General features: G+C 49.3%; 9 protein-coding genes, 1 long non-coding RNA gene and 2 other non-coding genes across 15 annotated transcripts in view; 7 read left to right on the forward strand and 5 right to left on the reverse strand.

The window, feature by feature from the left end:
* Nucleotides 1-6,389: 6,389 nt before the first annotated feature.
* On the reverse strand, nucleotides 6,390-8,718 carry MSRB1 (methionine sulfoxide reductase B1). The gene is made up of 4 exons (XM_042864659.1): nucleotides 8,627-8,718; nucleotides 8,268-8,410; nucleotides 8,050-8,164; nucleotides 6,390-7,491 (listed from the first exon to the last, which is right to left on the reverse strand). The coding sequence occupies exons 1-4, from the start codon at nucleotides 8,679-8,681 to the stop codon at nucleotides 7,460-7,462; spliced, it is 345 nt and encodes a 114-aa protein (XP_042720593.1). The 5' UTR covers nucleotides 8,682-8,718; the 3' UTR covers nucleotides 6,390-7,459.
* A 2,814-nt stretch (nucleotides 8,719-11,532) lies between these two features.
* LOC122176105 (testis-expressed protein 2-like) lies at nucleotides 11,533-16,950 on the forward strand. 2 transcript variants are annotated; one of them, XM_042864389.1, is made up of 12 exons: nucleotides 11,533-11,643; nucleotides 12,331-13,190; nucleotides 13,264-13,464; nucleotides 13,536-13,839; nucleotides 14,108-14,325; nucleotides 14,511-14,657; nucleotides 14,770-14,869; nucleotides 15,023-15,155; nucleotides 15,262-15,399; nucleotides 15,526-15,738; nucleotides 16,086-16,206; nucleotides 16,308-16,950. In XM_042864389.1, the coding sequence occupies exons 2-12, from the start codon at nucleotides 12,345-12,347 to the stop codon at nucleotides 16,431-16,433; spliced, it is 2,547 nt and encodes an 848-aa protein (XP_042720323.1). In that variant the 5' UTR covers nucleotides 11,533-11,643; nucleotides 12,331-12,344; the 3' UTR covers nucleotides 16,434-16,950. The 2 variants fall into 2 exon arrangements, with proteins under 2 accessions (XP_042720323.1, XP_042720324.1); XM_042864390.1 differs by having other exon boundaries at nucleotides 12,334-13,190.
* A 478-nt stretch (nucleotides 16,951-17,428) lies between these two features.
* RPL3L (ribosomal protein L3 like) lies at nucleotides 17,429-24,722 on the reverse strand. Of its 2 annotated transcripts, XM_042864451.1 has the most exons (10): nucleotides 24,637-24,722; nucleotides 23,582-23,774; nucleotides 22,818-22,986; nucleotides 21,847-21,982; nucleotides 21,040-21,226; nucleotides 20,304-20,464; nucleotides 19,945-20,046; nucleotides 19,560-19,655; nucleotides 18,948-19,067; nucleotides 17,429-17,535 (listed from the first exon to the last, which is right to left on the reverse strand). In XM_042864451.1, exons 1-10 carry the CDS (start codon nucleotides 24,637-24,639, stop codon nucleotides 17,488-17,490), a joined length of 1,215 nt encoding a protein of 404 aa, XP_042720385.1. In that variant the 5' UTR covers nucleotides 24,640-24,722; the 3' UTR covers nucleotides 17,429-17,487. The 2 variants fall into 2 exon arrangements, with proteins under 2 accessions (XP_042720385.1, XP_042720386.1); XM_042864452.1 differs by lacking the exons at nucleotides 23,582-23,774; nucleotides 24,637-24,722 and adding an exon at nucleotides 23,419-23,487.
* A 746-nt stretch (nucleotides 24,723-25,468) lies between these two features.
* NDUFB10 (NADH:ubiquinone oxidoreductase subunit B10) lies at nucleotides 25,469-26,973 on the forward strand. The gene is made up of 4 exons (XM_042864766.1): nucleotides 25,469-25,680; nucleotides 25,864-26,002; nucleotides 26,295-26,434; nucleotides 26,771-26,973. Exons 1-4 carry the CDS (start codon nucleotides 25,533-25,535, stop codon nucleotides 26,869-26,871), a joined length of 528 nt encoding a protein of 175 aa, XP_042720700.1. The 5' UTR covers nucleotides 25,469-25,532; the 3' UTR covers nucleotides 26,872-26,973.
* A 455-nt stretch (nucleotides 26,974-27,428) lies between these two features.
* Nucleotides 27,429-29,856, reverse strand: RPS2 (ribosomal protein S2). The gene is made up of 7 exons (XM_042864765.1): nucleotides 29,686-29,856; nucleotides 29,477-29,566; nucleotides 29,125-29,232; nucleotides 28,434-28,607; nucleotides 28,194-28,353; nucleotides 27,789-27,880; nucleotides 27,429-27,552 (listed from the first exon to the last, which is right to left on the reverse strand). Exons 1-7 carry the CDS (start codon nucleotides 29,839-29,841, stop codon nucleotides 27,472-27,474), a joined length of 861 nt encoding a protein of 286 aa, XP_042720699.1. The 5' UTR covers nucleotides 29,842-29,856; the 3' UTR covers nucleotides 27,429-27,471.
* LOC122176398 lies at nucleotides 27,954-28,091 on the reverse strand. Its single transcript, XR_006177732.1, has one exon. It is a non-coding gene; the product is annotated as a small nucleolar RNA SNORA64/SNORA10 family (small nucleolar RNA).
* Nucleotides 29,857-30,233: 377 nt separating the features above from the next.
* On the forward strand, nucleotides 30,234-30,861 carry LOC122176292. Its single transcript, XR_006177680.1, has 2 exons — nucleotides 30,234-30,303; nucleotides 30,691-30,861. It is a non-coding gene; the product is annotated as an uncharacterized LOC122176292 (long non-coding RNA).
* Nucleotides 30,495-30,623, forward strand: LOC122176401. The gene has a single exon (XR_006177734.1). It is a non-coding gene; the product is annotated as a small nucleolar RNA ACA64 (small nucleolar RNA).
* Nucleotides 30,862-31,127: 266 nt separating the features above from the next.
* On the forward strand, nucleotides 31,128-41,039 carry TBL3 (transducin beta like 3). Of its 2 annotated transcripts, XM_042864709.1 has the most exons (22): nucleotides 31,128-31,212; nucleotides 31,329-31,380; nucleotides 31,489-31,584; nucleotides 31,826-31,873; nucleotides 32,447-32,588; nucleotides 33,026-33,110; nucleotides 33,282-33,452; nucleotides 33,681-33,756; nucleotides 34,212-34,308; nucleotides 34,610-34,815; nucleotides 35,164-35,305; nucleotides 35,820-35,878; nucleotides 36,160-36,263; nucleotides 36,918-37,068; nucleotides 37,204-37,434; nucleotides 37,679-37,749; nucleotides 38,396-38,552; nucleotides 38,977-39,035; nucleotides 39,501-39,604; nucleotides 39,916-39,987; nucleotides 40,125-40,283; nucleotides 40,813-41,039. In XM_042864709.1, the coding sequence occupies exons 1-22, from the start codon at nucleotides 31,172-31,174 to the stop codon at nucleotides 40,923-40,925; spliced, it is 2,436 nt and encodes an 811-aa protein (XP_042720643.1). In that variant the 5' UTR covers nucleotides 31,128-31,171; the 3' UTR covers nucleotides 40,926-41,039. The 2 variants fall into 2 exon arrangements, with proteins under 2 accessions (XP_042720643.1, XP_042720644.1); XM_042864710.1 differs by lacking the exon at nucleotides 40,813-41,039 and having other exon boundaries at nucleotides 40,127-40,277.
* A 609-nt stretch (nucleotides 41,040-41,648) lies between these two features.
* On the reverse strand, nucleotides 41,649-45,611 carry NOXO1 (NADPH oxidase organizer 1). Its single transcript, XM_042864622.1, has 8 exons — nucleotides 45,553-45,611; nucleotides 45,061-45,141; nucleotides 44,894-44,969; nucleotides 44,331-44,511; nucleotides 43,899-44,098; nucleotides 43,360-43,473; nucleotides 43,095-43,212; nucleotides 41,649-42,945 (listed from the first exon to the last, which is right to left on the reverse strand). The coding sequence occupies exons 1-8, from the start codon at nucleotides 45,571-45,573 to the stop codon at nucleotides 42,321-42,323; spliced, it is 1,416 nt and encodes a 471-aa protein (XP_042720556.1). The 5' UTR covers nucleotides 45,574-45,611; the 3' UTR covers nucleotides 41,649-42,320.
* Nucleotides 45,612-53,810: 8,199 nt separating this feature from the next.
* GFER (growth factor, augmenter of liver regeneration) lies at nucleotides 53,811-58,383 on the forward strand. Its single transcript, XM_042864350.1, has 3 exons — nucleotides 53,811-54,017; nucleotides 54,234-54,439; nucleotides 55,321-58,383. Exons 1-3 carry the CDS (start codon nucleotides 53,811-53,813, stop codon nucleotides 55,481-55,483), a joined length of 576 nt encoding a protein of 191 aa, XP_042720284.1. The 3' UTR covers nucleotides 55,484-58,383.
* A 6,765-nt stretch (nucleotides 58,384-65,148) lies between these two features.
* The window catches only part of SYNGR3 (synaptogyrin 3), a 21,486-nt gene continuing 21,098 nt past the window's right edge, over nucleotides 65,149-65,536 (forward strand). The window contains exon 1 of the mRNA XM_042864348.1: nucleotides 65,149-65,249. Within this exon, the coding sequence (XP_042720282.1) occupies nucleotides 65,151-65,249 (99 nt within the window). The 5' untranslated portion in view covers nucleotides 65,149-65,150. The remainder of the gene's footprint in view (nucleotides 65,250-65,536) is intronic.

Genomic DNA, 65,536 nt, shown 5'->3' on the forward strand with positions numbered 1-65,536 from the left:
AGTTGGGGATCAGATCGTGCCCACCCGCAGCTCGAGCTGCTGCCGTTCTGCTGATGGATTTTGCACAGAGGAACAATTATACCTCGTTTCTACCCATTAATGCAATCAGCAGCATTGAGTGTGTTGCATTTGAACTTTCTGAAGTGCTGGAGGTAGCACATAGATGCAGCCCAAGCAGAAAGCCCCAAATCCCAGCAATTATGAGTCAGAAATGTTGGTGTGGGGCTGGAGCTGCTGGCACTCCTTGTATCATCCTTCAGCTGTGCCTGAGGGCCTCTTTTTCCAGTGCTGTTAATTGAACAAGAAAGGTTCCTTGTTGTCACGTGTGTCCTCTGCACTTTGCTGCTTCCAAGGGCTGGTGCTTTGGGGGTGAGACCATGTGTGGGTGTGGGATGGGAGCCTGCAAGATTGGAACCCACAGATGAGAAATTGTAGGATGAGATCCTGTGGGATGGAATCCTGTAGGATGGGATGCCACAGGAGCCAATGTTCTCGGCATAGAGCCTGCCCAGCTGTGAAGCCAGCTCTGTCCTGCATAGGGGACAAGCAGTGGTGAAGGAATTCAGGCTCTTTTTTTCCCCCTGCAACCCATCTGTGCTTAATTTCTTTGGGGGTTTCACTCCAAATTCTTCAGATTCTATGGCAAATGCTTTGCAGTGCTCGGTTCAGCTTGCCTCAATGGCTGCCCAGCTTGGGGCTGCCTACACCGACCTTCCAAATCCACCAACAACCAATGTCCAACAAATATGCAATAAATATGCAACCAATATCCAACTGTTGTCACCAGCACAGAGGCTGCAAGAGCATCTATGGGCTGTGGCAGCAGGGGACAATAGGTTTGGTGTCAGAGGACCACACTGTGCATCGCTGCTCCCATCTGTTCTCCATTCCTGCATGCTGGGAGCAGAGCACCCAAACCCTTCTGCAAACCAGTGGAAGAGGCAGAGCATGCTCTGTCCAGGGATAAGGCACAGCCTTGTCCCTTCCCGCAGACCAGAGCTATGAACTGAGAGGCAGACAGAGGCAGAATTCAGCCTTGCAAGAGCTCTGGTGGAGGTCCATCCCTGTTCTGTTTGTTCCCCTCATTTGTAGCAACAAATCACTTGTTTTGCCCTAATTTTGCAATTACCACATAGCTCTGGGCTACAAGCAAACGCCTCAGCCTGGGGAGCCACGCTACAGCGGTATCCTGCAGTGGGTCACCACTAATTAGCCACTAATTTTACAGACTGCTTTATGGCTTTGCAGTCTCTGAGCCTTCCCCACGGGCTGCGTATCCTTGGGGATGTGTGGCTGCAGCACAGCAGAGGCTGAGCTCAGGGCTGCAGCTCCCATGGCACTGCCCTGGTCAGAGGAGAGGGGTAAGGAATCCCCCGAGGCCCACCGACACATGGAGGAGAAACTCAGATCCTGCTTAATACCCCGTAACAGCAATCTGCTCCAACCGGGAGCAGCGCACATCAGTGTTCAGTAGGGGCCCCGTTTTGAAGATTTAAGTGGTGTCTCAGCTTGACGTGGGCTGTCTGCGGGAGTAAGTTTCCTCCCCAGAGCATACATCCAAAGCTCTGTTTTGATAAGCATCAAGATACTGTGCTGGCCTCAGATGGAGAAATTAAATGAATACCTTGCATATTTTGGTGGCTCACACACGTGAGCAGCTGTAATTGAAGACACGACCCGTCTCACCCTGCAGCATGTATTGGCAAATTGCAGCTTCTTATTATTTCCCCCCATTTCACCTACTTACAGGCAGAAGTGTTCACCTAAACCCACCTGATGGCACCCACTGCAGATGGGTTGGAGGCACAGAGTTGGAGTTTGGCTTGATCCTATGGTTCTGTGATTTTCTGGGGCAAGCAGATGAGAAGTACCACAGCTGGGGTTATCTCATTCAGGCAGATGAGTCTGTGGCAAAAAGTCAGTTTTGCCCAAATTTTGCATGGAGTGCCTATAGACAGATGGACAGGGATGTTGCTGAGCACACCCTGAGCATTCTGTCCCCCACCCAAGCCCAAGTGCTTGGCCCACCAGAATCAACAGCTTAAATTAATCGGAGATTAATGGGTTTGATCCCTCACTTTGATTTCATGACTGCAAGATGCTTGAAGCACAGAGAAGTTAATTTCCAACAGCGCTGTCATGCTGCTGGCAGGCACGAGCAGGGACATAAAATACCATCCCAGCCTCAAGACATCAGAGGGGAACAAAGATAGACCACGATGCAGACAAGATGCACGCATTTAAAATCATCTCCTAAGGATGCCACGCGGTCCCAAAGTTGCGTGTCTGCAGCTCTCTCCTGAGCTGATCACTTCCTCTTCCAGCAGACTGCACCACTCTTTCCTCCCTATGGCTTTCCAGCCATGGTTTTGCACCTAACACTGCGGCAGCTTTGCAGTCTTGGTGCTTGGTGGGGTTCCTCCCCCCATGAGGGTGCCCACTCAGAGGTGGCCTCTGCACCCGCAGCCCTGGAGCCGCTGTGGGTTTGGCAAAAATTCTTGGCAGTCCTCCCACTGCTTCCCTTCTCCTGAAATTAAAGGATAGAGCCGAAGCAAGCCCTCCATCTAAATTAAAACGAGCTATATTTACTGTTCATCCTAATTGAATTATATGAACTCCAAGCTGGATGATAAGCAGAGCCGTCCCTTGCAGTTCCTGGGCTTAATATGTTTTGCATTCAGACGAATGCACGGCAGTGTGTCATCGGGTTCAAAGCAGAGGAATTTGGTCTTGGGCTATTTTCCTCCTGCTCTGACAAGGTTTTAACCATGAAACCTGTGGGGTGACACAGGTACAGGCAGCCATGCCCCAGTGCCATCCCTGTGCCCTGGTACCGTCTCCAACGTCCCTACCAGGAAGAGGTGGCACACAGCCCCTAAAGGAGGGTCGCTGCTGTCCCCATCCCACAGTGAGACCCTAAAAGATGGGGTAGCAAAAAGGACAGGGGTAGAGCAAAACAAAGCAATAGGACAGAGGTATCTGGGGGAAGGCAGACATGGTATTCCCTTATGCCATCAAGATGAACACAATTTGGAAAACTTGTGCAGGAGGCTTCAATAAGACCACAGGGCTTTGCCAAGAGTCACACTTCCTACATCGCACTGCATAAAAGCTAGACTCATAAGACATGAAGAAAGCACTGTCAGGGTTGGTCAGTGCCAGCCAGCAAATATATAACAGTGGGAACATGAAATATTAATCACTGGTGCATAAAACAATAGGAAAAACCTGCCTCTTCGGGCAGCCATCAATCCTCACTCAGCAGGGAACATCAAGAGACGCTAATACCATACAGGTTCTGCTTAAATATTTGCCTTCCTTAATGCTCACGCAAGAAGCATTTGCTTTGAAGTTGAAAATAGACTGTAAATGTCTTTCGTGAGAGATGAAACATGATAAGACATGAAACTAGGAGGCTAAACTGTTAATCACGGTGGTTTTACAAGCAACAAATCATTACTGCAGACAGTGCAGTGCAGCACCTAAAAGCCCCGTGCGGCCCATGGGACACCAGCACTGCTGCCCTGCTGTGTCTGCAGTGTCCCTGTGGTCCCCAGGGCCATCGATGGCCAATGTACCCTGCAGAACTGTGTGAGCATGAATGGCTCTCTTCGCATTTTTAAGCAAAAGTTACATTTCTCAGTGGACCAATGTCATTTTGGGGGTGTGGGATCCGCTGCTGAAAGCGGCAGTGGGGCTATATTAGACCCTGCACCAAAGGGGGTTGCAGTGAGATCCCCCTGCAGCACTGCAACAGCACCTCTCATAGAATCATAGAATGGCTTTGGTTGGGAGAAACCTTAAAGATCACAGAACTGTAGAATGATTTGGGTTGGTAAGAACCTTAAAGGTCATTGAACCATAGAATGGTTGGGCTTGGAGGAATCTTAAGGATCATAGAATTGTGGAATGGCTGGGTTGGAAGGGATTTAGAGATCATCTCGTTCCAAAAGTCCTGCTTTCGGGCAGCTCCATGCTAGGCCATGGGGTGCCCACCATGCTCTTGCTTCTCCACACCAGGGGTGCTTCGTCCCAGGCTCTGGGAGACCCAAGCAGGGAAAGCCATCTGAAGAAACCAGGATGTGCTTGAGAGGCAGATGGAGCCCTCAGCTCTTTGGGTGCTCCGCAGGGAAATAGCACAGGAAGAGGCACAGGATGAGGCAGCATGAATGCAGCTCCAACACCCTCAGGCCCAGCAGCATCCCAGGGACAGGCATTTCACACATCAGAAAAGGAGATTATGATTAGAAGCGATGTGCACTTGGGAGCAAGAGATAAGACCCCAGAGCAAGCATGTAAGTATGACTGATTAACAAATAAACCCTCACTAATTGCCTTAAAAAATCAGATCTCAGCATCCAGGGAAGAAAAAAAATTCAATTTTCCTTGGGCTAAACATTTTTCTAGCAAGCTCAGACCTGCTCTGACTTGTTCCAGTCATTAACTCCCTAATTAACACGCACCGCAAACTGCGAATGAATTTCTCCACATTTGGCTTGGGAAGGTTCCCTGGGATGGAGGAAACTCTGTGGAACAGAGCAGTGATAGCGAGAGGTGGCTGCAGGGTGGAGGCATTGAGATAGACCTATGATCAGTGAATGGAGGGAAATAAGCCCTTAATTTTCTCCGGCTGTTGGTGGATGTGCTCTACAGGTGCGCTCCCCTCTGAGCCCTCCACTCAAACCAAACCAAAACTCAGGGTGCACAGTAAAAGAAACCCTTGGCAGGCAGAGGGCTCCCCGCCCAGCCGACTGGCTCGAAGGAATAACGGTAATTAGAGCTTCCTAATGCCTGCAGGTCATTTTCTTTTTCCTCGCCTAACGTAATTTCTATAGGGCTTGTCGGCTTTATTAGGAGAATTAATCTGAGGCTCGCCGGGCTCCGGCCGTTCGCCTTTCCACCGCTGGAGCCGTGCCAAGGGGGGTCAAAGAGGCCATGCAAATAAAAAAAAAAATTAAAAAATTAAAAATAGAGGTCAGCCGGAGGCTACGGGGGAGGAAATGAATGATCTTTTAAACAAGCGGGGAAGTTTACGTAGGCCTGCTAACGTAATTCAATTTCTGTCTTCGGAGCCCTTGATGGCATTAAACCCACGTCGCCAATCTGGGGCCTCTTTTGCCCAACTAAGCAAAACCTTCTCATTAAGGCAAGAATTGTCATTAGTGTAACAGTAAAACGAGGATTAATGGCGGGGAAAGGACCGCTGAGTGCAGCCCATCACCGTGGGACAGAGGAGGATGGAGGGGAGGGGGTCAGAGGTGCTGGGGGGGCACAGGGGCCGCATCCTTCACCGCAGCACCACCTGCTGCAGCCCTGCCCCAACCTCCGCGGGCATCAGAGGCTCTGAAGGAATTTCGGCAGAGCCGCTCAGCCCCGCTGGAGCATCCCGGATTTTGTCGCCTCGGGGTGGTTTTTCCATTGGGAAAATCAAAGGGAAAATCCACTCCCCGAGGCCGCTGTCCCTTTGCTGAGGACAGCCGAAGAGGAACGGCGGGAGGCTGCAGCTTTGCTCGGGGCTGGGAACGGCGCTGGCACCCTCCTGTGTCTGCGGCCGCGCACTGCAAGCGGCGCCGGGGGCGATGCGGGATGTCCTTGCTGTCCGCTCCGATACCCCAAATCCAACTGGTGGGGCGGGGGAAGCAGGCTGGGGACAGCGATGGAGACGGGGCTGGGGCTGGGGATGAGGATGGGGACAATCCCCCCTCCAGCCTCTGGATCTCGATTGAGGTCACCAGGCCAGAGTTGAAGCAGCAGATCAGGGAATCAATCAGCAGGAAGCTGATTAGCAGTCAGTAACAGCCATCAGAGGCTGAATCCAGCCCAGGACAGTTGGGGACAAAGGCAGCACTGTGGGGATGCAAAGCCCAGAGAACCAGCCCCAGCCAGAAGCTGGGGAGCTCACTGAGAACACGCCGTGAAACAGCCTAAACCCAGCTGCAGTTGAGCTAAAATACAATTTAAAGAGCAAGAAAATCTTTCCAATTAAACTGCGACCCCAGCAAAGCCCAAAGACCTCTAAAGCATCAGCATCTCCGTTTTCAGACAGCAAAAGCCAGGGTAAAGATAATAAAGCTCCCACCAACTCCAGACCGTTCAGGTTGCAGAGCCCCAACGCTGGGTGCTGTGCTGCTCCATGGCTGCCCCTCACAGCTCAGGTCTGGAGATCCAGAGACATAGAGGAAATCTGTTGCCAGGTCACTGGCCAGGACTTTGGGAACACAGAATGGACGCATGTAGCAATGCCTTGCAAAGGTCCTGCCTCCTGCAGACCTTCAGTGTACTTCAACCACCAAGAAAACCTGCAGAGAAGTGCCCCAGGGTGGACCCCCCAGCACCACAGTGCCAGCAGAAATGATTTTTAGAAGAAAGGAAGAAAACTATTTCTCTGATACAGTGAATCAGTGGTTTATTATCAGTATTCGGAGGTACCAGGCCAGCAGTGACAAGCTGGCACACTGCACTTCTCAGTGCCAGAGGGGTTTGAAGAGATGAAATGAATGCAGAGAAAAGCCTCTGAAGTGCCCTGAGTGCAGCCGAACCATTACATGCATTGACCACAGATGCAATGCCAGACCCAAAGGTCAGACAAAGGGTTGCTGTGTTCAAAAATCCTTCTGTGCTGATGTCAAAGAGGAGGATTTGGTTTCTGGGCAGTGAACAAAGCAGGATGGTGAGGGAAGGCCACGAATCAGGCCCTGAATTAAGGAGAAATCAGTGCCAGAGCCCTTTTGAGCGCAGAGAGAATGCAAACGTGATTCGTAAAGCCTGAGTAGTGTGAGGTGCAGTCAGCGGGCTGCTTCTGGCCTCCCTGCAGCAGGGGGAACCGTTAACATCACTGGGGTTACAGCACAGTGACACACACAGTGGGAGGCCGGAACCAAGCCCCAAGGTCACAGTGAATCCACAACCGCCTCTGCTACGTGCAAGATGTCAAAGGGCTAAATGCCTGGCTGCCATCCAGCAGGATCATAAAACATCACCGCCCTCGCATCCCAGGAGGATTTACAGAGGACAATTCATACCATGATCCCAGCCCAGAATAGCACCAGAGATTAACCCAGATTCTGATCCCAGCTAATCCAGCAGGAGATGGCAGCAAAGCAGCTCCGGGTGGCAGCGGTGATGGGTCACAGCCAGCCCTTCTTGGCCGTGATGGTGACAGTCCCAGCACACACTGCTTGCATGGGCAGAGGAAGGGTTGTCTGGGAGGAGGGATGGCTGGGGAGGGGGAAAGGGCAGGAGCTGCAGCCTTCAGCACAATTTGTGCCAAACAAGCCCTGCCAGCATGTGCAGCTCAGCAGCCCCTCTCCCCACCCCCAGCTCCCTCCCAGCATCCAGGACCAAGGTGACTTGGAGCAGGAAAGCAGACTGGGAAACCAGGGGCTCCGTCACAGTCCCTGCTCCCATACATCCCAGCTGTGAGAACGGCTCCTCACAACGGTCATGTAGAGCAGCTCACTTACTTCTCCTGTAGGTCTTTGTCTGATTTGCCTAAAAGAAGAGAAAGAAAGAAATCAGTGCCTGTGTTCCTGGCTCCAGAGCCCCCACCCATTTTATGCAGTTACTTTGCCATGCACAGCATTGCAGTCCTACATACAGAACAGCATGGCACAGCTGGGTTCTGCCCTGAACACAGAGGCAGCCTCCAAAATTGTTTTACTTTTTCTGATACCAGGGAACCAAGAAGCACAATAACCATACAGGAAGGAAGCACTGTCCTCCCTGCACTTCCTCCCTATGCACAAAGCAGAGGCAATAACCACACCTACATGTGACTGCTGCTTGGAAGGACACAGCAAAGCCCCATCCTCCAGCAGCCTCTTGTCCTGCTTTGCAGCACCAAGGTTCCTCTGAAACACAGGGACCTACAGCCACTTCTATCATCCTGCATTTAACTGAGCAAGGTCCCCATGGGGCCTGACCAAGTTGAGATGTTTGGGATTTGTTTAGGACTGGGAGCAGCGCATTCCCTCACAGCATGGCCAGGCTTCAGCAGCTCCCCCCAGAATAACAGCATGGATGGAGGCACCACCAAACCCCATCCCTCACCTTTTGGGATGAATTTGAGCGAGCTGCTGAATATTCAGAACCGGGACTGCCCCCGCTTGGGGCCGTCATTGAGGAACTCGTGGCCCAGCCCATTGCCACACTTGCCACAAGACACCTGGCAATATAAAGAGAAGGTTTAGAAAACAAGTGAAAAAAGACAGATGATACTAAGAAAAGAGGATTTGGGGTTTTTGGGGGAGCTGTTTCACAGTCATCACCTTCAAGGCCCCCGGACGCTCCTTGCGCTTAGACACGCTGTCCTCGTGGATGGTCTCGGTGAAGGCCGGCCAGGGGGATGAATGCTCGTATTTGGAACGGCTGGAGAACAGCTCGTAGCCGCACCGGGCGCATACATACACACCTGGGGAGGATGGCACGAGGAGGTCAGCCGCGGGGATCCCCGCTCGTTCCCAGCCGCCCGGCGGCCACGTCAGCCACCACGGGACTCCCACGTGCGTTGGACTTTAGCCATCACGAACAACTGCCGATCCCGGAGAGCCGGCAGCGAGCGGGGCTCTGCGGTCCGGAATCCGCCATCCCTACACGGGGTTCCGCGCCACCACCCGGCCCCGCTCACCCGGCTCGAAGTGGTCCTTGAACACTTCGCCTCCGAAAAACGAGCAGAACGACATGGCTGCGTCCGCCGCCGCCCGGCTCCGCCCCGGTACCGCCCCCGGTACCCGCACCGCCCCCGGTACCGGCACGGCCCCGCGGCCGCGAGATGGCGCCGTGACGCAGCCGCCGCGGAGCCCCGGGCTGTCCCGCAACGCCGAGGTTCCCCCCGCCGCTTCCCCTACAGCCCACGGTGGCAGCGTTCCTTCCGCCGGTGTTGGCGTTTCTGGGAGCTGTGAGCCCCGTGTCCCTGTGTCCGTGTGCCACGTGGGGTCGACGCGCAGCTCCTGAGCCCCTAACGGCGGGGCTACTGCCGAGCAGCCGCAGCCGGGAACGGGCGGCTCCTGCAGGATTAGGCAGGGATGGAGAGGAGGATTAGCTCCTGCAGGATCAGGAAGGGATACGGAGAGGGATCGGCTGCTGCCGTTAATTAGCCCGCGGCAGCATCGGGACCGGCTCCCGGGCGGACTCGGAGCTGGTGGCCCCCGTTCTCCCCTCCCGCTTCTTTCCCCACAGCCCCGGGGGCAGCTGAGCCGAAGGAGTCGTGCGGGACCGGCCCCGGGGCGGAGCTCGGCGGGGCGGAGCGGGGTCCTGCAGATGCTCCCGGCACCGCGGCTGAAGGGGGCGAGCCGCAGCCCTGCACTGTCTATCCAGGCGCCACACCGAGACCAGGAGCAGGTCCGACCGCTCACCTCCAGCACCGGCTCCGGCCTCGATCTTCTCTGCCCAGCATCGGCATTAGCCCTTCGATACCGGCACCGGTTCTTCTTCACCGGCACAGGATCCTCCAGCACCGGGACTGCCCCACACCGGCCCTTTCCCCCGGCACAGTTCTCCAGGGCAGCACCAGCACCGCTCGTCCTTCCTCAGCACCGGGACCGACCCATCCCGGAGCTGCCGTCCGAGCCAGGTACGGGAGTGCGGAGCGGTGCTGGAGGCTGCGTAGCCCCTGGAGCTCATCGCTCGGGGCTCAGCGAGAAGCTCTGGGGAGGGCGTGTTGGGTGAGGAGGAAAGAGGTTAGGCACCAGGGGACAGAAGCTGTGGGTCCCTGTGGGTCGCTATGGGACACGGGCTCAACAGGGGGCCCTTCCTGCCACTTCAGCAAGGCATAGCAGAGCTCCAGACTCTGTGGGGACCGTCCTTGCAGTGCACGGCTCGCTGGGGGACGTTATGGGACGTTCTGAGCTCAGGGCTCCAAGGGGAGGAGGTGGTGGCAGCAGCCCGGTGAGCTGCAAGGGAACAGCTCTGCTGTGAAGGTGAACTGCAGGCGCTGGGAGGCGATGAGCTGTGCGTCGCTTCCTTTTCCTTCTGAAATACCTGGCACTGCGAGCTGCTGGCTGTGTCTGAATATTATTGGATGATTCAGTCCATGGGCTCTCGCTGAGATTGCACTTGCTTGCTGCAAGAGCAAAAACACCAGGGCCTTTGGGACAAGTGCAGGTGACTGTCCTGAGGAGCCGCTGCTGCAGGAGCCCGGAGGCCTGGAGCAAAGCACTCCGATGGGCTCTGGTTCTTAATGACAACGGACATGGCCACGTCTCTCAGTCAGGAGCAGAGCCGGGGGGCCATCATGTGCAGACCCCCACACTCCTGCCCTCTGGATGCTGCCGTTTCAAATTAGGTCAGACGTGTGTCTCAGGCAAAGGCACGCTCCGCTCGAGCCCCAGGGATTGATGGTTTGTGGCAGGCACGGGGCAGGGCTGGGGGATCCGAGGACGCTGTGTTGCTGTGTGGTTTGGAAGGTGCCTCCTTTGTAATTCATTGTCAGCAAACGAGAGGGAGGGGCAGAGAGGGTTCCAAACACACTGAAGCACTGCACGAACCTCTGGGCACAGATTTCCAGCCAGCATAAGCCTGAAAGTCTCTGGTTAAGCAGCACCTGTCCAGCCCATCTTGTGCTGACTGGAGGCTTGTCAGGAGGGGAATCCATGCCTGTGCTCAAAGCTCTCCGTTTTTGCCGAGAAGCAGTCTGCACTTGTCAGATTGATGTCCTTAGGCTGCAGTGTGACTTCCATCGAAGTACTTAATCATGGGATAATGTGGAGAGCTCTCCAGTTACAGTGCTAATAGCCAGGGCGGTTTGGTTCCTGCAGCAGTGTATTGTGAAGATAATTAGAGGAGGGATTTCCAACTTGTTTGGCTGGCTGAAAGAAGCCTCAGAGATGAGGCAGAGCTCTGCCACCAGCCTGTGAGCAGAGCCAGCCTTCCTCCAGTGAGTGGCCATCGACAGCTCTCATTAATGGGAGAGGACTGCTGGAAATTAATTTGTCAATTAACTCTCCTTGATTTTTCAACAGAAGCAAACATTACTTTGGCAGTGGCCCGCCTGGGAGGATGTGGGTGTCATTTGTTAGTGTGAGCCAATGCTGAGCAGTGAAGCACAGCAGAAGTGCTCAGTACTGTGTGTGTCAGGGGAGCATTTTGGGGGAAGATGCTCAAAGGCACCAGGCAGGCACAGGTTGCAGCTCGTGTTTCTTTGCACCAGATTGGCTCACAGCCTTACATCTGAAGCAGAAAGGATGGGTCTGGCTGAGAGGCTTCCTGACCTTTGTAGCCATGGTCCAGTGGCGCATGTTCCAAGCAAAGCTCCTTCGATAGGGCATCCCATGCATCACCATTGCAGGCTGCTGGTGGCCCAGCCTGGCAGCTGCAGGTTCCATTCCCACTGCTCCACACAGTCCTGGCCTCCCCCGCACCCCAGAGGTGGCTGCACTGCATTTGCACAAGTGTGTATAGCCCCCGCTGTACTTGGCGTCCCTGCCAGATGAAAACTCCCATATAAACACAGGCTATTATTATCTCAGTCTTCCACTGTGCTAATGGTCTCTCAGGAAACAGTCATTTTCTTTTCCATTTTCTTTTTTAAGCTTTCTAAAACCCCAGGAATTCTGGAGAGGTGGTAACCACAGCAGAGCTGGCGTGCCCCTGACCCGGCACAGGGAGCAGCAGCCAGGCAGCTCCCCCGAGCATTGGGGATTTCTGGTAGGTATGGCTGAGGGCTGAGGAGGGCTGTGGGTGGCACTGGGGGCAGTTGTGGCGCTGGGGGCAGTGCGGCACCGAACCACCAGGCTGGTGCTGCAGGCTGGATGGCACCAGCCCCAGAACACAGGGCTCCACCCGGTGCTGGGTTTGCTGAGTTAACACAAGGAGAGCAGTCTTGGGACTGGGCAGATCCTGCAGGAGTGTGGAGCAGAGCAGGGATGAATCTTGCACTGGGTCCCGTGGGCTGTTAGCTCCAGAAGCTGCATTGTGCTCTCCTTGAGCATCCTACATGATTATTTGGGGTTAACAGTTGGCTCATGTAAATGAGGAGCAAAGTGAAAGCCACGAAGCATGAGATTATATAAATGGAGTTGGAGGCAGCTGCGATGCAGCCTGTAATTAATTCATGGTAGGAAAGTGCTTTGAAGATCTCAACGAAGCAGATCATAGGCACGAGGCAGCCCCAGGCTCATCCCTGCTCCTGTTGTGGGGATGCTGCAAGGGGAGGGACAGCGGTGGAGGTCAGGCACCCCGATGAGCCCGCTGGCAGTGGCAGCCCAGTCCCCAAAGGCATATCCCAAATTAGGCCCAGAGGCACCCAGATCATGGCAGCCTTGGGTTTTTTGGCAGCGATGTGCTGTGTCTCTATGTGGCACCGAGCTGAGCTGCTCTCTGCTCTTCTCTCAGCAGCACCGCCGGCGATGCGAGCAATGGCAGACCAGGCTGCAGTGGCGGCGGAGGCCTCTCCAGCCCTGGCACCATCCCCGGGCTCTCCTCGACACAGGGACATCGAAGGGACAAAGTCCCATCCCACCAGCACCAGGGAGAATGGCCGTGGCAGGGAGGGCAGCGTGACCCTGTTCCCCATGGAGGGGGACACGAAGCCCCTCTCCATGCTCCTGGCTGACGTCCCACGGGGTCCCCAATCGCGGCTGGGCCCGTCCAGATCCCGCACAGCTCCATCTTCCCCCAGTGTGTCCCCGTCGGAGAGCCGCACCGCGCTGCTCCGGCTGCGGGAGGCCAGGCTGGAGGACACCAGGAGGCGGCTGTCAGAGGCCGTGCAGGAGCCCCTCAGCCGCCTGAGTCGCCTGATGGCCGAGGAAAGCGGCCCTGCAGGCCAGGCAAAGGCAGGGGGCAGTCCAGGGCGAGGGGAATCGGGGGGCAGAGGGGACGGGGGGCAGCGAGCGCGGGACTGGAGCCCCTGGGAACCCACCCTGAACTGCCGCTACGAGATCTGCTCCTACGGGGACGTCATCCAGGTGGTGGAGGTGGCGCGGCGCAAGGCCGAGCCCCCGGAGCAGCCACCGCCATCAGCCCTGCCTGGGGGCGCGGTGCCGGGCCGGGCCTTGGCTTGCATTGCGCTGCTCACCTACGGTTACCTGGTGCTGCCGCTGCCACCCTACGCTGCAGGCCTCTGCCTGGGCCTCACCTGTGGCCTGCTGCTGGGCCTGCTTGCCGTCCTGCTCCTCCTGCTGAAGCCACCACCGCTGCCGCGCCTGCGCCCCGAGCTGCTCCCAGACAGCCTGCAGGGAGCCCACGGCCTGCAGGTAGGAAAAGGGCAGCAGTAGGCATTGTGGGGTGGACTGGGGAGCCCACGGCCGGCCGGCTCTGTCCCCGCAGGGCTGGCTGAACCAGCTGCACACCTACGACCCCGAGCTGTACCACCCGTCACTCACACACTCGGTGCTGGCCACGCTGGATGGGGCCGCCCTCAAGCTGTCCTACCCCAAAAGCAACATCCCACGCCAGGCCACCTTCGCAGAGGAGATCCTCGATGTCACCTTCGTCAGCCATCGCTGCTACGATATGAGTGGTGCCAAGGTGCTCTGGGAGCTGGGATTGTCCCCTCTCAGGGAGCACGCAGTGCCTCATGGCTCCTCTTGATGTTGCAGGTCTCCCTCTGCCCCCCCGGCTTGGCCCGAAAGCGACTATGGAACAAGAAGTACCCCATCTGCATCCTCTTCCCGGAGCAGACAGACACAGAGCACAGGAGCAGCGATGAGCATGGCACAGAGCAGCCAGGGGAAGAAGGGACGAGGAAGCCGCAGGCACCTGGCCAGGACGTCCCAGGGAACTGCAGGGAAAGGTGCCTGTACCTCTTTGGGAGGACAGGAAGGGAGAAGGAGGAGTGGTACCATCATCTTCTGCGAGCCTGCCGTGGGACCCCCAGCAGCAGCCATGGTGAAGCCAGGCCAGGTGAGATGTGACCTCTGGGAGGGATCCAGAGCCATGTGCGGGGAGGATGGGCTCTGAATAGGCACCGGTGAATGGGGAGGGAGAAGCAGAAGCAGAAACAGGGCTCACCTATGCAGAGTCCTCCAACCTGCAAGATTCCCTTTCTGCAGCATAAGGTGTGTGTGCACGGCAGCCATGCAGCACATCGCTGCATATGCATCATGGCACATCATCCTGCACGCATCACCTCTTGCTGCAGCCAGCCTTGCACATGTTCCTGTGTCCCCAGGCAAAGAACCGGCTGCACAGAGTGGTGCCAGCAGCATTAGTGGGAGCACTGAGGACATCCCCTCTGCCATCAGATCCAAGGAGCTGGCCGGAATCTTTCAGCAGAAGATTTTTTTGGATTACAGCACATACATGGCCCAATTTGTGCCGGCAGAAACGGGGAGCAGCCCAGAGCAGAGCCCCCCTCACAGCACACTGGGCAGCCCCGCAGCCACCAAGGTGAGAACCCAGAGTTGGATGCAAGCACTGAGCAGAGCTGATGAACCACATGCACTACTGTCTCCCAGCCTTGGTGTTCATCTCCTTCTCAAAACCATGGTTGGAGCAGCTAAGCTGCAGTGCAGGGCCCCAGCCCATGGGGTCCCAACTGACTCCAGGCACTCATGGCTTCTTCCCGCTCACAGCTCAGTGAAGACACAGCTGGGTGCAGTGAGGGCTGTGTGGCCTGGGTGAATGCACTGGTAGGGCGCATCTTCTGGGACTTCCTCCGGGAGCGTTACTGGGCCGAGCAGGTGTCCAGCAAGATCCAGAAAAAGCTGAGCAAGATCAAGGTGAGAAGCAGGAATCGGCACAGGAGATGGCAGCACCCACAGGAACCCTGTCCTATCTTCTTAGTGGGTGCCAGGCTGTGGTGACCATCCCCATGTGGTTCCCCTCCTTTAGCTCCCATATTTTATGAATGAGCTGAAACTGACAGAGCTGGACATGGGCACATCCATTCCTTCCATCCTCAGTGCCTCCAAGCCCACCATCAATGAGCGAGGTAAGAACCCTGCAGAGCAGCAGGAACAGCAGGGCTGGCTCCATGGTGGCTATTATCAAGGTGCCAGCCTGGATTCCAAGCAGGGAGGCTTTAGGAAGCACATGAGCAGTCACTGTGGCATGGATGGGGGCTCAATCCCTCTCTTGTTGGCAGGTCTCTGGGTGGACATGGAGGTCACCTACAGCGGCTCATTGCAGATGACCCTTGAGACAAAGATGAACCTCTGCAAGCTGGGGAAGGAGGGTGCTGCAGAGGACAGTAGCCAGGTGGAGCCAAGCGGAGAAGGGTAAGGTGACCTTACAGGGCTGGGTTTCACCTACATCCTTCCACCCGAGCAAGGTGAGAGGGTGCTGTTCCCATGGCATTGCACTGATGCAGCCATGGACTCACAGGACCAAGCCTCGGCTCATCCTGCTGGCAGACAGTGATGCAGAGTCATCCAGTGCTGGCTCCTCTGATGAGGAGGACATTGTCACCGCAGAGCCTGCTGGAACCCCAGGGGAGCGAGTCCAGCCACCAGGCACTGAAGGGTGAGGGGGAAATTCTGGGATTGAGATGCTGCGGGGTACAGGAGGGCACCCCACCACCTCATGGTGACCCCTGGAAAGGGACTTGTGTCTCTGAGGGGTCTCATCCTGCGGGTCCCCTCGTCTCAGCCATGTCAGCAGCAACAGCACGGGCCGGAAGATCCTGCGCTTTGTGGATAAGATTGCCAAGTCCAAGTACTTCCAGAAGGCGACGGAAAATGAGTTCATCAAAAAGAAGATCGAGGAAGTTTCCAACACACCACTGCTGCTGATGGTGGAGGTGCAGGAGCTGGCAGGCACCTTGGCTGTGAATGTGCCACCGCCACCAACTGACCGTGTCTGGTACCAGCTCTCCTTCCTTCTGGGTGGGCTCCATGTGCATCCTCCTGCCATCTTCCCATCTCCCTGTGGCTTGGTCAAGAAACCAGGGCTGGGATGTGGGTTCATCTAGGGTCCCAGCAAGCCAGGGCTGCTCTCCCAAAAGGACCCTCAGACCTTCCTGGTCTCCACCTGGGAGGAGATGCAAAAATGCAATTTTGGGATGTACCCCTCCTACCACAATCTGGCCACCTCCTCCTGGGACACAGGTCCCCAGAATCCAGCAGTGAGGCCTCTGGCAAGCTGGTCATGTGGGCTGTGCCATGTGTACGGGACATGATGCTTTCTGCCTCCATCCTCTCCCCCCACAGGTACAGCTTCCGAGTTCCACCCCAGCTGGAGCTGAAGGTGTGCCCAAAGCTGGGTGAGAGGGAGGTAACATTCGTACATGTCACTGAGTGGATTGAGAAGAAGCTGCAGCATGAATTTCAGGTGCCTGACCTTAAGGGCTGGGTTCACTAAAGGGCTGAGCAAACCCTGCCAGTTGTGGTACTCAAAATCAATTTCTTGTTATTCTGGATTCCTCTTTACAGAAAATTTTGGTGATGCCAAACATGGATGATCTCATCATTCCTATAATGCATTCTGGCCTGAATCCTCAGCCACTCGCTGGGGAGCTGCCCAGGGACATTCCAGCCAGGGGAGAAAAGAGACTCTGAAGTGCAGCCCTATGGGAAGGGTAGAGACACTGCAAAAGGCTCAGGGACCTCACTGGGACACATCACCAAGCTGAGGCCTGGCCACTGATGGCATCCAGTACTATGCCATGGGACTTGAGCATCTCAGTTCATCTCATACTCAGCATCCTGCACTTCGTAGATGAGCCTGCTCCTTAAATACTGCAAGAAAAAATTCAGAGACAAAGCAGACCCAGGGGAAGGGGTTTGCTGGATACCCAAGAACTTCACACACCTCCCACCAGCATCTCAGGATTCCTCCTAACCAAGTGGACATCTCCAGAGCAGCAGAGGGCTGTAGTTTCCACTGTCTGATTCCCAAAGAGGGTGCAGGACACCCAGATAGGTTCTGCACTCAATGAGTCACGATCACCTTGGATCCAAGGCACCACAACTCCAAGACTCATCACACCCTCCCATTGGCAGCTGGGCTGCAAGGAAAACGGGTGAGAAACTAATCCAAAATCTGAATAAATCCATCACTGGCCAGTCTTACCTATCAGCCATGTCATTGTACGTGAAATCCTGGGGCTGCTGAGGGAGCCAGATGGGCCCAGGGGTCTTGTGCAGAGAGAAGTATGTGGCTTGTGCTCCACAAGAAGAGCATGTGTGTATGTGTGTGTGCATGCAGGAGATGGCAAGGGGACAGACAGTCAGTGAGGCTGGGCATAGGCAGTCAGAAGGGAAGCCTTCTGCTTCCTACTGGCCCCTGCTCTGCTCTGGAAAACAAGGGGAGTCCTTCACCGTGGTTTAAGTGAATACATGCCAGTGAAGAAACTCATTGGGCCATGGAAAGGGAGAATCCAGAGGGACAGAGTAGACACTTGGCTTCCCAGATAGTCCATCTCCATGAGAACCTGTCCCGAGTGCTACTTGTACCATCTCCAGTGGCTGAGGTGCTTGAGGACACACTGCTGCCCATAGGAAGCAGTGTACACAGCAAGACACTCCTTTAGAAGGAAGACAGGCAGCAGGCACAGCTTGTAGACCCTTTATTGAAGTTTGTCCAATTAGGAAGCCTTGTATATCTCATCCCTTACACCTCTTCTGGCTTCACTTTCACCAGGTGTTTTTTCTGAGGGCCCTACAAGAGAGCAGTGAGGAGAGGTCTAAGTGTTAGCAGCACACAAACATGGTTTTCAAGGCTGTGTATGAGCTGTGTGGAGCACTACTGCAGCTTTGGCCCCTTTCTGCTGTGCTAGGCTGCTGCTGGCCTCTGTTTCCCATCTGGTGGCCCTGTGCTGCCAGTCACCAGTGAATCTTGGGGCCTTGCTAGCCCTGCAGGAATCACAAGCAAAACATCATGGTCTTGCACAAAGTGTTTATCTGAACTACACATTGCCAGCAAGTGGCAATGACCTGCTTGGAGCCACCCAGTTGTATGAGCCTGAAGGTAAGGCTTCCCACAGCTGAGGGCACAGAATCTCATCAGCCAACTCAGTGAGACTGAGGGGTTTCCATCAGCACATAAATGGGGTTTTCTTGGATCAGAGAAGTCCCATAGGAGCAGTTTGAAAGAATTGCTTTTGTGCCATATTACTTCTAGTAAAATGTAAAGTTTTACCATATTATTCATGGGGAAACCTCTCACCCCACAGTAGAAAATGGCAAATAAACCACCCACAAACAGGTAAAACCATTCCCTGTCTCTGAGCTCCATGCCACAGCTATGCAGGACTTGCAGTGACAACAAGAGCAGAACATTCTCACTGCAGAACAAGCTTCTGATGCTGAGCTAAAGGAAAATGGCTTAACATCTAAAAGAGCTCTGCTAAGACACCGCATAACCAATCCCCCTGCCCAGGGCTAAGGAGGCTTAGCTAGCTTCATGTAGGATTTCTGGCTGGCAGACCACGTCCAGACACAGTTTATTTCTGCCTGTTATGCAGCAGTTTTTTCTCTTTTCTGCTAACTGCAGGCCTCACTCACTAAACACTTTCTCTATTTTGTATTCAGACATAGGCACCAGCCTGGTGTAGGCTGCAAAACTATTCAAGAAGCTACGTTTGTTTTGAATTTATTTTGCCCTGGATTTAAGAAAAACATACTGCTAGGCCTTTCTGAAAGCTTCCTGATAGAAAAATCACAAATTTGTGGCTGAATTTGACCCAACCTTTTCCTCTTAAGAACATTGAAGTTTTAAATCGTTCCAAACAAATCAAAGAAGTTCACAATTATGAGTGAAAGGGACCATATGTCCAATACAGCGCTTGCCAAGTTAACTGCTTGTTTAAAACATCCCATGGTGAATGGAAACTGGTTGGCCATATGGTATATTATTTGCTAGTTGCATTGTCTTGGATCACTCATATGATCATCATGTTCTTCCTTAGCACAATATCTGCTGTGTGAATTGAATTCATGTTTGTCTTTTATGTAAGACGGTCCCGATCACTCAGTTGGCTGTTATTGTGTCTAGAAGCAGATGCTTGGCTGGAGTCAGTCCCAGCTGTGAGCACAGCCCAGCAGCTGGAGCTGGTGCAGAATGTAACTCACCATGAATGCACGCTTCTCCTGAGCTGTCTGAAAGCAGCCGTGGCCAAACTTGGAAGTGGTATCAATGAATTTGAGTTCAATGGCTTCGTGAGCTCGGCGGCGCGTATGCACCAGAAGGGACTGAAAGAGAAAAGTCACAGTGCAGCAGGCTTATCTTTACAGAAAATCTGGATGTCTGCTCTGATGAAGGCAGTGCTCAGGTGTTCTCAGTGCATCCATCAGGCAATTGGCTCCATGAAATCTACTTTTCCAGAGGAACATCCTGGTGCTCAGATGGCAGGTGATACCTTTGCTTGCAGAGCGGCTCTGAAACAAGCCTGCTCTTTGCTTTGCATTTCATTTCCTCACCATCTGTTTATGGCCAAGGTTTCCACTTGCAACTCCCCCAGCCACACCCCCAAAGGTACATCTGCATTCGGGTGCACACTGCCATAGTTAGCACTCTGCAAATGGTCTCACTGAGCACCGTGCTCATGTGCCACGTGCTCTCTGCACACAGCATCAAGAGCTCAACCAGTCTCACTGCCCAGCATTCAGGGGCTTCATGCACGTGGTACATCTGTTAGTAGACAGCTACAGTCAGTCCCTCCCCAGCACCGGCTGCGCTCTCACCTTCCTCAGAGTGAGCACACGCTTCTTTGGGCCCACGACACAGCCCTTCAGCATCAGGAAGTCATTGTTGACCTCCCCATAGTGAGGAAAGCCGCCCTGGAGGAAGAGACAAAGAGGGTTGGCAGGCAGGCAGGAGGACTGGATTGGAACATGACAAGCTGGTGACATTTTCTAATAGAGGAAAAACTGACAGACCTTCAAGCTGTCTGAACTGTACACACTTCAGAACAGCCACCCAGTGTCACCAGAGCATTTCAGCCACACTGACTGTATTTCCTTCAGTGGAATTCAAATCATTTCCTATGCAGCTGTGTCCTGCCAAAGAATTACTTTTCTAACTCAGACTCCTACAACAAGGGCCAGTTTCAGCCCTGTTACCCCTTACCAGAGGTGTAATGCTCTTCTCTGTGACATCATAGTTTGTTGAGGCATTGTTCTTCACCACTTTGCCATCTTCCACGTGGATCCCACGGCCAATGCGGAAAATCTGAGAAAAGGAAGGAAATGACAACAGTGACTTTAGTGTCCTCACACTGATGGATGCCACAGAAACAACAAACATGATTATCACTGAGATGTGCTCTGTGGTGCACCTTGTGAGCATGAAACGAGCAAGAAGAGAGATGCAGAATGAGAGCCCTGCACATCTCTAGAGTAACATAAAAGAAGCTGTGGGGGAACTGAGGCCATTGTGCAAAGAAGGATGATGACAGCATGGAAGGGAGGTGCAGTGCTGGGCCATACCTTCTTGTTGAGCTCTGTGCGGTGGTGGTAGCCCTTCTGGCCAGCACGAGCAACAGAGTAGCCGACCCGGGCTGGGTGCCAGGCTCCAATGCAGGCAACTTTGCGCAAGCCCTTGTGTGTCTTCCTGGGGAGCTTCTTGGAGTGCCAACGGCTTGTCACCCCTGCAAGTGTGACCGGACAGGGGTAATGAGAACACTGGGGGGGTAGGGGAGATTCAGGGCTGGTGTCTGAGTGCTGGGAGGGAATGTGAAGCGAGGAGAAAGTTTTGTTGTTCTTCTGAAGTTTGCAGAAGGCACCGTGCTGGAAGGAGACCAAGAGCTGTCACCACAGTGAGGGGCCAGAGCACAGAACTGTTCTCACTTTCAATGGATCGAATCAGACTGCAATGTTCCTGCTGAGCATATCCACACACACAGAAAAAAAACACATCTTCACAAATGTGGGGCTTTCACGAGAAGTGCAGTGCCTTCACATCCTCACAACACCTCCAGGCCTTCAGGGAGGACTCTGGGCATGGCAGACAACATAGCCAACACTGACATAAGGGAAACCAAACTCTGCTACAGTGGAAATGCACACTGTGGTTGAAATACACAGGCTCTTTGCTACTCCCTGTACAGTAAGTTGGTGGGTTCTCAACGCGGCTCACACTCTTCTCCCCCCAGCATTACCTTATGGGCAGCATAAGGTGAGAAGGACAAAGCCAAGCCCTGACAAGGGTCCTCCCACTTTGTACCTTTCATTCCGTGCCCCTTGGTCACACCAATGACATCAATCATCTCGTTCTGGCTGAAGACGCTGTGCACAGAGATCTGCTTCTCCAACCTCTCACGGACCCAATCAATCTTCTCAGCCACTGTCCCACCATTCAGCTGAATCTCCATCACGTGGGCTTTCTTTTGCCTTAGTGGAAGCAGCTTCATCTGTGTTAAGACAGTGCATTAGGGCAAAATGCTGCCCCACACCCTGTGAACACGCAGGCAGGGCCACAACACCCACTACTAGTGAAAGGAAAGGAGTGAGCAGAGACAGCTCCCTATCACCCCTCCCCACCACAATGTCAACTTCTTTTATGACAGCCAGTGTCCCTCCCTGTCTGCATCAGCCACAAGTGAAGTTAAGCCAGCTTAGCTCTGCCACAGGCTCCAATGCAGTTGCTAACTCCAGGGATCAGCAAAAAAATGGGCCTTGTATAGCCAGCAATCTGCATCTGGCAAAATTGTGTTTGCCTGTGGGTTATTTTTTCCCAACACTCGACACCAGTTGCTAATTTGAGGTGATCATGGGGCCCGAGGTCTCTTGCTGACACAGGGCTCAGCCTGTGTCGATATACAGGCAGGGAGCCCTGCTGAGCCCGCTCAGATGGACAGGACTGGTGTCAGGAGGTGGCTGTAAAGGGCAGCCAGCATCTCCCGCTGTCCGCACACTCTTCCTCACAGCCTTTCATCTGCTTTCACAGGCTGTCTCCCCTGACCCCATCATGACAACCCCTGTGCCAACCTCCCAGCCCTAACCACTCTCTCAAGCTGAGGAAGACCCTGACCTGTGTGTGCATGATGACACGAATGACCTTGCAGTACTTTTTCATAGCCGCAAAGTCTTTCTCCAGCTGCTTCTTGCCGTCCTCATCCTGCCATTTTTTGCAGTACTTGGTGAAAGCCTTCTTCTTGCTCTTGTGCCTACGACAGAAACATTTAACGTCTACCAAGAGCTCAACATGAATTGGTTCTACACTGTGCCTTGCAGACTAAACAGCACGGGGGACAGAAGGTCCATGCACCTTCCTGAAGGCATAGAGTACCCACGGGTACCTGAATCATCCCTGGCTGCCAGGCTCATGAGAGAGGGCTCTGAGGTGGGAAGATGAATAACGAGTTGCAAAAAGGATTGCTAATTCAGACCTTTCTGCATGAAGAATCCAGTTGTCTCCTACTGACTGGCTCAGTGCCATTAAAATACAAGCACAGAATCAGAGTTAAGTGGAGAAAGAACACAGCCTTCAACAAGCATTGGAAGCATGTGGTGGGTGGATCTGACGGCCAACACGCGCTTCTGCAGGAGACACGATTCCCATGGTTATGAAATTCGTGTTTCCATTTTCCTCTCTGTTGGTGTGGGATTTCGGCTGTTACTGTTTACAAGGGCCAAGGGGCACATTCTGCATCAATATTCCTCCTGAAAAATCTGTTTTTCCTCCCATCTTCACTTGCTGCCCAGCTCGAACGTCTCAGTTTAATGAGGAATAGATGGGCCCAAGCTACACTAATTAAAATGGACCTGCAGCATGCACTGTGTATGATACTGCAGAAAGCACTAACTCGGTTCAACTATTAGAATAAATTTACATATGCATATGCTGATTCCCAGCATCAAGCTGTTTGCAGTATCTCTGTGCATGACTAAATTCATTCCACCTCAGAGCCAGCTGCTAGTAGCTGAGCTGTCTGCAACATGTAGGCAACACAGAGAGCCTGCAAGAGACCCCAGTGACACTCCAACCAGGGAAGCACGTACCAGTTCTTATAGAAACGTCGTCTGCACTCATCACTGATGTGCTCAGCAAAAACAGTCTTGAAATTCCTCAAGCCCTTTGGTGTATCTATGTATCCCACAACTCCCACCACCACCATTGGTGGGGTCTCAATGATGGTCACAGCCTCCACCTCTTCCCTCCTAGAGATCCCTGCAAGATAGCAAAAGGAAGAGATCAGATTCTTGCCTGGGAGCCTTAGTGGTCTATGTGTCTTAGTGGTCTGGCCCACTAAGCAAACAGTATGCTGGAGGCAAGGTCACACTCTCACTGCTAGATCTTTCATCTCTTCCCACATCCACAAGTCCTGCTGGAGAGCCACGCAGTTTCACCTTCAGGCACCCAAGTGGATAGATTTTATGGCTCAGCACACTTTAACCCATCTTCTGCATGTTGGACTTTGGCTCCAATCTCACAGTCATCCCATGGGTAACATTTTAAAATTCCCCACGAATGTTTCACAGTGCCCAGCATTTGTCAGGGTGCTTCTGCCACCAGGATCCAACAAACCACCAACCAACAAACCAGGGTGAGGACTTCCCGGAAATCCCCAGACTCAGCTTACATAGCTTGCACATGACTTACAGGTCATGCGATGGCCTTTGGCTATCAAATATCTGGACAGCATTACAGGACACAGCCAAGAAGATACATGCTCCACCACCCATTTCCATGAGCAGCCTTTCCCAACAACAAGCCTGTTCCCCCTCTTTCCTCCTGGATAAGATCTCCTTTAGCCAATCCTTACTGAGTCCAGGCCTGTGCACCTCCCGCAGGGTGTGTGTCATGCCAGCTTTGTAGCCCATGAAAGCCGTCAGATGGATTGGTTTGCTGGGGTCATCCTTAGGCCATGTCTTCACCTTCCCGCGGTGGCGACGGCTTCTCTTGTGAGGAAGGAAGCCCAAGTGGCCATGCCTAGGAGCAGAGAATTTGCGGTGGGACTGTAGAAAGGAGAAACAAAAAACATCAGACTCATCCTTGGGTCCCAGAAGATACTCAAAGGACTGAGCCCAAAGTACAAGAGGAAATATCCCTTTTAACACCGGTGAATACTGGAAGGATTCTGGGCTTCTTCTTATTTCCAACACAAGAGAATTTGAAATGGCATGGGCTTTTGTTTAAGGTTCTACCACTCACATCAAAGAATTTAGTACGTTTCTGGAAAAATGGCGCAGACTAACTGAAAACAATCTTTTTCCTTTCTGCTTCAACAATTTCAAGGAGAAATATGTTATTTAATAGGTCTGCTATACTGTGATGTTAACTGCAATTTTTATTTTTAGAATCATCAAAAAGGGCCTGCTCAGACTTCACAGGGCCACATTCAATGCTCTGTCATCAAGGCAAATGGCACCAAGCAAGCACAGCTAACAGTCGGAAGAAACCAGAAAGGATGCCCAAAGGAATCAGTAACAAGAACATGTGCAGGTTAAATATGTAATCCGAATCCAAATTAGCAGAGCTAAATATACAAACCCCAATCCCTAGTCAGGTTGTGTCAGGCAGAGAAAAGCAACAGCGTTTTAGAGAGACATTGACAAATTCTTATGGTATTGGCTTCAAGGCGGGGGATCTAGGGGCCAGCCCAAGAACCGAGGAGTTAGATCTATGCCCACTACAACTCCTTCCTTGTAGACCAGTTACAGAACCTGGCTGCACCTTCCATCAAGCCTTTTTTCCAACCCAAGTGGAGTTATGTCAGGTCCACCCCACTTCAGCTGCACTAATTTAACCAATAACCTAGCCCTGCTCACTGCCCCTTTCCATGCAATCCAAAAGGCAGCAGTGCCGAGCTTTACAAACCATGGGACGTCTTCAGCTCAAGTCAGCAGCAGGAAGAGGCTATCGCTATGTGCCCCTCCTGTTTAATACTTAAGACACAAATTTAGCCACTAGCTTCATTGGATGCGATATTCATTTCACACTTAGCAAAGCTGCCAGCTTTACCCTAACAGTTGGGATGTGGTAAAGGTCAACTGCTGGTGTCTCAGTTTACGGCTTTCCCTCCTCAAGTCCATCATGAATGGCACCAATCACAATAGCTTCGCAACTGCACACAGCACAGCCAAACCGTGGGAGCACCTTCAAGGGGCACAGCCAGTGGCCAAACTCTGGGTAGGGACAGATTAAGAAGTCCTACATCAGGCCAGGAATAAAGGCTGTGATTCTTCCTGGGGTAGAGATTGAGCCAGCAGGCACAGAGAGCAGAGTGAAAAGCTGTGGTAAGGTGCAGGTCAGCTTCTGCTCTCAGGTAACAGTGACAGGATGAGAGGTGACGGCCACACGCTGCACCAGGAGAGGTTCAGGTAGGAAATTAGGAAACAGCCCTCTGAAAAAGCAGTCGGGCATTGGCACCGCTGCCCAGGAAGGGGGTCGGGTCACCATCCCTGGAGGTGCACAAGGAGCGTGGAGATCCAGCACTGAGGAACACCATCAGTGGGCATAGTAGGACGGCTTGGCGTTGGACTTGGGATTTGCTTTCTCAACCTTAGTGCTACTACATTTCCATGCCTGAAAACATGAAGCCAGTCCTCGCCTAGCCGCCATAGCAGCGGACTACAATTCCCAGCATGCACCGCGCCTCGAGGGAGCATGCGCGGAGCCACGCCCTCTGACCTCTGCGTCCGCCGCCGCCGGCGCTGTGCGGGGCGCCGCCATCTTCTCCTCGTCCCCGCCGTCCGCCCAGCTCCGCCGCCGCCATGCCGGACGATCCGGACCCGGAGGTGTATAAAGCGCCGCCGAGCCGTACTCCGGTCTCGGAGAGCACCTCGACTCTGCCCAATCCGGTCACCCTCATCCAGACTGCGTTCAACTATATCATCGATGCGCCCGTTACCTTCGTACGAGGTACAGACCGGTCACCGGGCTGAGCGCGGCCTTCCCGCTGCCGTCGGAAGGGCAGCGATGCGGTGTGGGGACGGGGACACGGGACGGACACGGGGACACGGGGACAGGCAGTGCACGCAGCGGTGGTGGCACAGACGGACGCACCGGGCTGTGAGGTGCCTGACTGTGCCGCTGCTGTTGCAGAGTGGATCGAGCGCCAGCAAGCCAAGAACAAGTCCTATTACTACCACCAGAAGTTTCGCCGCGTGCCCGACCTAAGCGAGTGCCTGGAGGGTGATTACCTCTGCTTCTACGAGGCTGAAGCGCAGTGGAGGAGGGACAGGTACGGCTGGCACAGGGCTGCCCCCAGCGGGGGGTCACAGAGCGCTCCCGCTCTTCTCGGTCGGCTGTGGGAGTCGTGGGGGTCGCATTGGAATCGCATGGATTTTGGGGTGTTGAATGGTTACCTAAGCCACTGTGTCTACCCCCTTACAGAACACTGGTGGTTGCAGTCATTCTGTCCCCTGGAGCCTGCTTAGCTGGGCAGGCTAGCATTAGTGTCATCCTGGTTTCTGCAGTTCTGCTCTTCTGTAGTCCATGTGTTGCAGTTGCATTCCGACTCATCTCCCACACAGGTTGGTGGATCAGCAGATTGTGGAAATAGTCCGGGAAAGGCTCGGTGCATGCAAGCACAGGGAAGGACCAAACCATTTTCAGAATTGTGCCAAGGAGGCGAAGCAGCTTGCACAGGTTACCAAAGCCTACCAAGACAGATGTGAGTACTGCAGCCTTTACATCTGCCATAGCTGTAACAGCATATGGGGAAAAGAAGGTTCAAAAGATCTTTTCTTTGCATTAAAACTCCCTCTTGGAAAATGCTGCAGATCTGAGCTCAGCGTTCAGATGTGCCAGACCCACTGGGCCTGGGCAGTGACACTCCTAAGCACAGCACAGCTGACACTCCTACAGTATCGAAAGCTGTGTGCATTTCTCTCTCAGCACTGCAGCTTGCACCTGTCCTAAGCGCCACACTTCACCTGGGTCAGACCTGGTTCCTCCTAGCTGCTGAGGGCTACTCTTCAGACATTCACATTGTTACCTTTCCTTTTAGATGGTGATCTTGGTGTCCACGGAAATGCCAGGACATGTCTGATGAAGCAGAAGCACAGGATGATAGAAGAAATGAAGGCACAAGAAAATGCATCTCAGTAAATCTGGATACAGAATAATTAGCACGTCTGTCAGTGGTGCTTTTATCAATCCTGTGTTGCATCTGTGAACTGTGATGCTCTACAATAAACTTGCAAACCCAAACATCTGCCATGCCATTAGCATAGACTCATTCTTTGAAGAGGTGTGCAAAAACTTAGAATTCTTCCTGCTTGAGATCTGTTTCAGTTGGTTGTTACCACTCTCTAAATGAAGTCAGCTCCATGTACCCACCCCAGCTGTGGTACCCCAGGGTGTCCCTGCTGGATTTCTCTATTACCATTAATCTACAAACCATTAATTCTGCTCTACCTAACCATGGTAGGGAGCACCCTCAGAGTAAACACACTGTGAAAGGACAGTATAAGGGAATATTATTTTCCCCTCTCTTTGGTTACAAACCCCACTCAGGATTAATGTATGATTAACAAGGGTTAGTGTAAAACATTCTGTTCCACCCAACAGATGTTCAGGCTGTAGCCCACAAACTTGAGCCTACTCAGATCCCAAGCACAGACTTAATCCATCTGCCCAATACACAAAGCATTCAATCAAACCAATTTCTTGTCCACTGACCACTTTATTGCCTTGTACAAAAACCACTTAAGTAGTTGCCACAGCAGCTGCCTGGGTTCTCTGCACTGAGACTCTGGTGTGGGTCTTAGCCAGATGATCAGTGAACTCCTGGATTAAAACAAAAAAAATAGCATTTAGTTTCTGTAAACCACTGTGGTGCCTTCTCAGCATCGGAACTTTTCAACAAGCTGTGTACACTGGGGTGGGATTTTCAGTTACAGTTCTGTTACTTAATATTTCACTTATTTCTTTCTTATTGAACCATGAAATGCTACTTAAGTACAAACTTATCAGACTATCAGGACAATGTGAGCTGGGAACTGAAGGAAGCGTTGCATGTGTACCTGGTAAGGAGACTTGGTGAAAACAGTCTCTTTCCAGAGGTCAGGAGTCAAGTAACTGTATGTCTTGGAGATGGCATCGAAGGTGGCCTTGGCTATGGAAAGAAGTTAAATATTGCACATCACTGTTACAGAAATGAACTCCTGTACCCATTTACACATCTCCAGAAGTGTAGAATTTCAGAGGAAACAGAGAGACCATAACAAGATCTCTCTGTTATACTCTTAAAATTCAGTTTCCTTTCTCTCTCCATTTACGACAATTACACTACTTCAAGCAAGTGCAACCGCGCAGATTGGGAGATTGGGAGCTTTCCATTTGCCATGGACTTAACAACACCGCAGCACTATTTTCCCTTCCAGTAAAACAACACATGCATAACTACAACGCAATAACCTCACACTTACCAAAGTTGCCAAGCGTGGCAGTACAGCCCCGGGCTGAGGTATAACAGTCATCGATTCCAGCCATCATCAGCAGCTTCTTGGGAACAGGGGCAGACACGATGCCTGTACCACGAGGCGCCGGGATCAGACGCACCAGGACAGATCCGCACCGCCCAGTAACCTATGAGCACAGCAGGTTCCAGCTTCCACAGCACACACCACGGCGCGACTCACAGGCAATGCACAGCATGTTGTTCTTACCTTGCAAGGCACGGTGTGAGGCTTGCCGATCTTGTTCCCCCAGTAGCCTCGTCTCACTGGTACGATGGATAATTTAGCCAAAATGATTGCCCCACGAATCGCAGTAGCAACTTCTTTAGAGCATTTAACACCAAGACCAACATGGCCGTTGTAGTCTCCAATGGCAACAAAAGCCTAAAATGGAAGGAAAGTTTTCAGCCAAGGCTTTGTCATGCAGGAACTCTCTCTCAGCAGAACATAATCCAGCAGGATCTCACCACAGATAACCAGAAGCATATGATCACAGCTACAGTACACTACAACTAAGCAGTTGTTAAAGCAACTCCTATAACTTATAAAGTTACGAAGCTTAGTAAGGTGCTGTATGGGCTGCCAGAGAGGTTGTGGACACCCCATCCCTGGAGGTGTTCAAGGCCAGACTGGATGGGGCCCTGGGCAGCCTGGTGTATTATTAAATGTGCAGGTTGGTGGCCATTGTTACAGAAGAGAATTGGAGCTTGATGATACTTGAGGTCCCTTCCAACCCGGGTCATTCTGTGATTCATTATGTCTGAGAAGCATAATTCTCCCCTTACAGTTTTGCCTCCCAGATCAAAAGTAACAAAAGAAAACTGGGTTTTAGATTTCTGATGCAGCCACAATTATCACAATCCAAATAATGTTCAAGAAAAAAATCCACAGAAGAGATTACCTTAAACCTGGTACGCTGACCAGCACGCGTCTGTTTCTGGACAGGCATGATCTTCAACACCTCATCTTTCAGAGAAGACCCCAGGAAGAAATCAATGATCTCTGACTCCTACAAGATTCAGCCATTTAATCACACTTCTAAGCCACACTTCTAAGCTGCAATCTCCACACAAAACAAAACACACAAGTCTCACTGCTCTTCTCTGCAAATGAGTCCGGAGTCAACTAAATAACAATACAGCTCAACTTGAGTGTTCTAAATAACAAATGCAGCAACTGATGCCAATTTCACAGTTCAGACCGAGACCTTGCTGCACACTGCTCACCAGCTCTGAGCATCCACAGAACCTCACCTTGATGGGAAGGGAGAAGAGGTAGATCTCTTCCAGAGACTTGATCTTCATATCCTTGACCAGGCGACCAAGTTTGGTGACAGGAATCCACTAAAGACGAAACAAGTAAACGACAATGGGCTTGCAGCATCTTCTGGAGGTATAGGGACTACAGACAACACCACGGGTCAGCCCGACATAACGCTCCCCACCCTGCAGGCTCCACTCACTTCCTTATCCTCTGCTTTGCCTCCACGGGCCCCGCGGCCTCTCCCTCGGCCCCTACCACGGCCGCGCCCGCGGCCCCGCAGCCCGGTACCGAAGCCGCCGCGGAAGCCTCCTCGGGCGGCTCCTGCCCCTCCTGCAGCACCGGCGTCGTCCGCCATTTGCTATACAAAAAGAGAGGTACATTAGCCAGAACACCGCCACCATCAACTAGAAATAACTACGCGGCGCGATCACAAAGCCCGGCCGGGACCCATCCGGCGAGGCACGGCCGGCCCCACACCGCAGGCGGCTCGGATGGGCGCGGATAGAGCGGAGATCGCAAACGGCCGCCACCCCACAGCCATCAGCACTTACGTGTTCCTAGAGTAGAAGGCCGCCACTCGCCGCCGTCCGTTATTTATACTCAGAAAGTTCTCGCGAGAACACCTCTGTGTAGTGCCAACCCGGCGCGCTGAATTCTTAATACACTACAGCGCGAAAGGGGCGTTAACCGCTTAATTATACAGGGTGCGGGGCGGGAGGGCCAGCTGGAAGCTGTACGCATGCACCACCTCTACGCATGCGTAGTCTCATGGTATAAAGGCGCGCACACGTGGGACTGTGGTCTAATAAGTAAGGAGGTTGGTGAGTTGGGGTGTCTTGTGTGGGGTAGACGGGTTTGGTTTGTTTGCTTCTTCGTTTTTTTTTCTTTTAGTTGTGTTTAGAGATTTTAAGCCTTTGCTGGAGTTGTGTTTGCGTTATAAGCTGTGCTGGTAGGGGGTGGGTACAGAAAGAAGACTGTTGGTGTGAGGGCTGGGAAGCAGCGTTTGGCACAGTCTGAAAATCATCTGCGGTCTCCTGTGGCCTCCGGTGAGATAACTGTGCCGACAGCATAGGGAACATCAAAGCTTATTGCCCACGGTGACGGTGTGTGGGGAGTGAAACCCATGTTCCCATAATTTCAGTGAGGGGCCCTGGGGGTGGCCGAGTGTGAGGGCGGTGTGTAAGTGCTGTGCGTTTCCCCGCAGGTATAACAGCCCGGCTAGGATCCTTTATGTGAAGATGAGACAAAAAGCGTCTTCGTGAGAAGGGCGGAGGATTTACAGTTAGAATACTTCAAAGCTCTGCAGAACGGTTATAAAAGAATGATTATGTGAATGGAGCTGAGCACTTTCAATAAAAATTTACTTAAACACTTTCTCGAGTCCTGCTACTTGTATTTTTGTATAGTCCGCAAACTCTGGGGTTTGAAGGGTGTGGGTGTAGTGCTGGAACATAACTCGGACGAGTGGGAAGCCGTTCCCAGCCGCCTTCCGTTCCGTAACGGCAGCGGTTTGTTCCGACGGAAGCGGCTCCGCGCCCTGCGCTTCCTTTTCCCACGTGAGGCGCAGAGAGGGTGCTTCCTGTGTTGGTTGTGCGTTATTCACATGCGCCGGAAATCCAACTCCCGCAGCCGGAAGTCCCGCCCTCGAAACCCGGAAGCGGCCTGCACGCGGATCGCAGGGTGTCATGGCCACGGCGGCGGGCAGCGCGGTGCGCTTCAAGAGCAAGTGAGCGGGGCTGGGGCTGGGCTGTGCGGCCGTAAGGTTCGCCTTTGGGAGCGGCCGAGCTGCGCTGTCTTCGCTTTAACAATCTGTCCATGCATTTCCCTTTCTTCCTCTCTCAGTTATGCTGTGTCGAGGAAAATCGAGCCGTTCTACAAAGGAGGGCGAGTGCAGGTAGTGGTCGCCTACGGCCGTTGTCTCTAGAAGGGGCTGGGGAGCGCCCTGCTCCCTGCTGGGCCACCCCCACTGCCTACTCTCAGCTCTCCATCCTCTGTTTTCTAGGTAAGCCGGGATGGAAAGTTCATGTTCTGCCCCTGTGGGACCAAGTTGAACGTGATCGATGTCGAGACGGGAGCTCTGCTGCACAGCCTTGAGCAGGTGAGGGAACACTGAAGCGTTTCCCGTGGCTCTCAGGCCTTGTAACTGATGTGTTTTGAAGCTTTTGGGAGTCGGAATAGAGGGGTCTGAGAACTGCAACCGTGGCTGGTGTTTGCATTGTTTATCACTGTGTGCGTGGTGCTGGGTATGCTTGGGTCAGTAGAAGCTGTGGCAGAGGAAGGCTTGAGAGCACTCTGAAGCAGTGCACGGATGATTAACTGTGTTTTTATCACTTTTCAAGGACGACCAAGAGGACATCACTTCATTTGTTCTCAGCCCTGATGATGAGGTATGTGTATGGCTGTGTTTGCTGTGTGTTTTTCTTTCCTGGGCCTCCTGATAAGTCCAGTGAAGTCTGAGGAGTGTTCTGCCGTGAATGTCCCTGGGGAACTCTGTGGAGTCTGTTATCTCTTCTGGGTTCGAGTCAGATGTAGCAATTACTGTTGATTTTTTTTTTTTACTGTAATTAGCTACAAAGATGTATCCAGGGACAGGAATACGTTTTACTCTATCCTGTATATATGCAGAAACTCTATTAGTTGATGTTTCATTTAAATCCTGATTTTTTTTCTAGCTGCTTTCCAGCATCCATGCATATACTGAAGCACTGCAGGTCAGAGCTTCTGGGAGAGGTTTCCTGTTGTTTCTGATGTTTGTCTCTCAGTTTTGAGGAGGTCTTTGTGAACGCTTGTTATGCGTTCGGTGCATTTCCTAATACATTTTGGAACAAGTATTAGTCTTATGAATGAATGTTGAGATACTAAGGTTCAAGAACATCATAGCAATGGATATTTATGTTGTTTGTGTATTGTCACTGATGGAAGTGGCTGATTTTGCTTTCCTTTGCCTTGCTTTTCTATAGATTCTTGTGACAGGAAGCCGAGCCCTGCTGCTGAAGCAGTGGAATTGGCGAGAGAACAAGTGTGTGCGCACATGGAAGGCAGTGCACATAGCACCAGTAGCTACCATGGTCTTTGACTCTACTTCAACACTGTTAGCCACAGGTATGATCCTATTTCAGCCTGACTTAATGCAGCATGAGGTGGTGAGCTCTCTGTTACATACATCATCATAAGAGGCTTTATATATGTGTAAAGTGTTTTATTGAGAGAGTTCTTCCAGTATTCGAAAATGTTTTTAGTAAAGTGCTGGTAAATATCAGGGATTTATGAGACAGCGTGGCATAGTTAATCTGAATGTGCAGTTAGGGATCCTTGAAGATGGAAGACAAGCATGAACTCTAATGTGTCAGTTTATTTTGAAGTTTATTTTCTGTGGACAGTCAGATTTTATAAGCGTGAAGTACTCATGAACTTCTCTTGGTGTGGATGGCTGTTCCTGGATTCATTTTTTTCCTGCTGCCTTTGTTACTCATTAAATTTTACAGCTGTTGCAGTGTTGGACCTCCTTTCTTCATTCTGGCATGCTTTTCTTTTCTAAGGTGGCTGTGACAGCACCATTAAGATCTGGGATATGGTCAAGCAGTATTGCACACACAACCTGAAAGGATCTTCAGGAGTTGTACAGTAAGGATGAGCCCTGTTTTTCAGTCACTTAATGTGATGGCCTGCATGCTGGGATTGATGTGAATTGTCAAATTCTTTGTGTGCAATGCATTTCTATTTATATATTGGTCTAACGCAAAGAAGGTGCCAGGCAGCTTATTCCTACTCCATTCAAGTGTTTCTCCTCTCTAGCCTCGTTGAGTTCCACCCTGATATCTCCCGTCTGCAACTCTTCTCCTCTTCAATGGACTACAAAATCAGGATTTGGGATCTGAATTCCAGCAAGTGTGTGGCTGTGCTGGATGGCCACTTCAGTGCTGTCACCTCCCTGGCATTCACTGCAGATGGAAACACGTTCATTAGGTAAAAAAAGCTTAGCTTTTTCATTAACTCTGGCTCTTGGCAGAGATTGGGTGCTTGAGTGAAGTTCGGGTGGGGTAGTTTGTCCTTTGGGGGTAAGAACTGCTAGAAGTATTCAGTCTCAGCTTGACAATGCACTGTGGACTTCTTCAGAGAAATGTTGAACCCACAACTCCAAATTTGAGTTCGGAGATTGAGTTGAATGCTTTTTAATGCTGATTTATCTTGTAGTTCTGGCCGTGATAAAATCTGCATGGTGTGGAACCTGAAAACCAGAGAAAGTAAACGAACTGTCCCTATCTATGAGGTGAAATTGCATTTCTTTTATTCCTTTGAGATTCTCTGCTGTCTTTGTAGGTTTATGTGTATAATGTATGGGTTCCTACATGTGTGTAAATAAAATGTGGGTTTTTATATATTGTGATGTGACACTACTCTGTGTGTATTTTCCCAATGCCTTAAAGCTCTGTCTGAAGCTGTTTGTTATCTCTGTACTTGCTTGATGTAGTTGTGCCTGGACAATTTGTAGAAGTGTATGCTACCTATGCCCCACTTCTGGAGAAGGAAAGAGAGACAGTTGCTAGAAAACTTTCTTCTTGCTTTGTGTCTGCCAGCCTTTCCTAGGCACCTGTGTGGTGTAGTCTGGGGCATTGAAGCATGGTTTGTGTGCTTTTGGCACTAATGAGCTGTTAACACAGCTGCTTGCTGCAATAGGACTCTAATCCTTTGTGCTAAGCTGCTGTTTGGCCAACTCCTTTGTAGAGCGTGGAAGCTGCCATCTTGCTGCCTGAACGAGGAGATTTCTCTCAGCTGGGTGTGAAGAAACAAGGGCTGCATTTTCTCACAGCTGGCAGCAAAGGTGAGCATCCTGTCTTGTTGCTGCTGGAGTTAGAGGCTAAGGAAGAACTGTGCTTAAGGTGCTACGTTGCTGTTGTTCCTGGGATACATGGTTTGTGTGGCAGGAGTGTTGGGCTGAACTCTTGGGGGATGGAGAGCAAAGCCTTCTCCTGATTTCCTTCAGTGATAGCAGATGAGGAAGAATTATCAGGCCTTAAGGCTGTGTGGCTTTTACTTGTACACAGTGCCAAGGTTTGTTTTATATTCCTTGTACAATCACTGTCTAAAACAGTGGCTCTGACATAATCTATATTATTTGCTAGGGGTCCTGAAAATCTGGGAAGTTGCTACAGCTGCTTGTGTGTACACCCAGCCTGTGCCCTTTGAGCCTGTGGAGTCAGAGGAGGAGGCCAGTGAGCACAGCCTGACCCACTGCATGCTTGTGCCTGAGAGAAATGAGATAGTTACAGTGTCTGTGGAGCACAACATTGTTTTATATGATGCTCAAACTCTTCAGCTCAGGAAGCAGGTAACAACCCTCAGCCTTTCTTTTCCTTTTATCAGTATTTTAGGCTCAGCTTTGCTTCCAGTGAAAAGTCTGTTCTTGAAATAACAAGCTTTATTGTTGAAAGTTTGTTCCTGAACTGTTCCTTGGTTACAAGCCAGGAAGCCAGATCCACTGTTGGAGTTGGAGGGATATTGCACAAATAATACCGAATGGAAAGCAGAACAGCCTCAGACAAAAATCCCTTCTGTATTCCAGCTTATGTCTAATAAGATCAGAATTAAGTGAAAGAAAATGGGAATGTAGCCTCCCTGAGAATGGTGCCATTTGGTGCTTCACCCTGTTTGACTTTTTCTGTTCTGCCATCATCAGCTTGCGGGTTACAACGATGAGGTTCTGGATGTGAAGTTCCTCGGGGCTGGTGATTCTCACATTGTTGTGGCTACCAACAGCCCTCAACTGAAAGTGTTTGAACTGTCAACATCACACTGCCAGATCCTCTATGGCCACTCAGGTGTGTGTGAGTGTGTGTGGTCAGCTCTGATGGAGATGGGTGGAAGATGTGGAAGTAGTTCTTTATCCTGCTTTTCTCACAACTTTTATGTGGGACTGGAGTCACTGGGCTCTGTCTGGAGTAGCATCACGACTTATTTTGGTGGTTTGTTTGGTTGTTTTTGAGGGGGGATTTTGTGGGGTATTTTTCTGTACGCTCCTGACTTTGCAAATGCTGCTTTATCTTTATCCAGGTCTGTCAGTTCAGTCTTTCTCACTAACTGAAATCAGTTTAGTTTGGAGTTGAGGGTGTAGGTATGGGAGTGCTTGCTCTGATTGCTGTTTTGTGGCTGCAGTGACAGACCTGCACCAATGCCATATGCCACCTGTCACTTCATAAGGAGTACAGATATGTTCCTGAGTCTCTCAAACCCGGCCCTAATCACTGAGCTGTGGACTTCATACTAATTAATACACTTCTGTTGTCTGATTCCAGTATTCCTTTGCATCCAGCTGTTTTTTCTTCCTCTGTTTAGAAACGATTCTTGCTTTGGATGTGTTCAGGAAAGGCCTGATGTTTGTAAGCTGTGCTAAGGTGCGTAGGCATTCTTCATTGAATGAAGCTGTTCATTGCTATTGATCTTTATGGATAGAGTTGTTATATTCCAGTATGGCAGGAAGGGCTTTTGTTAAGATGGCAGTTATGACTGCTACATCCCTAAAATACAGGAGTCTTCCATTACGCCTTTTAAATGTTGCTCCCTTGCTCTGATGAAAGCAGGCAAAGATACAGGCTTAAAAGCCACTGAATAGCCAGGCTTACAGATGTAGTAAATGCGTGGAAGTCTGATCACTGTCTGTTCTTTGCCATTACAGGACAAAAGCATTCGAGTGTGGCGGATGAATAAAGATGGCAGGGTGGTCTGTGTGGCCCAAGGGTTGGGTCATGCTCATGGGGTAGGCGCTGTCTCTTGCTCAAGGTAATAAAAGTCAAACAAAGTTTTACCTTTGCAGGCATGAGTCATGGCTGCTGTACTGGTCCTCAGTGAATGTTTTCGTGAATGTCTGCTTCTGAATAACATTGTTTGTCGTGTTTGAATCCAGCTTGTCAGGGTGCTCTGAATTGAAGGGAGAATGTTTGTGGTTTTCTTTCTTGAATGCACATTTGTCTATAAGCTGTGAAGTTTGCATTTCTTTGTCAGTCTACCCTCTGTTTGGCTTAAAGAGCAGCAGCTGCTTAATTTGCCAGGTAATCCTCAAGTAATTTGGAGAAACTGACTGGAGAATGGAGGGAGTGTTCCTATCAAGGTGCTTGCTTAAATTGTGTATCTGTTTATCAGCTCTTCTACTTTGTGCTGCCTAGCAGTCTGGAGGCCTAGCTTGTTCAAAAGTTGCCACAAACCTTAGTGTGCAAATGAAGAAAGCTAGCAGTGTTTTGGCTAACTGCTGAATGGAGGGAGGTTATCCCAGGGGCTTAAGTAAAATGAAAGACAACTTTCAAAAGCACTCATGCTCTGTTTAATGTCACAGCAGAGTGACTGTGTGGATTCCGAGAGGACAAGGCCTTTTCTCAGTGCGGTGAAAACCACTGTTCTGCTTTCTTATGCTTGGCGTGCTTCTTTTCTCTCTTTCAGGTTGAAAGAAAGCTTTATAGTGACCAGCAGCCAGGACTGCACAATAAAAGTGTGGAATATCCCAGAGTCTCTCACTTCCAAAGCAAAAGCAGCCTTGATCTCCAGTCCAGAAACCCTTCATGCGCAAGTGACTGAGAGAGGTCATGACAAGGTGAAGTTCCACCTGATGCGAGAGCATATTTTTAGTACTTAAATGCTCTCCTGTTTTATACCCTGCAATTCCTGGCTCTCTGACAGCAAAAGCAGACTTAAACTGCTTTGCTCTCTGTTTCTGTGACTTTTGCAGGACATAAACAGCGTGGCAGTTTCTCCAAACGACAAGCTCATTGCCACGGGCTCACAGGACCGGCTGGCCAAGCTGTGGTCCTGTTCTGATTGCTCTTTGCTGGGTGTCTTCACTGGACATAAGCGTGGAATCTGGTGTGTGCAGTTCTCTCCAGTGGATCAGATTTTGGCCACCTCTTCAGCAGATGGAACCCTAAAGCTTTGGGGTCTTCAGGACTTCAGTTGTTTGAAGGTAATGACAGCTCAGATTGCTCCTTGCTCTAGGCAACTCTCACATGCTACACAGATTGATTTATTTTATATATACATACATATATATATATATATATATATATATATACACACACACACACACATTTTTTTTAATTTACCTATCTGGGCTTTGGTATTATTGGGCATTATTCCCTTGAAAGAGGATCTTCTTTGAAAACCTGGCAACAGCTGTAATACTTTGGAGCTGCTTTCTTGTTTTCCAGACCTTTGAAGGTCATGATGCCTCTGTACTGAAAATCATTTTTGTAAGCCGAGGAACACAGCTGCTCAGTGGGTAAGTGCCTACACAAGAAGCCAGAATTATTCAGAAAACATAGCTGGTATGAGCAGCAAGACTGTGCAGTGGATTTAGTTTTAGAGAGACTGATAGGAGAGTGCCATCTTTATGTCATGTAGCAGAGATGTGTCTTGTTTTCCTCTCCAGTTACACTATGTTTCCAGTTAGCTCCACTGATGTTGCTGGGTTAGTGACATACACCACAGGGCAGAGCTCAGGATGCATTTCACCTTACTGCTTTTGGTGATGCAAGAGCAGCCAGGGCTAAATTCTTACTGTTAGCTGCAGAAGGTTTGTTCTCCAGCTAGAAGCAGGAAAGAATGCAGTTTATCTCCTGAATTGCCCTTTCTTACAGAAAGGCTGAAATGTAACAGACCAGAAACGCCAGGAGAGCGTTGAAGTGTATGAAGAAGTGTAGGTAGTAGGGCATTCCAAGATGGCATCACCCCAGGGGGTGCCAGTACTACCAGGAACAAGTTGAAATTCTTTAGATCTCTCAAGATGTTTGGTTAATTCTGCTCATATTTGGTAGGTGCTGGAATGAGTTTATTCAGTATTTTGGGTGGGGTAGAGCAAGAATGGTCTATCCAGTGATTTTCTGAGATTGTGTTTTTGTTTTGTTTTTTTTTTCTTCTTCCAAAAGTGGTTCTGATGGGCTCTTAAAACTCTGGACAATTAAAACGAATGAGTGTGTAAAAACATTAGATAGCCATGAAGATAAAATCTGGGGTCTTCACTCTAACAAGCAAGATGACATGGTTGTGACAGCATCCAGCGACTCCTCCATCACACTGTGGAAGGTACAGTGCAGGGTCTTTGTGTCTCTTTTCTGGGTTACTGATCAGAATGCATTTGCAGCGTTCAGTATCTCAGTGATTTCTTCCTCACTGTTCCAGCATGATACATGTTGTCCTCATTTTATGCACCTTGCAATTACATCAGTAAGACATATCTTGGATATTTTTTATTTTGTTTGGTTTGGGGTTTTTTGACCACGTTGAATTTCTCCAGTTGATGCTTTAAAAGGAACAGGAGTTGGTCTTTAAGTGGCCTTTCCAGCACTGGTCTTCTAGAGAGAGCTTGGAGGGAATTGTGAGTTGTTGGATTTAACATGTAAACGACTTGACTGGAGATCTTGCTGCAGAAAATGATTTTCTCATCACTTAGTGGCTCTTTCATCTGAATTAAAACAAGGTATGACAAAGTTATATTCTGGTTTTATAGGATGTCACTGAAATTGAACAGGAGGAGGCACAAGCTAAACGGGAGGAGCAGATTATGAAGTAAGTTGATTGTGGGTAGTAGTGGGCCATGAAAGGTGCCTTATGTCTGGATAAAATCTCCACACTTAGAGCCATCCAACTCCCCCTGATTTGAAGGCTGTCCTGTAGAGGTTTAGATGCTGCCATGGCACCAGAGGCTTTTCTGCTTCATAGAAGTTTTATTGCTGCAAATCCTTGCTATAATATTGTCAGCTTGATAATGGATTGGTGCTCCTAAGATAAAGCATGTCAAACCCCTGAAACCTGCTTTCATTTTGTCCCGCTTCAGCCAGCATTGAGTAATCCAAGAATCCCTTGAACATGCCTAGGGTAATTACCTCCACAGTGAGGGCACTGAACCATTCAGTGGCATGCACTGTTCACTTCATGGCATTCAACCTCTGCACACCATTACTGCCAAATCAGCTACTTTCTGTACTGAATGCCAAATACTTGTCTCATACTCCTGACTGCTTTGTTTTCCAGAGAACAAGAGCTTTCTAATCTGCTTCATGAGAAAAGGTTCCTCAAAGCATTAGGTTTGGCAATCTCTCTGGATCGTCCGCACACGGTGCTGATGGTCGTTAAGGGTGAGTTCACTCTGTACTCTGAAGGTTTTTTTTCTGCCCTCTCTGCTTTCCATCTCTTCCAGATAGACGCTGACTGAAGTCAGACACAGGCTACAGTTTGAAGGTTTTAATAAACTGAAGTTAAAGTAAATTAGTAAAGTCAAATTATCTGAAAGCCTCTATTTTACCCTTTTCCAATAACTCCTAAAGGTTTGGAACTGTCACAAGGGATGGTATTTTTTACAGAATCTGCAGTGTAGGCGGGAGGCATGGGTCTTGTTGTTGAAATATTTTAATTTTAATGTCCCTAATCCTTAATTTCTTCTTTTTAGCCATCCTCAAGGAGAGCGATGGGCGAAAGCGCCTGGAAGAGAACATTGCTCGGTTGCGGAAGGATCAGAAAGGTTTGTTACTGCGTGGTTTCAGAGCTAAAACCTTTCAGATTTGGGGCTTATTTTCTGAAGTGAAATTAAAGCTGATCTCTGACACGAGAGATGTTTTTTTTGCCCAACCCATGTGCACAGATGTCCTTCTTCCCTAGAGGCGGTGTTAACATTCTTGGTGACGTGGAATACGAACTCTCGAAACTGCCATGAGGCTCAAGCTGTCATTGAAACCCTCCTGAAGCATGAAGCACCAGACAACCTCCTGCAGTACTCGGGCATTAAATCTGCTGTGGAGTCCCTGCTGCCTTACACTGGTGAGCGGTGCTGCAGAAACAGTTGGGCGGTGGGCAGGTTAACCCAGCCCAGAGCTGCTGGGAGGTGCCTGCAATGATGTGCTGTGGAAATTGATTGTATCCAATCTCAGCTGCCTTCTGCTTATGTGAGATCTGAACTCTCTTCCTGTATTGTGCTCTGTGTGCATACAGAGGTTGTGGATCTTCCAACCCTGGAAGGATTCAGGGCCAGGTTGCATGGGGCTTTGAGCAGTCTGGTCTAGGGGAAGGTGTCCCTGCCTGTGGCAGTGCTGTTGGAAGTAGATGAGCTCTGAAGTCCCTTCCAACTCGCACCATTCTAAGATCCTGGTGTTGTGTGATGTAGTGCCTTGTGGCCTCTCTTTGTTGGCTTGGACTGAGAGTTTTTCCACAGTTTGTGCCTCTGTGAGGTCTCCTCTTATGTTGTGAATGCTCCATCTGCTCTCTTCTAAACAGAAGAGAGGTGTTCTGTACCCATTTCTGGTAGACTTCTCCCCTTGTGATACCAACCATCACTTTTCTTTCTTTGCAGAGCGCCACTTTCAGAGGCTGAGCCGCTTGCTGCAGGCCTCCATGTTCGTTGACTTCATGTGGCAAAACATGAAGCTGGCTGACGTGTCACATCAGGAGGATGTGATTTTGTGACTCTTCCCTCACCAGCTGCTGGTTCCTGACAGGAGCCCGAACTGCTTTCCCACCACACAGCACCTGGAATACTTTGTATTTTATAATATCTTTTTTTTTTTTTTTAATTAAATTGAATTTCTAAAACAAGACCATTGTTTGGTCTCCTTGCGATTTATTGAAAGGAAGGATTTGTTCCTTTGGGCAAGTTGTGCCTTCCCTTTGTATTTTCACAGCCTGGATTTTGAGGCCTGGGCGATAGGAGTGCTCAGTTCAAAGGAAAGGCAGAATCTGGCTGTGAGTGAGCTGTCTTTACAGGGATTGTAAAGGCTTGGAGTTGGGAGATACAACTGGCCTCACTATATATCCTGGTTTAGCTAGGAGGTGTGCATGGATCAGTGTTGTCTAAGCACTGAATATTCTGTGTACCTGGGCAAAATGTAGGCTGGGCCAAGGCAGGAATGTCAGCTTTCCTGCCCCAAATGCAGCACTTGGCAGGCACATGGGTGTGATTTTAATTCTCCAACAAGCAAGTCTTTGGAGTACGAAAACTACACAGTCCTTTTAGATATTTTTATGTGTTTTATTTCAGAGACAAGTGTATAAAACTTAGAACAAAACAAACACCTTGCAAGCTGGCTAAAATGCCTGATTTAAAAAAAAAAAACAAAAACAGACATAATGGAAGGCTAACTAAAATTAAAGGCAGCAATCTATATAAATCTATCACTTTTCTAACTCAGTTTTAGCAGATGAATTTAGTATAGGAAGTACTGTAAATTTCAGTTGCTATCAAACCCCCTCTTTAAGTTTTGCTCATCACTGGGAGCTCTGGCTCACACTACCCACACTACCCAGCCAGCACACAAGCTGTACTACAGCCCTTTTTATCCCTATGCCTGCAGAATGCCATTAAGGCAAGGTAAGAGATGAAATTCCTAGGTACTACCAATGTGTTTTGTCCTCAGCCATTCAGAGTCCAGCCAATTCACACATGCTTTTGCCTGGTCAGTTTTCTGCTACCTGAGTTCATGTAACCTTAAAGTAAAAAATTAAATAGAACTTAGATCTATTCCAGGGATTCAGGTAAATGCTGTTCACGTGTCTGTAGCTATGGGTTTCACTCCTCTGTTCTCCAGCACTGTCAGGTAGCCACAGAGTGAGGATTCGTGCAAGAAAATTGAGACATTTTGATAAATGGTGGTGTGGGATAAGTATGTGTCTAAGGAAGGGTACTGAGCCCTAAGTGACCTATGTTAAACAGAAGCTGCTGGATCCTACTGCAGCTCTGCCAGTAACAGCGTGTGCCCTGGTTAAAGCTCCCTGGCCATGGCGTGCATGCTACAGCATTAACCCAGCAAAACCACGTCTGCAAACTCAGAAAGCAGCAGTCCCTGCAATGTGAGGCATGGGGCCCTAGTGAGCGCTGGGCAGGGGATGAAGGGGTGGGCAGGCAGCTGACTGCTGCAGGGCACGCTTGGTGACTGTGCTGCATCTCTGGAGGATCTCATGGGCCGAGGGACGCGTGGGCACCTTGGGGGCACCTGTGGGCACCTCTGAGTCAGCGAGGGAGTTTAGGTCAGCAGCAGATGGCTCCACAAAGCCTGAGTCGTTCCTGTCCTTGTGGGTGAGGCGTGGAGATTTGCTGCTGTGTGTGGCTGAGGTGGGTCCAAGGACTGGGCTCGCTGCCTGCTCCACTGCAGGCAGAGACCTGGACAAGTCCGGCTTCCAGCTCAGCACACTGCTGGGTTCACTGCCTGAGCTGAGCGAGGAGCTGTCAGACTCCAGATCTGGAGTGGAAATGACCCTGGGCAGAGATTGTGATCTGTTCCTCAAGGAGCTCACAGCTTCATCACTGCCATCCCCTGAGGTGCAATCCCTTGCTGTGCTGTCTCGCAGGAGCTGGGGAGCCGGAAAGGAGGAGCAGAGGTTGGGTGTGGAGATGTGGAGCCCACTGCCCATGATGGTCTGCAGCCTGTGGTGGGGGTTCTTGTAGGCCTGGAGGCACATGGAGGGCATGTAGCCTGTGCGCCCGTTGTAACTGAGGAGGAAAGGGGAAAAGAAACACTGAACTGAAGGACTCTTCCAGCTTTGACAAAAGGTAGGGGAGCACACAAGGCTTGTGTGCACACAGGGCATCAGGAAGAGGAAAGTATTCATCTCAAACCAGCTTTGGAGAAGTCTCCTTACCGGATGAGCCACCAGCCATTGTCGGATCTCCTGACCACCTCCACCACCACGCCTTTGTTCAGAGAGAGCTCGTCTGCTTTCTGTGACTCGTAGGCCCGCATGACAAAGTACAGGCTGCCTGGGGGCAGAAGGGAAGGCTGCGTTTTCTTACAGAGGGAAAGTTGGGCAAGAGCTCTGCCAACCTCCTCAGAACCCATTCTGTGAAGGATGAGCAAGGTGTGACCTTGAAACCAGAGTTGATGCCTTGACACAGAAGCATACTCACCCTCCTCATCTGAATTCCTGATGTTCTGGATATCCTTATGAACACTGATCTGTTCCAGGTATGAGGCTGGGAACCAGGCTATCTGCTTGTCTGCATTTTCCACAAGCCACCACCCTGCAGCAAAGAGTAGAACAAAATTTGTAAAGCCAGCAGAAAGCAGAGAGATGATCAATAACACCTCAGTGTAGGGGCACAGGCAGGAGCCATAGGCAGATGTTCCATGGACCAGCTCAGTGCTGGCACTTTGGCAGAGCTCTATCCAGACCAGAGTGCAGCATGCAGACGTGTTGGGCTCTGCAAAGCACGAAAAGCTTTCTGCTGGGAATAAGGTCCTAGGTCTCAGCTCAGACCCATGCATCCCTCGATTAGAAAAGAACAGACCACTTGTTTCCTCCTGTTTAAATCCAGGTAAACACCCTACGTGTACCAACGTCACCCATGTGCTTGATGTTACAGCCTTAATGTTTGCCGAGCCTTAAATCAATCTAGAAATCTTTCAGCATGCATCCCTGAAATGGCAGGATCTGAATCAAACCTACCAGTCATGTCCTTCAGTAACACTTCAACAATTTCCTTCTTAGCGACGTTGAAAGTCTTGTTCTTTGTGTCTTTGGTTTCAAAGGTTTCAATGCATCGGTAGCTCTGAGACACCTGAGGGTACGTAATGGAAAGCTGCTGCTGCTGCTGCTGCACCTCTTTCTTCTTTTCCCTTCCAATTTCTGATGGCATGATTACAACACTGAAAAGCAAAGTTTGATGTTGGTTTACTGAAAGCTCCCATAGAAGGCTGTCAAGTAGTAATTTCAGTAAAATCATGATTATTCTGTAGACTAAGAGCAGCTTAGATATCAAAACAGTAGAAAATTTGGGTAGAACATCTCTGCTCTTCTGCTCCAAAATGTAACTGGTATTTCTCTACAACGTTTTTACGAAGAGATACACAAACAAAAAATACAAATAGGATTTCACACCTGTCTTCAGGAAAGCAGGGATCGAGGTCTTGAGTTTGTGCCTTGAAAAACTGAATCACATCTTCACCCTGGGAGATTTTAGCATCCACTTTCAGCAGTTCCTGCGAGTAAGTTTCCAGCAATTTCAGTCGCTCCAGGGACCTGCTTATCTTCCCACTCTTCCTCTGTTTCCCATTTATATCTTTAAAATAACAAAAGCAAAGTTGATCCAAGACAGTAGCAGACCTGGATCAGAGCAGCTGTGCCTGAGCACAGCACTGCCCCGCTTACTGCACCCCCACCCAAAGCATATGCAGCTGCATCTGCCTCCTTGTTTTAAATAGCTCCTGATAACATTTTTGCCTATCTAAAATTTGTTGTAGTTCATCTGTAAATGTTACTAAGAGCCCCAAGCCAATAAAAGTGTAATACTCATCTACCAAGTGCATTTATACCCAAAACCAGGTGTTTCTATGCTATTGTAAGTCAATGGCAGCTAGTGACTAAGGTCTATGTCATCCACAACAGCTGTTCCCAATGGCTGTGTCGTGTCTGCTGATCCCTCAGTGAGTTTTCCTCCCTACCTTTAAACCTGGGTATGATCCGGTCAGATCTCCTGAGCGATCCACTCTCAATGGGGAATTTTCTCTTCAGTTCTTTCTAAAAGTGAGACAAAGCAGTGAGTAGGGATGCTGATCTCCTTCCTCCTTCCCCAGGATGTGGATGTTATTTCAGGGAGATATTCACTTACATGGAATCTCTTAAATTCTTCCAGTGTCCGGTAGATGAGAATGTTGTTTTGATCTGACCAGGACACGAACATCATATACTTCTGGGAAAATAGAAGAGAAAAAGAATGCATCCTTATCATGATGTTCAATACTGGATGTTTTCAAGCAATGAGCATTTGACAGGATCTGTGATTTAGTTTTTGGTTTGGGCTAACAGACTGTCACGTAAGAGATGAAATTAAAAACTAAACCTACCAAGATATTTCCTTAATTTCAGGGTCCCAAATGAGCATTAAAAACAGAAAGAAAGTCTGAAACAGCGAAGAGGAAAACAGCAGTCTCTCAGATAACCACTTTCTTATGAGCTGAACAATTATGAACAAGTCTAAGGGACCCATGTCCTAAATAATAACACTTTAATAACACTGAAGGTTAATGAGCATGCATATTCCTGAAATAACTAAAAATAAATAACATTTAAGGAAAAAAAAAACCATATCAGGTTAAAATACCTTTTGCTTTCTGCATTGCATCAAGCCTACAGCCTTCACATCCACTGGGAACCGGCTCATCTTCCCTCACTGCCTGTCCTGCAGCTGGAGGCTGAGCAGGGCACGGCCTCCTGCCGTTTAAATACTGTGGGCTGGAGGGAGGGCACCGGCTCTTTGGGCCACACTCCTTCACTGCTTCCTCCTCCGCCCAGCAGCTTGAGGAAAAACTCTGTCATTTTGCAATTATCGCATGCCTTTTTTTTGCTCCCCTGTCTTTAATGTGCAAATACTGAGCACAGGTGTTGGGGCATAGTTCAGGGAGCTGGAGAAAAGCGCTTTATCTTATCGCATGCTTTAGAGAACGGTGCCTATAAATGGTCCTCCCTGCTGCCAGGAAGGTTTGTCATCGCTAGGTACATCATTTCTGGGTTTCTATCATCCTTGGGTTTCTGTTATCACTGGGTTCATCACCCCCTGGCGTTAGCAGAGCTCTCTGGGCAGCAGCAGCAGCAGCTGTTCTCAGACAGCGCACTGTGTTTCCTTCAACGGATGCATTTATGGCTCTGCTGCACCAACGCCCTTATGGGAGCCATCCGTGGCCATAACAGCTTAGGCTGCAATCACAGCAGTCCCCAGAGCTGATCACGAACATGGTTGTAAAGAACAAATCAGACAGGATTTCATGTGCATGCCAGCTGCTACAAATCTCTCTTCTTCACGAGTGATTCCTACCTGTTTAGTAAAAGGTGCTCGACTCCAAAAGGAGCCCTGGTAGCCCTATCCACACTCGTATGCTCTCAGAAAGAAATGGGAGACACTGATGCTTACACTGCTACAGCAAAGGGTGAACGGGTCCCAGGGGCGTAACTGAAGAAATCCCAAAGATTTTAATGTGAAAACATGCACCTAAAGCACCCTGAGGTCCTGCCTCAGGCCTGGGCATCCACCTGCACTCAATGCAGTAGACAGGGAGGTGGAGAACCACTCCCAGGAGAGCCCCAGGCCTATGGATCAGCAATGGCAGCCAGCACTGCGCAGCACAGCCTGCCTGGTGGGAAAAGCTGAGCGAGGAGATGGATTTGCTTCATTGCAGCAATTGCTCCTTGCTGCCCTCAGGCACTGCCTGGTTGGTAATTACAGCCCTGGAAGGCCGTCCTCTCCCTGACCTGTGGCTGTGGCATGCCTCAGGTTATGGCTTGGTCTAGGGGCATCTGTGTGATCTGGCCGCTTGCCCTGCCCGCTCTCCCCTCTTTGATGAAGCCTGAATTGAATCATTATCATTATTGGAGCCCAAATGGAGAGGCTCAGCCCTGCCTTCCCTTCCATTTTCTGATTACACTGGGCTTCTTAAATCCCTTAGCAACAGGTGCAGAGTACCTTTCATCTATTAAAAAAAATAAAAATCACAATCAGCTGATACAGAATCCCATTGGGAAGTCAGACAAAATGACTTCGGAGCAGCTAGAAAATACACTAATTAGGGCTTTGGTTTCATGAAAACATGTGAGGCTGCCCCTGCCTGCTGGGTGGCAGCGGCTGGGGACAAAGGAAGTGTGTTGGTGAAGTCTGATCTATTGCTGCTGGACCCCTGGTCTCCTTTGTTAAGGAAAAGTTGTACAGCAAGCACTTCAGTCCCATGCATGCATCTGGTGGGAAAACCCCTTCCCTGCCTTCTCTGGACACTCCCCGGCTGATAGGGTGACACGGATACAAGGCAGACTTGCTGCACGAGGGTTAGATCCTCCATCTCTGCTTGCAGCTGGTCAGCAAAGTCACGTGCTGCTAAACCTGGCTGGCTTTTGTGGCGAGAGAAGGAGATCTTTGCATCCAGAGGGATTGTTCTTTATGACTGTTAGCATTTGCAAGCCACCAACGGAAATGGCAGCTCCTCCAGCAGCACAACTGTGCTCCGGGATGGGGTCATGTGTGCTGGTGCCATTGAGTGGCCAACACCAAGCAAAACACACCGTGTTGGTTTTCTGTCCCAGAGCAAACACAAACTCAGTGTATTTCCAAAAGTGTAAAGGTGTAAAACTGTTTACCCTAAGTGGAAAAAGCCAGAGACAGTTGAAGTCTTCAGAAAATCTGAACTCTGAACACGTACCAAACCGCTGGAGGAAGTTTAGACATATTTTCATTCTATGTAAATACTGTGATTGCCAGTAATGCAAGAAGAGTAGGTAATGGCCTTGTGTTTGACAATTCCAAAAGCTTTGCCACATTTCAAAGCTCTCAGTGCAATCATGTAGAGGGGTGGCTGTAAAGCAGAAGCGAGATACAGAAAGCATCACTCAGCGCCACAACATAAGGGTGAGACTATGTGGAGGCTTAGGATCACCTGGGGCTGGCAATCCACCCCACTGCATGGAGAGCTGATGTTCTGAGATAGACTGCTTGGTGACAGGGATCTCAAAGCAAAGCATGAGCAAAACTGGTGCCCGTGGTACTGCTCCTAGAGCACCCTCAAATCACTCCAAAACCATGGCAGGTCAGTGTCACGCCTGCAGGGGCAGATGGAGAACGGTCCAAAAGAATCTATTAACTCCACTTCTGCGTGGGCTCATTTGGGCACACATCTCCTCAACACTGTGTTGTGCTTACTGTGTCTCCTGCTACTTCCACACCATCCTGCCTAGAATCAGTACCCGCAGGTGTGTAACTATTAACAGCAGTCAGAAATGACTGCCAGGAAGGAGAGCATTTGACTCCAAGTATCAGGAGCTGTCATTGCATCATCAGTGTATATTTACGCAGTTTTTGAGATACAGCAATTAATTTGTCTTTGATTGCTTTATGGGGTACAAAAGAGATCATCAAATAGCAGGTAATACATAGCAGGGGACTGTCCAGCTTTGAGAAAGCAGCAAAACCTGGATTTTTCTCCACAATTACCTCTGCCTCTGCCTGAGCATGAGAGCAATAGCAGAGCAGCTGCCTCTAAAAGCCTGCAGTCTGATAACTGAGCAGAGCTCATTTGGTGCTGCTGCAGGGCTGCACAAAGGCCCAGAAGCTTTCCCTGCCGTATTTCAATAGCAAAAACAACTTTCCATGTGTAAAAATGTCCATATGAAATAGACACCAAGGAATTTTCTTTTCATTTCATATGAACCAGGAATAACTTTTAATTGGTGTATTGAACTGGAGGGCAAACAGACAGAGTGAGAGAAACATCTGAACCAGTCCTACATCCACAAGAGCCAGAACTCAAGCCTTGCAGCAGCCTCTTCCAAACCCCAACAAGCAGTGGTCATCTCAAATACACAAGGATGAAAAAAAAACCAAACCCGTGTTACAAACATCCTCTTCTACACATAGGATTGGGTCTGAGCTGCTCAAGCTGAGACCTGAACTCATGCATTTATCTTTTTATGTCCAACACGGTAGGAACTGCTGGACTCAGTGATCCCCTGCAAACTCTCTAGGGAAAGGCAGAGAGAAAAAGTCCTCAGAGCACACTTGAGCTCCTGTAGCTGCAAGACAGAGAGCAGAAGGAAGGTGCTGTACCATGGGCAAGGCAGAGGGGGGCATTTGCTGGGAGTGATGCTGCTATGAGAGCTCAGACTTCTCCCCCATCACCTTCAGGATCAAAACCTGCCCTTTGCTGTTCTTGGAGGTCACCTTATGTGATAGCACATAACCTATCAGCACCTCTAATGAAAAGGCCAGCTGCTAAAAGCTGATTTTAAGAGTACAAAGAGGTTTTAGACTTCTATTAAATAGATAAACAGACACTGATTAAAAGGGAAAAAAATCAAACACCAGAGTTGACAGTAATATCCTTTACTTCATAAACAATAAGAAGTCCAATAATCACAAAGCCTGGGTTGAGAGATTTTACAGTACTTAATCCAGAAGAAGGTATTTGATTTCCTCCTAACTCCTGCAGCTGCTGCACAGAATGAGGCATTTTTCAGCGTGCAGCTGAATCCAATTCAGGACACGGCAATCCCCAGGGCTGAACTTCAGCAGTGGCTTCACTCCCTCATGAAAGATTTCCTTAATGATAATCAGTGAGGGACTGAGCAAGAAGAGCTGTGATAATGACCTCATGTGTGTAACAACTGGAGCCTGATGCAGTGGGGCTGCAGGACCTCTCTGTCTAGGTGATGAACTTGCAGAGTCTGCCCAGCACCAAAAATGCATTCTGCAATATCCAGCAGTGGAGTTTTCGTTTGAATCACAGCAAATTGCCCACGGTGCAGGCTGATCTGCCATGGGCAGGTGCCAGGAACACCCCCATCGTTGTCTCCATGCTCTGGGGTCCAGACCACTCTCAGGCCACTGGCAGCACGATCCCAGCCCCAGTTGGTAAAAACCATTGCAGCATGGCAACCCCCAGACCTCACACCCACCAGCTGAGGGTGAAAGCACAGAGCAGATTTGTTGGTTTTCCCTTAAATGCCCTCAGCACACAGCTGCCAACGGCAGGGGGAAAGCTGCCTTCCTCATCTGGTGTGCTTAGAACCCATAAAATACTAAAAGGACATTTACAAAGCACCTGTTGCAACCATAGCTCCTTTGTAAAAGCTGTGTGATTTCCTAAGGTCATACAAAGGGCAAAAACGTGATTCAAGAATAAAGCTTCCAGGAAGGTTAAGAATGAAACTTAAGCCTGTGACAAGAGAAAGTTTCCTGCATCATTTCCTAGAGCAAAGAAACAAGAGGTGTTTGATGAACGCTTTTTGTGGTAAGAGCACAATGTGTTTGTGCTGAGACCCACGGCAGGGCGGGATGGAACCTCAGGAACCCTGTGGGGATCCTCAGAAACACAACCCAATGGAAACCAAGCAAGGATTAGCCAATGTGCAGAAATACTCTTTTGAAGCAGGTAAAATCTATTCTTGCTTCACACTAAGTGTGGTAAAATCTGGTCACAGACAAAACCATTGTATTCCTTGCAGATTAGTCAGAGAAATGCTAATTCTTAGGTTACCCTTTCCTCATTCCCCACCACCACCAAGCAGAATATGCAAAGTGTCTTACTTATCTCTCTGGAGTTTCCTCCAGCTCTGGGAGTCCAACTTAAAAACGCACCTTTATTTCAGAGTGAAGACTACATGTTTGTGTTCCTATTTCTTTTCATAAAGCAGAGAAATTAATGCTTAATCCTCACTCAACAATGCAGTGTAGAGAAGAGTCTACTGGAAAGCAAACTGCTGCTTTGTGGTGTTAATCCCTCAAAAGTCAACACACTTTCATCAGAATTGTTATATGAGGAAAATCTCTTCCTTCACCACCTGCTAAGATTTACTGCTGTCTACTTGCTTTGACCTACTTCTGGAGAAAGGAACCATGCAAAAGTCAGGGAGAGCTGCAGAAGGGTGAGGAAGAAGACTGAACCCCCAGCAGCACTGATCCCATACAGTGCACTTCTGAACAGATCTCAGTATTCCAGGACAGATGTGGTCAGGGTCTGATGTCTCTGGCAGTGAGGTGTGAGGTATGGCAGCGAACTCCTTCCTGATAACAGGAGACAGGTTCGTGTCTTGTGAAACTCTGCAAGCAATGTTTTTCTTGGGTAAAGCTGTTCAGTATATATGAATCATATACCTAGAAATATACACTGTGTTTTTCAGCTGCCATTTCCTAGTTCACTGTGAGTTCTCAGCAAACTGCATGACTAATTCTTAATGTTGTCTTTCTAATTAGTTGGACTTGTGGCTCACATTCTGACCTGTGCACAGGTGTCAACTTCCTGGCAGAGTAACTGTTATATTCAACTGGAAGTATCTACACAACCATCCCAAAAATGCAGTGACAGTCCTGAGAGATATAGGGTAAGTCCTGAGAGGCATGGGGATGCCCTGAGAGATTGTGGGGTCTCCCCTCTAGACTTGTCCAGTCCCACCTGGATGTGCTGCTGGGCATCTGCTCTGGAGCAGGGTGGGACCAGAGGGACCCAGAGATGCCTCCAGCCTCAACCAGTCTGGGATTCTGTGAAAATTCTCTAAAGCACTTAAAATACATTCATGAAAAGTCAGTGATGTTTAGGTTCCAAAGTGAAGCAAAAGTCTCTGCAAGTATCATTCCCTATTCTCTGCTCAAAATCTAGTTACAGAGACAATTACATGCCAAAAGGCAGCCTGGACTGAGTATTACCTTTCCATATCCTTTGCATCCTAGAAAGCGGGCCATAAGGGTAGCAGCAAGAGTTGTGTCCTCTCTCTGTTAGTTGCACCAATTATCTGTGAAAATTAGCAGGTTTTATGTCAACCTAACCATAGCTGAATGCACACGCACTCTGCTGTAGCTGGGGGCCCAACTGCAGTGAGAAGAGCTGCTTCCTTGGTGTCTCCCTTCCTCCTCTCTTCCCTCCTGCCTTGCTGCTGCTTTCAGCCCCCACTCCTGTGTGGGACTTGGAGGTGCCCAATCCAGCTGGCCAGAGGGAAAGCAGCAGGATACGTGCCTGGCCTCACGCACAGCTCAACTCCCACTACTGCCCCACTTCTGCTTCCTTCCCTTTGCACTCGCTGTCACCTGCCAGCTTGTGAGCTAATTTAGTGAATGCCAAGATAAGAGCAGAACATCAAACAGCAGTCTTCCTCTCAGAAATACAAACACACCCTTCACTTTTTCTCCAGAACAGAGTTTACCAATGCTTCCTGGTAATTAGCGTCATTACATCCCCTATTCCAGCTACTGAGCGACTGTTCGGAAGATGTACCTATCCAGTAAGCTTTGGTGAGCCCTGTTTTCCAGATACAATTACATTAAGCAAGATATAGGTGTGTTGTTAGCAGAGCCTGCTGCAGGTTACTTCATGCCCGGACTGGGGCTGAGGAAGCCTCACCTGGGCAGTACAAGTATGCTTCATCTCCACTGCAGGAGACAGTCAGACTGCACTTAGATTCAGTCAGAGACAGGAAAGTGGATTTCCTCGCTATTATTTGTATGTGAGCATTGCAATGTTTCCAGTGTTTCTGTTCTTCTTGCTCCCTCTGACCAGAAAAGGGGTAGGGAGAACAACACTGAGCACAGATCACACATTAGGCGACAGCTTTCTCTGAGTTTATGAACTATTTGCTTTCAAATAAAAATCAATCTTGCTTATAATTTAACTGACTACATAAATGCAATCACTAACAAGAAAGCAAACAGACTGTTAACAGTCAATCGAGGACACCGCTTTGACTTACAAGCATCTCTGCAACTATGTAATTGTCAGAAGGCTGAGCAGTAAGGAGCTGCAGGAAATTCCCATGATGTCTCTTCTGTATACCAGCATACTCTTTTTTTCAGAATTTGAAAAAAAGCATGAGGTCATCAGCATCACTTAAATATTTACTGGTGGGCAGGAAAACAAATACAAAGAATATTTTTTCCTTTACTAGGTTGTCCCTTTCATACATGAGATATTTTTGTATTTATGGCTGTCTACGACTTCAGACAAAGCCAGTAGCTGCAGTTGCTCATGTTTCTTCTCCTTCCCTTGTGAATGACTGCAACAAAATGTTTTCATGGAATTGCAAATATGAATAACAGAGCCAGGCCTGAGGACAGAGATCATCAACACAGTGCTGTGTGGACCAGGAAACACATGGGCCATTCCCATGCAGAGCACACTAAGTTTTGAAATCTTTTCTAAGGGCAAATCTTTGAAGCATTTTCTTTGATGCATTATCTACCAAAAACGTTTCACCACGCTGGGTTAAATATATCAGAATGTAAGAGCTGAAAATGAGCAGTACTTTTCCAGCCCCTTTCATGCAAATTGTGCCTCGGCAGAATCTGCAACAGAACAGCACTTAATTTAACATCAGAGAAAAGACTCAGGGTGCATTTCAAGTAGGTATAGAACATCCAGGAAGGAACAGCGTGTGGAGATGTGCAGGGACATGGGAGGATGGTGCTGTCTGAATGGGAACTGGGCTGTGTGTCAAAAATCCTACACAAACTGATGATTTAAATCATCCTAAGCTGCTGTTTTGGCCCACCTTCATCCCAGCCACTCATGTATTAAAGAGAATGCTGTGTTTTTCACTTGGCCTGCGGGACATGGAGAGGTGAAAAGTGGAAAGGGGTGCAAACCGTGTTCTAGAGCTCATGGTGGGATATCCATCCTACAGCCTGGAAACCCCTCTGAGGGCACAGCAGCACTGAACCAAACAGAAAGAAAAGAGCAACCCTCTCACTTCACATCCTCAAAACCCCCTTCAAAATCTTGAGGGGCACTTCCATGACTTTTAGACCCAAACCGCCCTCCCAGGGCCGGGCAGTCGTAGCCCCGCGCTGCCAAAGGACGCGGCCGCCCCCGGCCCACAGTGCACCGCGGCGCCAAGATGGCGGCGCCCAGTGAGGGCCGGCCTGGCCGCGGCGGCTCGACGTTCCCCGGCACTGAAGGCGGCCCTTTCGCTTTTCATTTCACTGTCCCTCCCGGGGCTGCCGGCTCCGGAGCGGAGGACCAACCTAAGAAGCCTTGCAGGGCCTGTACGGATTTCAAGAGCTGGCTCCGCGAGCAGAGGAAGCAGGCGACAGCGAGCGGCGTGGTAAGGCGGGGTGTGGGCCGGGGTCGTGGCGAGTAGCGGGCTTCCCCCCCGCCCCCAGCGCTGTGGGGCCGCACCCTCCCGCTTCCCCCTCCCCAGGGGTGCCAGGGAGCTCACATTTTCTCCCCGTCGTGCGTGTGGCTCTGGGCTCTGTTGCCATCCCTTCACCGCGATGCTTTCCTCCGCTGCCCCCACAGTTCTCTCCCTCCCCTTCCTCAGGCAGCGGTGGAGGAGAAGGAGCCGCCCCCCAACTGCCCCCTGGACAGCGAGCAGCTGGGCCGCAGCACCTGGGCCTTCCTGCACACCATGGCGGCCTACTACCCTGAGCGCCCCTCGGGCACCCAGCAGCAGGAGATGAGGGACTTTATCCACCTCTTCTCCAAGTTCTACCCGTGTGAGCACTGCGCTGAGGATCTGAGGGAAAGGTGAGTTGCCTCATCGGTTTCTTCTGTTGGTTTTTTGTTTTGTTTTGTTATTGCTGAAGGGGCCTGGAGTACTGGCCTGCCGTGGGTATTTGCGTATCTTTGCTCTTCCTGCTGTTGGGGTTTATAGACAACTGAACTGGTCTCTTCCGCTGCATAGATCAAAGAAAGACTTATTCAGAAAACAAATACCTTTAATAGTGCTGCTGGTTAAGTAGTGCTGCCTACAAGGCCTCCCTGAGGCAGTTTATGGCCTTCTGGTTCAGACTAGACTTGCACGCAACCTGGACTTGAAATGATTCAGGGTTTGGTAGGCAAGTGTGCTTATATTTCAGAATAGCCACAAACTCACAGCAGGGGAGGCAAATACTTGAAACGAGCTGTTGTATGTGGTAGTTTTCTACCCCTGTCACCATCAACGTGTTTCTCAAAAATTTGAACTTTTTATTTTTTTATTTTTTAATTTTTTTTGGATAATGAACATGAAAAAAACACTTGAAACAAAATTATCAAGTATCATGTGGCAAAAAACCTGCGTAATGTTTTTCGTGTATTGCTATGCTAAGAATCCTTAAAAAAAAATCAGTGTATTGATGACCACAGATAATTCTTGCTGTTTATCACAGCTAAGCCTTTTGATGCCTCTGCCTTTTACAATTGACAAGACTAGGAGCTGAATGAAACCAGGTTAGTTGTGATCACTGGCATTTTACTGTGGAGATTCAGCCTCTGAGAATTACAGTGTGCTCTGTCCTGGGGTCCATTTTGTGTTCCTCTCATGGTAACAGAAATGGAAACTAGCTGTCTGCGTGCTACGTGCCTGATTTGGGTTTTGAGATTGGTGACTAAAGCAGTAACACTTGTTTCCTCTTCCCTGTTTGCAGATTGCGAACAAATCAGCCTGATACTAGCAACAGAAATAACTTCTCCCAGTGGTTATGCGTTCTTCACAATGAAGTGAACAGGAAACTGGGCAAATCTGAATTTGACTGCTCTCGTGTGGATGAGCGCTGGCGAGATGGTTGGAAAGATGGTAGTTGTGATTAATTCATAGGGGACTGCTTTGGAAATCCAACAGATTCTCTCTGGTGTTCAGTCACATGTAGAGATGGGCAAGTAAATATGTGTGAGCGTGTGTGTGCATGGCTGAGATAACTTGTGGAAATAAAGGTGGAACCAATTCTGAAAGCCAATTTGAACATCTTATGCTAACCTTGATAAATGGTCATATCAAATGCATTGTCTGAGGAACTGAGGCCTTACAGGTGGCACAGAAATTGCCAGAAATGTGTTAAACTGAGTTACTTGACAAACTTGTGGAAACTTTTTCATTACATTTCCTTATTATAGGGGCATTTGCTTGTATCTTTGACTTGAATTCCTGTTACTTGCACGCAGTTGTAGAGAGCTGCCCTTGACATTTCATGCTTGTTTGCAGTTGCTATCCTGATGTGTTAGAAATTTCACTGTCATTTTAACTTCTTTTGTTCTGATAGGGCAAATTCCTGCTGTCTATATCCCTTAAACTTTTTTTGAGATCTCTGTTGCTTGTTAGACTTGCTAAAAGACCTGAAATCAGGTATGTTTAATTTAAATGCTAAAATCATGGAACCTTGATTTCTCATTTTATTTTTGTGTTTGAGTTTAGCATGTAAGAGGGTATCATAGAAAAAGGAGACTAGAACAGGACCAAAATAATTATCATGAAGTTTCAGCTGGTTTAAATTCAGATGTTTTAAATTGATTCCTCTTTTTCTTTCAATCCAGAAGCAGTATGACAAGTTCTGCTGAGCTGTTTGCTTTTAGAAGTGATAACTTTTCATCTCTGCTATGAATTTTTGTCAATTGTGAAGATCGCTGTAATGTTCTGAGACTGATATCTGTAATGAAGCACATTCAGATTTAGCATACAGTGTTTCTGAGGCATTGCTTGTGTTTTGAAATTCATGATTGTTACTTACTGATTTGGTTGATATTTTGGTGTTTTTACCTGGATAAAAATCTCTCTGGAACAAAAGAGCTTTAAATACCCTTACAGTATTTGAGTCTTCCTTAAGACTGATGTCAGCTTTAGATAGAATTATTGCACAGAAGACTCAAAGGATTCCCTCTGTAAAACTGGTCTGTTCCATTGGCATTTTCTCCTTGTCAGCAATATTGCATCAGTGTTACTGATACATAAGTGTGAATTTCAGTTTCAAGTGAAATACCAGCATAAATGATTTAATGAGTATAAATGCATTTCTCTTTAAAGCCACACACACAAAGAAGTCTAAATACTTTCAAACTCTTAAAGTATGTAGTGATATTATGCCCTTGTTGCATTTTTGTCTGGGAAAGTTTGCAGGAGTTTGCACAAATTGTGATAATAGGGAGCTTTTCCTTCTGTACTTCCTGCTGAGCTTTTCCTTGTGTGTTTTAGTAAGCTTCCTTATTTTGTGCACTACAGTGGGTTTGTAAATCTGCTTTTGATAGAGTGAGAGGTTCGTGGAAATGGTGATACTACTTTTATAACAGTACTAGGGTGATGATAGCCTGTATCTGAGAACTTTGATCCCCAAACCTTCACATGTGGAGCTCCTTACTGTTTAGAAAAGCAATCAGAACTTTGGAAATACGTTTGAATGTTTTATGGTGTACTGAAGCCTTTTCAAGTCGGAGCTGTTAAAACAGTGAGACACAAATTTTTATGGACTGGTTATTCTGGGAAGTTCTATTTATCAATGCTCCTAAACTCAAAACCAGCAAAACTGGTAAGAGTTGTATGAAGTATGCAGTCTGACTTCCTACCTCATGGTGTTGTGTGGGCTATTAAAAGTGCTCAGAAAGTTTCCCTGTTGGCATGTTGATGTCCTTAGAATAAATAAATTCAGCCCTTAATTCTTGTTTTTTGTTTATAAAAATAAAAAGCAACGAACAAAATTCCCCAAATACATGGCCACTGGTGGGGTGAAGACCAAGAAAAAGGATGTAGAAAGAAAAAGTACCCTTCTCCTTGTCAGGCATGGCTTAAGTTGCCCAGTTCTGTCACAGTTTTAGCACCTGGGGTGTTGACAAGCATTTTCTTCTGCACTTGGTTGTGAAGAAGAAGAATCTTGCTATTCTTCCTTTCTAATTTGCCCTCCACTGCTCTGTGACAGTTCTGTTGCCCACTATGAGATTGAGATTTCTCACTGATTTGCATCAGCATAAATGAGCAGGTTGGTAAAGCAACGGCCTTGTCCCATTTCATATTAATACTAAAAATGAGCTAGGCCAGAGAACTGTGCCAAGTGTGCTTTGCTGGTAAGTCCTTGGACCTGCTGTTCCTTGTGCTGGCCAGCAGCTGGTGATACGGAGGAGGGCTGGTGCTTCTGTCCATGTCTTAACAGTGTGGAGAGGAAAAAAGATTAAAAAATTGTGTATCCCTCTCAAAATCAGAGAGAGTGGCTGTGGCAACACAGAACCTTTGTCTCCTTGTGTTGTGCAAGGAAAAGCTCCTTCTGCCAGCAGGTGCTGCTTTGTTCTGACAGTGGTGCAGAGGAGGAATTGCCTTAAAGCTGAAGCCATCATTTTCAGCGGGTGAGTCCATACAATGAGGGCACAAGCTCTGACTGCCAGGATGTTATTAGGGCAGTTTGTAACTTTGCTAAATGGCCATTTGGTTAAAATTTATGCTTACGCTCTGTTCTCTCATATTTGTGGCTTTGCAGAAGAGCTCTGACTTACTGTTTCTCAGACATAAAATCTCTGTGAACTTGCCTGTCCAAGGGAGGATGTTTTGCTGCTCGTTTATAACACATTCAATGTTTTATTTGTATGTATGGAATTTCTATTGAAGGTTTGTGTACATAAAAAGAAGGGGAAAAATGTAAATTCTAAATGCACTTGATTAAACCTAGTTTTAAAAATAACTGTATTCAAATCATATTTCCTGTCAATGTGAAAATAATAAAGCAACTGAGTTTATTCCTAGCTTCCCTGCTGCATGAAGTCTTAGGAGGAGGTATCACAGTGTAGTGGTATGTCTAACCTTCTGCTGTCTGTGTTTGACTGCTCTGCTGAAGTGTGTATTGATTGGCTGAGGTGGGGCTGCAGCTGATTCTTTTTGGTTGTGCTTCTGAGTTCAGGCAATTCTCTTCAAACCATGAAGCTATAAAAAATAGCAGTGATTTTGCAGACCAGGTCCTCGCCTGTTTATTTAGAGGTGTTTTGTTTTGTTTTGTTTTTAATCTGGGGACCAGTAGGATAGTTTTTGTGATGTGCTTCTAGCAGCAACGACGGTAGCATTGCAGTTGTAGTAGCTTAAATCTTGCTGCATTTTAGCAAGATGGCAGTTGAGGGTGTCATCCACTGGAGGGCGAACTCTTTTAACTGCGAATTCACTCCACGGCCATGCAGAGACAGTGAGGGGAAGCTGCTTCCTATCAGTATGAGGAACCCTTGGCAAGAAAAGTGCAGTCAGCAGGTGGTGCTTAAGGAGAGGTTGTGAGACCTTGCTCGGTCAGTGCTGCCATGTAACTGGCACCTAGATAATCCTTCAGCTTCACAAAGGACTTGATGTTTTCATGGACTGGTTTCCATTCATAACTGACATCTCTTTCCTCTAAAAGCAAAGAGCAGGGAGCCACAAGGGGATTGTCTTCATGAATGGGAAGCAGATTTGCTTGAGCAAGTGGCAAGTGCAGATGTTGACGGAAGCAACGCTGTGCCTTCAACATTTGTTCAGGGATTAGCTGTTCCTTTGCAGTGTGTTGGTTGTATGCAGTCTCCAACTTGCACTAAGATTCTCTGGAGTGGCTTTGAGTGCAGGTCTCTGCAGCCTGCTGCAGGTTGTGGGTGTTATTTCTTCCTGTTGCAGTTTTGCTTGGAGAGGGTAAGGGGTTTGCTCTCCCCCATGCTCCCCTCTCTTTCAGCATTATCTTTTGGTTGTTTTTTTTTCCCCATTCTAAGAATGGCAGTTCAGGCTTTTTGTCTGAGTGATGGAGAGGAACTGCTCAGTATTCTGTATAGTCAGGAATAAGCACTTCAGTAGAAACTGCCAGTAAGATTGTGTGAAGTCAACTCCTTTTTAAGGCTAATAGAAGAATGGAGGTAAAAGAAGGAAAGCAAAACCTGTAGCACATAAGGTAGCCATCAGCTGGAACAGACAGGACTGTCAGCACTGAATTCAGCTGGAGTTCTGGCCTGTGTTGGCACACATTGGGAGGAAGGGATATATTCCCTTTTGGGAATAGTAGCACTATGCTACTTTCTTGCCAGCTCAGGTGTTTGTCTCAATGCACAATGAATTCATAGTCAAGGTTAGTGAAGGCTAATCCAGCCCTGAAAATTGCACTGATGGACTCATAGCATCCAGCACTGTCTAGGCAGTGACACTGGCATTCAGTCCTGTTGAGTTCTGCTCCTGTTTACTGTGGCCTTGTTTCATTGCTTGCTGCTGAAAGGTGCCCTCTATCTCTATGCTTTGTCCTTGTGCAGGCTGTTGGGTTTTCTTTAGAGCACTCCTAATGCAGAAGTCTCTTCCTAGCCCAAGAATTTTTTCTCCCAAATATTACATACCATCATGCATCTTAGCTTGCGTCATCTGTTACTGCAGCATTCTTCTCAGGTCTGTAGTGTTAACTACAGAGAAAATTTGCTTTGACATTAACCATATGAACAGTAGAGGGCAACAAAGTGTGTGTTTAGTTGGCTTTCCCATTTCTTTCTTCCTCTTCTTTAGAACAGCAAGCTGCTTCAGTCTCTTTATTGGGTCTGTGGGTGGAGATTTTGGTGACTTCAGTTACTTTGTAATACGTGCAATACCTCTTCTCTAATTGCATGAGTTGTGGGCAAATAACTTCAGCTGTGACCAGCCCTCAGAAAGAAAGGGAACAGCTGAGTTGAATTACTGTCTTTCCCACAGTAGACACCAGGTGGCAATCTCACGAGTTCTCTCAGAGCTTCTGTTTTACCCAGAACGCCAAGCTTTAGTTCTAACTTAAGTCCTGGTGCTTGGTGGGGACTTTCTTACAAAACACAGAGTTTGGTCAGGCAAAGCCAGGCTTTCCCTGCTTCCTCTGTCATTGACATGTAGCTCACAGTAGAGTGAACAGTGGATACTGACTGTGCTTCGCGTGATGCTTCTTAGGTGGGGTAAAAGGTGAGACAGATGAGACGAGGCCTGTGTGGGCAGAGCGTGTGGCTGCAGAATCTAACTTCTTGCTAAATTCCAGGTAAATCACTTTATCTTCTGTAGCCACACTTCAACTTCTGCAAAATGGGGATAAAAATAGCAGTTTCACCGGCCTTTGCTTGTGTTTTGCGTTTAGATGGCAGTCTCTTTGAGGGAGGCTATTGTGAAGTGTTTGCACTGCGCAGCCCTGGGTCCCAGGTTGTTCAACTGTAATAAAATCCCTCATCTTAATCTGTCCCACAGATCTACTTTATGTCAGGTTACATCTTTCTTTGAAGTCCAAGGACCCTATTTGATATTTGCTGTGTTAAGCAAGAAGGCATTTCTTAGTTTTGGTATGTCACTAAAGTGCCCTGTTCACTGTTCAAATGTCCTAGCCCTTTTTTTGCTCGGAACTTGCACTGTGGGTTGCAGTGTAACACAGGTAGAAACAACAATAACAAAATACTTGAGATGAGTGAGCTCTTTTGAACACAGAGCTGAGTGTAACTCAAATGAGAACTGCAGAAGCTGTGCATGTCAGAGCACAGTTTGAGCTGTTCAGAGGCTGCCCCGTGTCCTTGTAGCTATCAGCTCTGCTCTCATTACCATACCTCCTTAGCTGTAACAGCACCATGCAGGTAGCAGAATACGAGCAATGAAGTCAACTTTTTTGACCAAGACCTACACAGTGTGACTATTTGTTGTGGTCCTAATGAAATCAGTTTGGAAAGTAGTGAGGGATCTTATTTCCCTCTTGCCTCGCTCTTTGCGGTTTGTTTGCTATCACACAGCAGAGTTCAGCCCAGGTACTGAATCAGGTCAGATTACTGATTTGCAGAAAGCCCCAAACTTTTTGTGCTATGAAATATTTTGAGAAGAAACAAAGAAGTTTAGCAGATAAGATATCAAGCCTGCAACTTCACCACTGAGAGCATTTGGAAACCTGGTTCATTTTTCATGCAAGTTCTGACATCTCTTCCAAACAAATGCTATCTTGATTAATTGAACTCTGCTACCAAGATCTTCCCCCAGTGACTTCAGTGAGTAAAGCTTTCTGAATTTTTTTGTAGCATACTTTTTTGTTTATACTTCCATGGTAAGTGCTGAATCCCACCTAAGAAATGGCTGCATTTCAGAAGTGGATGAGTAACCATCTAATAAGGGATCTTCCAGGTATTTTTTTGATCTCTTAGAGCACGGGGCAGGAAGTAGGTTTCTAGGGATGCAGTTCTAACGTATTGATAATCAGGACATCCATTCTCTCTGTTACTGGATCCTGAATTTCTAAGCACCTCTCAAAAATAATTTCATTGGCTATCCTGTTTTCTAAAGACCAATGGCCAAAAGCAGTGTTAGCCAAGCTCTAATGAATGTAATGCAAAGCATTTCAGAGTAAGAAGTAAATGAACATATATCAAAAGGGCTGCTTCAAGCATGCTGTTCAAGCAATGTAAAGGGCAAGCTCTTCTACCACCTGCGCCTATAGAAAAGACATCAGGCCTCATGGAACTGCTGAAATCAATGGGCTGTAAACCATGGCTGAAGCCTGCCTGTCTCCCTCAGGCCATGCTGCTGCTGCAGAGTGCTTGCTTTCATTTGAATTGCTAGGCTGAAGCAGCTTCGCTGTAAATACATTGTCAAAGCTATTCTGTGGGCTGGGCATCTTCACATCAGTATTTTTCTTTGGGGTTATTGAAGTAGTAATTGAGGCCAACCGGTTGGTTCATTTGCAGTAGCAGTGGGGCATTTCACTGCTCCCCTCCGCCACAGAGAAAACCTGATCTGTCTTGCTGGAAGAACTTGTGTTAACTCTTCTTGTCCGTGACCAGATCCCCAGGTGTGGCAGCACTCACATTGTGGAGCAGGATGCATCAACCTCAGCAGTCTGCCGGGAAACTTTTGCGAATAATGTTCTGCATCACAGAATGGTGCTGGCATAGCTTACGGTCATTAAGCTGACAAAGTGGTAAGCTTTCATACATTGGTTATGTTCAGTCATACGCCCTTGAACAAGGCGTTGCCACTCTTACCTCTGTGGAGCTGGCTGAAACCAGCCCTTCACTGAGTGAGTAGAGCTGACCTGAACGGGTTTGGAAGTGGTGGCCCCTCATCTTGTTTCCTCAGGGTCATTGTGTCCGGGTACTTACCCCACATGAAAAACAAACTGGGTTTTTTTGTGTATGCACTGGTGGCAAATTAGGAAATCGGTGTAATTATAGGCAGCATGAGGCAAACCCTTGTTTTGCACCACTGAACTCATGTAAAATGGAAATGTGTGCAGATCTCAGGCACCTGTCTGCTTGCTGCTCCGTTTTTTTTCCTTATCACTGAAATCTGGGGGGAACAGTAAATGCAAGCAGCTTGTGAAAGCTGAATGAATGCTCTGGGAAGTGCATTTCCAAACACTTTTTCCCCATTTGATGAGGAAAGTATTCAAGATCTTTGCCTATTGCTGCTGTCTCACTGTACCTGTGAGCTTATTTGCAGCAAGAGGAAGTGAAATAGAAATACGGTTTACATGCAGACTAGAGATGGCTACTAAACAGATTCAGGCAGTACCCTGGTCTTGTTCTTTGTGTCACCCAGAACATGCCCTGATGGCCCAGCTGGGCAGCAGAGCTGTGGCAGTGGGAGCAGTGCTGTAACCCTGCGCTAACAGAGACAAGACGACTTTTTCTCAAAGCATCAAAATGATTTTTGAGGTCACTGCAACAGCAGCTTGTAAACTTTTGAAGCTCTTTGAAAATTTCATCTGTGATAACCCTTTAGGTGAATGTTTTCTTAGTTCTTAACCTGCAATTCAGATGATGCTCTTGGTGCTGGGGTGAAAGCCCTGGCCAGGCCCATGGGACTGCTTTCTGTGGGAGGAAAGCAGAAGGTCCCAGTGTGGCATTTTCTTCTTTTTCATGTAGTAAAATGGGAATTGTACTGAGCTGGTGACATCGAGGAATGAAAGGCTGAATCATGCTTTTCCTACTGAGAATCAGAAATAAACCCTGATGCCACCAGCCAGAAAGAACAGACTCGCAAACGTGCAAGAGGCTCCAGTGAGCTGGAGATGTGGCCCAGCATGTGGCAATCCTCTGCTTTTTGCAGTATTTTGTGCAGTAAGGGATTAGCACTCCTGCTCCACCCATACCCCATGTGATCCAGCAGCAACAGCACAGGTCCCCCTGCAGGGACAGTGAGCTGCACAGGTCTGAGGGAGGTGGTGATGGAGCCCCTGCAGCCCCCAGCTTTGCCTGCAGGCCTGCTGAGTGCCAGCCGTGCATGCGTGCTGCTCCCTGCGCCTTCCCTGCAGTTCCTGTCCGAAGCAGAGATGATGTCAGAGTTGTCATGGTATCGGTATCTATGGAACCAGGATCATCGTCACGGTGCTAAAAAAGCTAAGGAGCCAGGTCCTGGAGCTCTGGGGGAAACTCCCTTTGTAATAATTAAGGGTTTCCCTCTGTAAGCTTCTTGTCCTTTCTTTCTTTTGTCTTCTCTGGGAATGGGATGGTTCTGGGCCTCTTCCTCTCCCACAGCTCTGTTTGCCTCCCTTCCCACTCAAGCAAAGTGGGAGCTCCATCTCCGTCACTATTTACTCTCTGTGCTTGGAATCACGGCACCTCTGCTCCAGCAGCACAGGTTGCTCTGGCTCTGCATGGTGACCATAGCTGTAGCAAGGTGTTCCAGCTGCAGTGTGGTTGCTGCAGCAGGCTGGCTGTGTTCAGCAAGGTGGCCTCAGCCACAGCACAGCGACTGCTGGATCATGGGGGACTCCAGCAGCAGCAGCACATGTTCCTCAGCTGTAGCACTGTGCATGGCTATCGCTCAGTGATGATGGCTGCAGCATGATGTCCCAAGTTACAGCACAATGTCCCTGATTGTAGTGTTTTAATCATGGCTGCAGCACGGTGCCTGTGGCCATTGCATGGCGTTCCTGTCTATAACTTGCTGTCCCGGTCATTGCACAGTGCTCATGGTTATTGCATGATATCCCTGGCTGCAGCATCATGCTTACAGCTGTTGCATGGTGTCTCTTGGCTGCGGTACAATGTTTTTAATCATTGCATGGTGCTCATGGACACTGCATGGTGTCTGTAGTAGTAGTATGGTGCTTCTGGTCATTACGTGGTGTCCCTGGCTGCGGCATGATGCTCATTGGCATGGCATGGTGTCCCTGGCTGTAGCGTGGTGCTCATGGCTATTGCATGCTGTCTCCAGCTGTAGTATGATGCTCATGGGCATGGCACGATGTCCCTGGCTGTGGCATGACGCTCATGGCCGTTGATGCCGTTTGAGGTCATTGCGCGGTGTTCCCGTCTGCAGCGCGGTGCCCGTGCCGATGGCCCGCAGCGCCCGCACCGCTCGCTGAGCTCGGCCTCCCGCGATGGGAGGCGGTCGCGTTGCGGTGAGCGGCACGCCGGGCGCGTGCACCTGCCGCCGCCCCCCCGCCCCTCGGCTGCTTCTTCCCGCTGCCCGCGCGCGGCGCTGCGGACGAACCCACGCGAAAAGCGCGCGGCCGGCGCGGGGAGCGCGCGCGGCTCGGCTCGGAGCGGCGCCGGAGCGGAGCGGAGCGGGCGGTGGGGGAAGATGGAAGGAGCGTCGTTCGGAGCGGGCCGGGCCGGCGGCGCCGTCGATCCTCTGGATTTCCTTAAGCAGCCGCAAACCATCCTCCGGGCGACGGCTTGGGTAAGGCGGGGCGGGCAGCGTGCGGTGGCCGGGCGCGGAGCGGCGCCCGTTGCAGCGTGCGGTGCCCGTGCGGTCTGCAGTGCCCGGGTATTATGCGTGCGGTGCGCGGTGTGCGGTGCCGTGCGGCGTGCAGCCTGCAGGTACCGTGCAACGGGCAGCGCTTTGGCCGCTGGCTCCCGTGGGAAGTTCCGTGGGGACGGGCACGGTGCGGCGGGTGGCCGATGCCGTAGCCCTGCAGTGGTTTTATCCCTGGTGCTTGAGCGTGAGAGAGCAGGGTGCAGCACAGA

Source organism: Lagopus leucura, unplaced genomic scaffold (assembly GCF_019238085.1).
Source record: "Lagopus leucura isolate 7727_CA_CO unplaced genomic scaffold, USGS_WTPT01 Super-Scaffold_760, whole genome shotgun sequence".
Classification (NCBI taxonomy): Eukaryota; Metazoa; Chordata; class Aves; order Galliformes; family Phasianidae; genus Lagopus; species Lagopus leucura.

Excerpts from the sequence above, each read along its gene's own strand:
- NOXO1 (XM_042864622.1), bottom strand. The coding sequence starts at position 45,573 with ATGCAATGCAGAAAGCAAAAG. Across the intron at positions 44,512-44,893 it reads GATCATACCCAGGTTTAAAG|ATATAAATGGGAAACAGAGG; the intron begins GTAGGGAGGAAA and ends GTTATTTTAAAG. Across the intron at positions 43,474-43,898 it reads GTTACTGAAGGACATGACTG|GGTGGTGGCTTGTGGAAAAT; the intron begins GTAGGTTTGATT and ends TCTTTGCTGCAG.
- LOC122176105 (XM_042864389.1), top strand. The coding sequence starts at position 12,345 with ATGCGAGCAATGGCAGACCAGGCTGCAGTGGCGGCGGAGGCCTCTCCA. Across the intron at positions 13,840-14,107 it reads CCATGGTGAAGCCAGGCCAG|GCAAAGAACCGGCTGCACAG; the intron begins GTGAGATGTGAC and ends CTGTGTCCCCAG. Across the intron at positions 14,658-14,769 it reads AAAAGCTGAGCAAGATCAAG|CTCCCATATTTTATGAATGA; the intron begins GTGAGAAGCAGG and ends CCCCTCCTTTAG.
- RPL3L (XM_042864451.1), bottom strand. Across the intron at positions 21,983-22,817 it reads CGACGTTTCTATAAGAACTG|GCACAAGAGCAAGAAGAAGG; the intron begins GTACGTGCTTCC and ends TTTCTGTCGTAG. Across the intron at positions 17,536-18,947 it reads AGGAGAAGCGTGCATTCATG|GGCCCTCAGAAAAAACACCT; the intron begins GTGAGTTACATT and ends GCTCTCTTGTAG.
- NDUFB10 (XM_042864766.1), top strand. The coding sequence starts at position 25,533 with ATGCCGGACGATCCGGACCCGGAGGTGTATAAAGCGCCGCCGAGCCGT. Across the intron at positions 26,003-26,294 it reads GCGCAGTGGAGGAGGGACAG|GTTGGTGGATCAGCAGATTG; the intron begins GTACGGCTGGCA and ends TCTCCCACACAG. Across the intron at positions 26,435-26,770 it reads CAAAGCCTACCAAGACAGAT|ATGGTGATCTTGGTGTCCAC; the intron begins GTGAGTACTGCA and ends CTTTCCTTTTAG.
- TBL3 (XM_042864709.1), top strand. The coding sequence starts at position 31,172 with ATGGCCACGGCGGCGGGCAGCGCGGTGCGCTTCAAGAGCAA. Across the intron at positions 33,453-33,680 it reads GATGGAAACACGTTCATTAG|TTCTGGCCGTGATAAAATCT; the intron begins GTAAAAAAAGCT and ends TTTATCTTGTAG. Across the intron at positions 38,553-38,976 it reads CCTCCATCACACTGTGGAAG|GATGTCACTGAAATTGAACA; the intron begins GTACAGTGCAGG and ends CTGGTTTTATAG.
- GFER (XM_042864350.1), top strand. The coding sequence starts at position 53,811 with ATGGCGGCGCCCAGTGAGGGCCGGCCTGGCCGCGGCGGCTCGACGTTC. Across the intron at positions 54,018-54,233 it reads AGGCGACAGCGAGCGGCGTG|GCAGCGGTGGAGGAGAAGGA; the intron begins GTAAGGCGGGGT and ends CCCCTTCCTCAG. Across the intron at positions 54,440-55,320 it reads GCTGAGGATCTGAGGGAAAG|ATTGCGAACAAATCAGCCTG; the intron begins GTGAGTTGCCTC and ends CCCTGTTTGCAG.
- RPS2 (XM_042864765.1), bottom strand. The coding sequence starts at position 29,841 with ATGGCGGACGACGCCGGTGCTGCAGGAGGGGCAGGAGCCGCCCGAGGA. Across the intron at positions 29,567-29,685 it reads GCAAAGCAGAGGATAAGGAA|TGGATTCCTGTCACCAAACT; the intron begins GTGAGTGGAGCC and ends TTTCGTCTTTAG. Across the intron at positions 29,233-29,476 it reads TCTTCTCCCTTCCCATCAAG|GAGTCAGAGATCATTGATTT; the intron begins GTGAGGTTCTGT and ends TGAATCTTGTAG.